Source organism: Schistocerca gregaria, chromosome X (assembly GCF_023897955.1).
Source record: "Schistocerca gregaria isolate iqSchGreg1 chromosome X, iqSchGreg1.2, whole genome shotgun sequence".
In the NCBI taxonomy this organism is placed as follows: domain Eukaryota; kingdom Metazoa; phylum Arthropoda; class Insecta; order Orthoptera; family Acrididae; genus Schistocerca; species Schistocerca gregaria.
This window is the reverse complement of record NC_064931.1, coordinates 261,438,422-261,510,510: the sequence shown is the minus strand read 5'-3', so window position 1 is coordinate 261,510,510 and position 72,089 is coordinate 261,438,422.

Here is a 72,089-nt window from a genome sequence, read left to right as displayed (position 1 = left end):
GTTCCGGTACTTTACCAATGCAGCTTCGACAGTTTACAATTACAATACCGATTGCTGCTTGGTCCCCGCATGTCCTGACTTTGCCCCACACCCTTTGAGGCTGTTGCCCTTTCTGTACTTGCCCAAGGCCATCTAACCTAAAAAAACTGCCCAGCCCACGCCACACAACCCCTGCTACCCGTGTAGCCGCTTGTTGCGTGTAGTGGACTCCTGACCTATCCAGCGTAACCCGAAACCCCAACACCCTATTGCGCAAGTCGAGGAATCTACAGCCCACACGGTAGCAGAACCGTCTCAGCCTCTGATTCAGACCCTCCACTCGGCTCTGTACCAAAGGTCTGCAGTCAGTCCTGTCGATGATGCTGCAAATAGTGAGCTCTGCTTTATCCCGCTAGCGAGACTGGCAGTCTTCACCAAATCAGATAGCCACCGAAAGCCAGAGAGGATTTCCTCCGATCCATAGCGACGCACATCATTGGTGCCGACATGAGCGACCACCTGCAGATGGGTTCACCTGTACCCTTCCTGGCATCCGGAAGGACCCTTTCCACATCAGGAATGACTCCCCCGGGTATGCACAGGGAGTGCACATTGATTTTCTTCCCCTCTCTTGCTGCCATATCCCTAAGGGGCCCCATTACGCGCCTGACGTTGGAGCTCCCAACTACCAGTAAGGCCACCCTCTGCGACTGCCCGGATCTTGCAGACTGAGGGGCAACCTCTGGAACAGGACAAGCAGCCATGTCAGGCCAAAGATCAGTATCAGCCTGAGACAGAACCTGAAACCGGTTCGTCAGACAGACTGGAGAGGCCTTCCGTTCAGCCCTCCGGAATGTCTTTCACCCCCTGCCACACCTTGAGACGACCCCCCACTCTACCACAGGTGAGGGATAAGCCTCAATGTGGGCAGTATCCCGGGCAACCACAGTTGTAGTCCGATCGGGGAATGTGTGGGATGAGCTGGCCATCACCAACTAACCCCCATCCGGACCCCCACAGTGATGCCCATTGGCAACAGCCTCAAGCTGTGTGTCGAAGCCAACACTGCCTGAAGCTGGGAGCGAAGGGATGCCAACTCAGCCTGCATCCGAACACAGCAGTTGCAGTCCCTATCCATGCTAAAAACTGTTGTGCAAAGAACGTCTGAACTAATCTACAGAGAATGCAAACAAATCGTCACAAAATTTAAACGGTTATTAAAATACAAGATTGCCTAGTAAATGCAGTAATGCTGCTACTTTCGCACTGCTGACACACTGCTCGGTGGCGGAAGGAGACTACGCGATTTTACACTAAACAGGTACTGAAATGCGATGCTACAATTCTCAAATACTATAATACGCCCGAAATTTATAAATTAAACAATGCAAGTACGAAAAACACGCAAAGAAGTTAAGAATTAAACTATGTAACAAATGAGTGATCTAGGAGTATACGACTTGCTACTGCAGCTGCTTATCTAACGGCGGCAGGGAGCACTCTGACTGTCTTACTACAATGTTTTAACGAGGCCCACGAGGTTAAGTAAGTATGTGAACCAGGCCCATGGGTTACCAAAGACTGCCTATACCTGATTTAATATCTCGTTACAGAAGAAGAGTACATTATGAAAATGGACAGCTCAGAGGTTTTTGCTTGTGCGAGGAAAACCAAGTGAAGAAGCTGTAAAGAATAAAGCAATATTAAACAGAATAATTGGGTAGAATGAGAACTAGATCAGATTATTTCCGATAATAGTGTGTACAGTGAAACTGGTATTGCCATGAAATGAATAATAAGGGCATGACTGAAAGAACAACAAAAACAACAGGATACCATCATTAAGATAAATATATCACATCTACAAAGTTAATGGACACAACTATGCAAATAAACCCATGTGTTGATGAATTAAATAGACGCAGTAGATAACAGTGCATGTCAGTTCATTGTAACAGAACATGACTCACCATAAATGAAAATGATTTCCTCTAAAGAAACTACTAAATTGAACAGAGACCCTCAAAAAACATTAAAATTGATTTTTTAATGTGGAAATAGTCACTTGATAGCAAAAATATTATTAGAAAGAAATAAACAACTACAAAATGTTACAGACATAGGAAAATGACAAAAAAACCTCACTAGAACATAATATGGAGGAATTTCAGAAAAAGTTGAACAAAAACTACACAACGATTTTCAGTAGTAAACTTTGGGCTTGTAAAACAAATGAAAAAACTTTTATGCAGATAGAAAAGGGAAACATATTTGTATTTGAAACGTTATTCCAGAAGAAATGAAACCAAAAAATGGGCTTGCAAAGAACCAAAAGATTGTTTTACAGTAACTGACAATAAGTTGCCAAATAATTAAGAAAATGTATGGAATGTGACTTATTTTAATCATTTTAATTAGGAGAGTATTTTAATTACAAGCATATTTTATCACCACAATAAAATAAGGGAAATCAGAGCTCGTACAGAAAGATGTATGTGTTCATTCTTTCTGCACGCTATACGAGATTGGGATAATAGAGAATTGTGAAGGTGGTTCGATGAACCCTCTGTCAACACTTAAATGTGATTTGCAGAGTATCCATGTATATGTAGATGTAGATGGAGTACTCATAGTTCTGTAAGATTTAAAGTAAAACTAGAAACAAAGCTCCAAAGAAATGAACTGATCTCGTAGAAGCTGAGAGGTACAGATAATAAGAAATTACTTGTTTAGATAGTAAATACCAGAACAAATTAATAAACGAATTCAGCATGTTTTAAAATGAACATTATATGAACAGAAGTGAAAGAGGACTGTATTTAAGAATTGCTATTACATAAATAGATAAATATGAAGCAGTTGCAAAAAAAGCAAAAGAAAATAGAACGTCAGGTCCCACAGTTAAATAGAATGCAGGAGTTTCAGACAAACAATGATACAGACTTATTACAATGTGATGAATTAAATAAACTTGTTCATGAATGTCTTTGAAAGAATGTCAGGAGATATAATGAAAACTTTATTAGGGTGACACCTGTAACAACTCTAAGTATGAAACACGTAAAACAGAAACTATTTTAGATACATATCACATTTCAGCAGTTAAATTAACTATATCTAACAGTTCATACATAACTGTACAAGTATTAAACATTTCTTCTAAACTTCATATAGTTTCGAAATCAATCAAAAACACAAACACTTAACAAAGAAATTAATGACATTTAAGGATAAATAACAAGTACACTCTATTTAGTCTACTGATTTTCGTTTATTTCGAAGCACTTTTCGGCTTACTGGGCCACCTTCACGAAACAATTGACTATCATCTGAAACGGATACTCGTTCTTAGGTAACCAAACATTATAAGCAAAGTTACAATCCACTTGCACAGACTGCTGTGTATAAAACTTGTTTCTAAACATTGAAATTACATTTTACACAATGGACAAGATAAAATGGTTCAAATGGCTCTGAGCACTATGGGACTTAACTTCTGAGATCATCAGTGCCCTAGAACTTAGAACTACTTGAACCTAACTAACCTAAGGACAGCAGACACATCCATACCCAAGGCAGAATTCGAACCTGCGACCGCAACGTTCGCGCGGTTCCAGACTGTAGCGCCTAGAACCGCGGCAAGATAAACCACAATATACAATTAACCTATACAATGATACAGAACAAATGGTCAAAGTGGTAAAGTTTGTGAGGTCTTGACATTGGCTATGAAACTGTTAAACTGAGCACTCATCGTTTATGTTGTGCAACAAACACATTTTTAAGATTGTAGAGTCAACTCTAGATAATGGTAAATATTATGCACATTAATTGAAATACATAATCTTACAGTATTACAGGTTATATGGTCATAACGCTATGGTTTCTGAGATCACGGCACTGGTTGAGAATTGTGTAACTGAGCACTAGTTACTTATGTTGTGCAATAAACATGTTTTATATTAAAAATTACATTTAATTCAATGGGCAATATTAACACAGTGCATGCTTAAAATATGCATAGTTGCAGTATTACAAGTTATATTGTTGAAAACTGTGAGGTAACCAATTAAAGAAATAGGGAATTCTATTATGTTTCAGTTTAGTGTAACAGTATACGTATTATGGCGATTTGTGTGCACATGGCTAATTGACTGCATCATGTGAAGCTTAATAGTAGGTTTGTGCTAAGCTCTAATTGATAGTTTAGAACCAGCTAAGGATTTTCAGCTAAATGTTTGTTTGCCGCAAGTGTTTCAAACATGCTTAGTTTTCTTCCTTCATTGGTTAGATGCAGTACATAAATGGGGACTTGGTATTTGTGTCCTTCCTTCAACATGTTTGAGAATTCTGGGATATGCCTTACGTAATCTCCAGCTGTGTTGATGTTCAATCCTGTTTCACCAATATAGTTTCGTGCAATCATTGTATGTAATTTTATAAAAACCATTGTTACTGAATAAATTTGTTTGTCCTTGCTGTTGGATGGTATATAAGCTGTAGTGTATCCTACACAAAATGAAGTTTTGTACTTGCAGGATTTGTGGGTTTTCGCTAATTTGTCAAATAGCTTTCCTAAATATGAGATAGTACTCCAGTTGGTTTCAGATATGACCATTACTGCAGAGAGGGCATACACATACAGCAATATTTTTATTCTTGCGTTTTTGTGTAGAACTTTATTAATTAATTCAGGGGTATAGCCATTATTTGATCCAAAACATGTAATGGTGTCTAATACTCTATGAAATTTCTGGTTTGAGACTGGTATGGATGTACAATGATGCACCATGGAGTGGAAGGTATGTTTGTGTGATCTTGGGTGTTGTGAACATGAGGGTATTACTATGTCTGTAGTGATGGCTTTTCTGTAAATTTTGAAACTATGTATGCATGTAGTTATATGAATGTTGATGTCTAACACGTTAAACGCATTTTTCACCAACTTCCATGGTAGTGAGTTCAGATGTTGTAAGAATGTTTTAGGTTGTATTTTGGTATCAGACCACAGACACCACACATAATCTACATATCTGTACCAGTATTTGAAATTATCGCTGACAGATTCATTAAGTAGGAACTGTTCTTCAAAGTCACCCATGAAGTTTTCTACTAAAACAAGACTGAGGGGAGACCCCACAGGTAAGACATCTAGCTGTTTGCATAGAGTACATTCAAACTGATAATAATTTGGTAATAAACATGTCTGGGTTGCCACCTTTGTCTCCTAGCTGTACAGGGTTGACACCTGCTCTCAGTAGTACTTCATAAAAAAATATTGATGCATTCTTTGACTGCTTTGTTTGTAAATAAGCTGCTAACACGTACCAAGTCCACACAGAAGTTCTACAAACAGTCAACAAAAAAGGAAGCTAACCCTGTTAGAACCACTTGAGGTAAACTAAACTTTAGTACCTGTTATTCAGTATTAAATATGGAATTGTTCTACCAATAACTAATGGAAATGTAAATAAACAGCATTAATGGTATTTCACAAGAAATACATCACCACCTTTAAAATTCACATGATGCAATCTGCAAGCCACATACTCACAAACTGCCACAATGACACATTCTGCTACACAAAATTAAAACACAATAGAATTTCCTGTTTCTTTCTATGCTTACACCACAAACTTCAACAATGTAACTTGTAATACTGTGAAACAGTGTATTTTAACCACGCACTGTGTTTCATGTAGCCCATTATTATCGATATAAAATACCTTTTCTGCACAACATAAGTTACTAGTGTTTAGATAGGCACTTCACAACAACGTCATGATCTCACAAGCTATGGCATCACCAGCATATAACCTGTAATACTTTAAGATAGTCTATTTCAATTACTGTGTATAATTTTGGCCATTGCCTAAAGGTTAATTTATAACAGTAAACAACTTGTTTGTTGCAAACATAAATCAAGAGTGGTCAGTTCAGCAGTTCTCAGCCTATTAAAAGATCTCACAGACTTTAGCATTATCGCCATTTAACCTGTAATACTCTATAGTTTAATTACGTTTGGTCCTGTTACTGTTCACTGCACAAAGTGTAATTTCTGCATTAATAAAAAAAATATGATGTACAACACTCTATGCAAGTCGAATGTAAGTTTGCTTATAAAGCAAGAACTAGTGTCCCTTCCATATGGAAATCATTTGTTTCCTGAAGATGGATCAATAAGCCAGAAACTTGTTTCAACAAATAAAATTCAGTGCATCGAAAACAGTGTACTTGTTAATATGGAATTGTTCTACCCAGAAGGAACGGAAAAATCGACAAACACAATAAATGATATTTCATAAAAAATACTAGATGCAACTGCTTTGTGTAGGCAATATTAGGCAGCCTTCACAATTGTTGGGATTTACAACATAAACATCAAGCATTTAAATGATTAAAGTTTACATTTCAAGATGGAGTAGAAGATTGTTGTAAAATATATTACAATATATCAGAATATTTCAAGAGTGATGTGTTATTGCAGATGTAGAATTTGCAGCTGAATGCATTTTTTTAATGCAAAGACAATCTAAATTTGACAAAAATTGGTAAACAAAACAAATAATTTGTTATATATGTGTACCAAGTAAAACAGTTTCTGAAGTTCCACAATACCTGTAAAGTCTAAATGATGTATAAAGTAAAATAAGGTACTTGGAGGTGATGGGTCAAGTGAAACGCTAATGAAGCATTACATACAAAGTTACTATACTCTATTTAGGTGAAGGTAATTCCAAAGAACCTTAACAGTTTTGTAATTAGTCTACTTTGGAAGAAAGGAAAAAGACAACCTATGAAAAAACACTACAATACATCAGTAAGTCTTCTTTTCATAATGTGTACGATATGGGCTAAAACCATCACCAATCAAGTACCAAATAATTCCATTTTACTGAAGTGAAAGAACCTGCGGTCTCTGTTAATCAACACACCAAAAACAAGCAACTGCAAACCATGAATGAAATAACAGAACAGAATAATGAGCTTGAATACCCTGTGTATGTGAAATTACATATCTTATAAAACGCTTTATCAACTTCCAACAAAATCTGTATTAACAGTCATTGAGAAACAAACATAACACTAGCTGATGTGACCTTGTTCTTTTATGGCGAATAAAGACGACATCTGAATGGAAAGCAAGCGAAAAACGAAAAATGATACAAATGGTCTAGAGATCTTCATGGCAAAGGAAGTAGAGTTTTCCAAGGTAAATTTCAAACAAGTCTGGGACATGACGTGAAAGGAAGTGCAAAATCAGTGTCTATTACCAGTTTTGGCTTGTGGTGCCAGTACATACGTATTTGCTTCAAAACATCTAAATGCTAAAGGGTTACTTGTGATGAAAGCAATGATACATTACAGCCTTTTATTAGGAAAGACAGGAAAACAAACTAATGCATCAAATAACAAGTATGAGTTAAATACATAATTAAACCTATAACAGTAATGAGACTCACGTAATTGGAGCCTAAAGGCAAATCATTGAGTGGATGTTAAATGGAACATTGGAAATATTTGTGAGATTCTAAGAGATAATAAAAACCAGTAAGGCTGATATAAACAGGAAGATAACATTAGATCAGAATGTAATTGCATACAACAGATGAATGAACAGTGTAATATATGGAAAGAACTAGGAAGGGCCTTTCTTTAGCAGTTGGTGGCAAATGGGTAATTATTATTATATTAATATCTGAGAATCACCTGTAATGAAGACAGTAGTACTGTTACTAGCATTATGAAAACTGTAGGTGTACTACATAAATAAAGTAATTAGCTTTTCAAAAATGTATGATAATGTGATGTGTGGTGATTTCAAATGTTAATTAAGAAAGATGGAACATTAAATAAATGTAATTCTCCTAATGGCATATATGTTATACTACTAGCAGTACGCTTAATAAAAATCAATAATTGGAAATGAATAAGTTGCAATTTAGTTCACTCCTTCTGCTCTAATTTAAGGGCTTAAGAGTAATAACTGTGCTGTTAACTGAGAAACTGGAGGATGGGTCAGTTTTGACCTCAGGGAAATGAAGACAAAAATTATAAGGTCTCTTTTGTCTTTCAGTAGAAGTTGTCAAAAATCGCTCAAAACTTTGCTTCATATCCTCCGATAATTATGTAAAGCAAACAATTTTACAACAGCTTCGATTGTGTCACCTTCTCCTGATGACTTTTATTACTCTATTAGCCTCTACTTTCACGTTTTAAACATAGATACCATATACAAGGATATCTTGTAGTTAGTCATAATCAGTTGTAATGAACCCAGTGTTTGGATGCTTTGGTCCACTTCAAATTTCCAGACAATATAATTCAGGAAGTACGATATTAAATTACAAATGACAATTGTCTGATTTCGAAATTATTCTCCAAAAAACCTTTTTACTTCCCCAAACTTAATGTGAGTTGATGCTTTTGGTGTTTTCATGGTTTTCCACTGTAGGATCAAACTGAGGAGCAAATCTCCAAGCTCATGGAACGTGTCAGTACATGAAATTACAATATAACACCAGTAACAAAAATAAATTGTTCATGAACCCAAAAAGGTCAGTCTAAACTTTAAGTAAACACAATCAACAATACAACAAGAATCAGCATAACTTTTCAAGGAACTGAAAAGAATGAAAAGAGTGAACTGTGAGGAAACTCTTCAGTTTCAGTTGAAAGCACACGATTTATTGGTAAGATTTTTGAATTCGAGTGGTAGCTTATTGAAAATGGATGCAGCAGTATACTGCACACCTTTCTGCACAAGAGTAAAGGAAGTGTGATCCAAATTCATGTTTGATTTCTGCGAAGTATTAACTGAGTTAAAGCTGATTATTCTTGAGAATAAGCTAATATTGTTAATCGGAAATGTCAGTAAGGGAGATATATATATATATATATATATATATATATATATATATATATATATATATATATTGAGAGGCCAATGCCAACATACCAAGACTCATGAACAGGGGTCGACAATAGGTCTGTGAACTTATACCATTTATTGCCCAAACAGCCCATTTCTCAGCCATAAATATCCTTTTAGAAGGTGTAGAGTTACCACAAATTCTAATACCACACGACATAAGCAACTGAAAATTAGCAAAGTAGACTAATTTTCGTGTTGAACCATCAATTACTTCAGATTCTGTTCGAATAGTAAAGATGATAGCATTAAGTCTTCGAACAAGATCCTGAACATAGGCTTCCCACAACAGTTCACTATCTAAATTAACACCTAAAAATTTGAACTGTTCAGTTTCACTAGCATATGCCCATTCTGTGAAATTAAAATGTCAGGTTCTGTTGAACTGTTTTAGAAACTGTAAAAACTGAATCTTACTGTGATTTAGCGCTAGTTTACTTTCTACAAACCACGATCTTAGGTCATGAACTGCACTATTTGAAACTGAGCCAATGCTGCACACATCATCCTTTACCACCAAAGTAGTGTTATCAGCATACAGAAATATTTTAGATTTACCTGTAATACTAGATGATAAAAAATAATTTGTATAATTAAGGAATAGGAGTGGCCCCAGCACTGATCCCTGGGGCACCTCCCACTTGACCATACCCCACTCAGACCCCACATCACAGCCATTCTAACCTACCCTAACATAACCTAATCTAACCTATTGCTGTCTTTTGCTAAAGTAAGAGGTGAACCACTTGTGAACTGCTCCCAGTATTCCATAATGGTCTAACCTCCGGAGTAATATTTTGTGGTCAACACAATCAAATGTCTTAGTTAAATCAAAAAAAATATGCCTAGCGTTCGAAACATTTTGTTTAACCCATCCAGTACCTCACAGAGAGAAGAGAAAATAGCATTTCCAGTTGTTAAACAACTACCAAAGCCGAACTGTACATTTGATAGCAAATTATGTGACATAAAATGATCAATTATCCTTACATACATGGCCATATCAATAAACTTAGCAAACACTAATGGCATAGAAATAGGTCTAAAATTGTCTACATTATCCATTTCTCCCTTTTTATAATGTGGCTTTACTACTGAGTACTTTAATTGTTCAGGAAACTGACCATTCCAAAAGGAAAAATTACAAATATGGTTAAATACAGGGCTAACATGTGCAGCACAGTACTGTAATATTCTGCTTGGCACTCCATGATAACCATGAGAGACCTTAGTCTTCAGTGATTTGATTATTGACTCAATCTCTCTCTTGTCTGTATCACAGTGGAGTACTTCAGACATCAATATGGGACCAGCAATTGCCAATAAAGTTACATGATTCCCTGTAGAAACTAAATTTTTATTTAATTCACCAGCAAAGCTCAGAAAATCATTGTTAAATACTGTACATATATCTGATTTGTCACTAACAGAAGTATATTTACTACGAACTGACATCATATTGGCCAACTTGTGCTGCTGACCAAACACTTCCTTCACAACTGATCGTATGATTTCAGTTTTATTCTGTGAAGTAGTTATTGTATTTGCATACCACATAGTCTTTGCCTTCCTAATAACGTTTTAAGCACCTGACCATTCTGTTTGTAATGGGCTACTAAAGCTTGATTGTGACTACTTCTAACATTCTGATATTATTCCCGCTTTGTTTTACATGATGTTCTTATCTCATTAGTCAGCTGCCTCTTACTGGTTCTACCCTGGTTAGAATGTGCTAATGGAAGACAAATCTCAATGGGCACGAGAAACCTGTTAAGGAAAGCATTATATTTGTCATCGATATTGTCGGCACTATAAACATGCTGACACTCTTGTTCCTGGACAAGGTTTAAAAAATTCTCTATTGCTGTTGCAGTAACATTCCTACATAGTTTGTAAATGTATCTGACATATGCTAGAGTACAGAAGCCTTTTAGTGTCAAAATTTGTGCATCATGATCTGATAGGCCATTCACGCTTTTACGAACAGAATGCCCATCTAGAAATGAAGAATGAATCTAAATATTGTCTATGGGTGTGCTACTGTTCTCCTGTACCCTAGATGGAAAAACACAGTCAGTATCAGAACATATGAATTTTGGAGGTCTACCAACATCCTTTTTCCTGCACTATCATATACAAAATTTATATTGAAGTTATCTCAGATAACTAATTTCTGGTACTTCCAGCAAAGTGAATCAAGAACCCTCTATAGCTTGAGCAGAAATGCTCTGAAATCAGAGTTAGGGAACCTAGAAACAACAACAATTAGAAGTTTAGTTTCACTAAATTCAACTGCCCCTGCCCAACATTCGAGTATCTGTTCATTGCAGTGCTGTGATATGTCTATAGATTAAAATGTAATACTGCTTTTTATGTACATAGCCACTTCCTCACCCCAAAAGGAACTCCTTGAAAAACAGCCAACTAATCTGTATCGTGGTAAAGGAAGCCTCTGAACTGTGAAATTATTTAAGTGTTGCACAGACATACCAATAATTTTATAGTCACCATCTGTATGCAGTTCACTAACTTTATCTCTAATAGCTCATATGTTTTGATGAAATATTGTCTAGAATACAGACTCCGAAATTCCAGAGTGACCAGGAATGTAATACAGGCAGCAAAAGTTGTCTACATCTTCTGCACAAACCAGATGTTATTTTTCATAGATCCCAGTGACATGAGAGAGAGACAGTAGGTGAGGAGGCACTGGCTCAACCCCCAACATTATTCAGTCCGTATATTGAACAGGCAGTAATAGAAAGCACAGAGAAGTTTGTAAACAGAATTAATATTTTGGTAGAATAAATAAAGAATTCAAGTTATACCAATGACATCGTAATTGTAGGGTCGACAGTACAGGACATGAACAGAATGGATAATGTCTCTAAAATGGCTCATAACATGAACATCAAGAAGTTTAATGAATTGCACCTGAATTAAATCATATTATGGGGAGGCAATTAGATAAGAAAACATGACTTTGTCTTTGTGAAGCAAAAAACTGAAGATAGTACAGTGAAAGATGATATAAAATGGAGACTGAGAATATCTAAGATAAGCTTGTCTGAAAACGATAAGTATAAATCTATGTGTTATCTGAAAATATTTGTGTGAGGTGTTTCCTTATACAGAAGAGAAACAGACACAGTAACAGTCTACACAAGAAGATAACAGCACCTTTTGAAATGTGGTGCTAAAGAGCAATATAGAAGATTGATAGATAGCTTGGATAACTAATTACGAGGTACTAAATGAAACCGGGGAGAACATGACTAAAAAGTAGTATGTTCATAGGTCACATTCTCAGACACTAAGGAATAGCTGATTTGATAACAGAGGTAAGTGGAACTGAAAAAGTTGTAAGTGGAGAAACGAGATTGAACATATGGATGTACATTACAGTAGTTATCTAGAGATGAAGACCAGAAATGAGGTCGTATACTGTATGCTGCATTGAAAACGAAAGAGGTTCATTCAGTGACACCAAAAAAGTAGTTTAAGTGAAGAGAAGAAATATAAAAACAACTGATACTGGAGCACTGCATTAGCCAATCCATGGAGATGCAAGTTTCAAAGGATTTTTCACATATATAAAATTTAAATGGTTAAAATGATTTTAAATCACAACTCAAAGAATTTGACTATTAATAAAAAGTAAAATGTGTAGAGAGACTCAAATTTAAGTGTTTGATTTCAGTTATCTGTGATTACTCTTCTCATGAATATGAAGCATGAGAGATTAACATATAGTGAAAGAAACTGTTATGTGAGGTGTGTTCTTTGGTATATATCAAAAAGAGTACAGACAATTTAGATCCAGAATCCATTATGAATCAAGACACAAAGGAATTAATGACATTAACTGAATGTGGGCACTGATTTAAATCAATGGAGAAAGCCGAAAGTTCACGCTGGACCAGGACTTTAAGCCAGGTCTATTGCTTAATAGGACCAATATTTCCATTACTGACAAATCAGATATATGTACAGTATTTAACAATGATTTTCTGAGCTTTGCTGATGAATTAAATAAAAATTTAGTTTCTACAGGGAATCATATAACTTTATTGGCAAATGCTGGCCCCATATTGATGTCTGAAATACTCCACTGTGTTACAGATAAGGGAGAGATTGAGTCAATAATCAAATCATTGAAGACTAAGGTCTCTCATGGTTATGATGGAGTGCCAAGCAGAATATTAAAGTATTGTGCTGCACATGTTAGCCCTGTATTTAGCCATATTTGTAATTTTTCCTTTTGGAATGGTCAGTTTCCTGAACAATTAAAGTACTCAGTAGTAAAGCCACTTTATAAAAAGGGAGAAATGGATAATGTAGACAATTTTAGACCTATTTCTATGCTATTAGTGTTGGCTAAACTTATTGATAAGGGTGTGTATGTATGGATAATTGATCATTTTATGTCACATAATTTGCTATCAAATGTACAGTTCGGCTTTGGTAGTTGCTTAACAACTGAAAATGCTGTTTTCTCTTCCCTCTGTGAGGTACTGAATGGGTTAAACAAAAGGTTTCGAACGCTAGGCATATTTTTGACTTGACTAAGGCGTTTGATTGTGTTCATCATTAGATATTGCTCCAGAGGTTAAACCATTATGGAATACTGGGAGAAATTCACAATTGGTTCACCTCTTACTTTAACAACAGACAGCAATAGGTTAGATTAGGTCAGGTCAGGTTAGGTTAGGTTAGGTTAGGTTAGAATGGCTGTGATGTGGGGTGTGAGTGGGGTATACTCGAGTGGGAGGTGCACCAGGGATCAGTGTTGGGTCCACCCCTGTTCATTAATTATATAAATTATATGCCCTCTAATATTACAGGTAAAGAACCAATGGTCATTGCAAATGTATGGAGTACCATATCATGCCTCCCATCAGACCTAAACTCTCAACTTATCCACATATTACTGATGTAGTGCCCCTTGCCAAATACAATGTTAACACGATAGACTATGGAGAATTAAAGAAACTTTTTCATAAAAGCCTGTGACAGGATATCAGGACTTATAATATAAATGTTATTTGGAACTGTACACAATTTAAGTATGAAGAAAAGAAAACAGAAGCTACGTTAGGAACATATCACATTCCAGCGGATAATTTAGCGATATCTGACAATTCAGAATTGAATGTACCATATATTTGAAGATTTCTTTCAAACTTCATATAATTCTCAAATTCAGAGAGAATCACAGATACTTACAAACGAAATTAATGACATTTAAGGTTGAATAACAAGTACACTGTTTTCATTGTGCTGATTTTGGTTTATGTGAAACTAGTTTGCAGCTTATTGGGCCATCTTCGCAAAACTGTGTAGTGTCTGAAAGTAGATACTACATTTAGGGAACTAAACACTATCAGCAAAGTTACCATGTACCTGAAAAGGCTGCTGTGCATCAAGACTTGTTTCTTAACACTGAAATTACACTTACACAATTGTGACATTATTAAACAACACAATATTATAGGTTAAAGGTTCGTAATATTAAAGTCTGTGAACCCTTGATGCTGGCTGGAAAACTGTTAAACTGAGCGCTCTACATTTATCTTTTGTAATAAACATGTTTTTCAACATTCTACAGAAAACTTTAGACAATGGATAATATTATACAAAGTAATTGAAATACACAATCTTACAATATTATATATTATATGGTTAAACTATCATAGTCTGTGAGTCCTCTCATTGGATGAGAATTGTCCAACTCTGCACTAGTAACTTATATTGTGCAGCAACCGTGTTATACACTGAAAATTGCATTTAATGTAATGGACGATATCAAACACAGTACATGGTTAACATATACAATATTATGGTATTACAAGTTATGTTGCTGAAGTTTGTGTGGTAAGTAATAGGAAATTCCACTGTGTTTTAATTTTTTGTAGTACCAGGTGTCATTGTGGCGGTTGTGAGTATGTGGCTGGTTGATTTCATCATATGAAGCTGAAAAGTGGAGATTTGTCTAGCTGTAATTGATTATTTAGAACCTGGCTGGGGTTTTGAGAACTGTTCATTTACCTTAAGAGTTTCTAACATTTTTAGTTATCTTCCTTCATTGGTTATATGTAGTAAGTCTGTGTAGACTATCTGTGTCCTTCCTTCAGCAAATCAGCGAAGGTGGAGCCTGACTTATGTAATCTCCAACTGTTTTCATGTTCAGTCAAACTATAGGTTTTAGCCCTGCTTGTTTGACCAGTGTATGGTTTTTGCTGCCATTGTATGTGGTTTTATAAACAGCACTGTTACTTAAGAAATCTCTTTTGTTCTTGCTGTTGAACTGGTATGAATTGTAGTGCATCCTACATAAAATGAAGTTTTTTGAGAGCAGGATTTGAGGGTTTTCGCAAATTACTGAGATAGCTCTCTTAAATATGAGATAGTACACAAGTTAGTTTCAGATATGATCGTTACTACTGAGAGGGCATACACATACAGCACCATTTTTCTTCTTCCTTTTTATGTACAATATTATTAGTTAATTCAAGAGTAAAGCCATTGTTCAACACTATACATTTACTGGCATCTAAATCTATTTGAAAATTCTTGTTTTGATCTTGGTATGAATGTACAACAATCCACCACAGAGTGGAAGGTAAGATGTTTGTGTGATAGTGGGTGTTCTGAACATGAGAGTATTACTGTATCTGTTGTGGTGGATTTTCTGTAAATTTTGAAACTATGTGTGTTGGTAGTGACACCTATGTTGAGGACTAAGAAGTTAAACGCATTTTTCACCAATTTCCATGATGAACTATTTGTTCTTGTTGAGTGACTCTCTACTTTCTAGGAGTGTCTTCAGTTTTCTTTGGGTACCATCCCATGGGCCGTACATCATGTACATGTCTCTCCACAAAGATTTCTGCTAGAAGAGGACTGAGGGGCAACTCCAGACCAAGATACCTAGCTGTTTGTGTGGAGTACATTCAGACTGAAAATAGTTTTATTTTAAACATCTCTGGATGTCCAGCCTTCTGTCATTTACTTTTACAAGATGACATGCTTCTAAGAGATATTTTACAGCTGAGCACATTCCCATTTTTAAACTCAACATGATTCAATCAACTAGCCACATACTCACAAACCGCCACAATGACACATTCTGCTACACAAAATTAAAGAAACACAATACAATTTCCTATTCTTTACCATGTTTATCCCACAAAATTCGACAATATAATTGGTATTCCTCTAACACTGTATATTTTAACCATGTACTTTGTTTCATACAGCCCATTACATTAAATGTTATTTTCCCTGTAAAACTTGATTGTTGCAAAATATAAGTTACAAGTGCTTAGTTAGGCACATCTCAGCCAATGTCATGACCTCAGAAACTATGCCATCAACGCCATATAACATGTAACACTTTAAGATAGTATATTTCAATGACTGTGTATAATTTTATCCATTATCTAAAAATTAATTTACAATGTTAAAAATCATTTTCGTTGCCCAACATAAATCAAGACTGCTCAGTTTAACAGTTTCTATGAAAAAACACATAGACTGTAGCATTATAGCCATTTAACCTATAATACTGCATAGTTTAATTACAGTTTTTCTTTAGTACTGACCATTGTGTAAAGTGTAATTTCAACATTAAGAAACGAGTCTGATGCATGAAAGTCTATGGTTATCTAAAAACTAGTGTACGTTTCAGGGACAAGTGAGTAGATTCCTAAATATGACCCAATAAGCCAAAACTAGTTTGAAATATGCAAAAATCAGTAAAAGGAAAAAGTGCAGCTTTTATTCAGCTTTAAATATAGATTTGTTCTCACAAGAAGTAATGGAATAATCTGTAAATATGATAAATGGTACTTCATAAGAAATACAATATACAAATGTTTTCCTTAGGCACTACTGGCAAGCTTTCGTAATTTTCAGGAACTGCAGAATTTAATACACAGATTCATCGAATTTTAACTTTAGATATCGATTTTATTCAAATACACACTATCTTCGGGTCAGTAAGTTGAATTCACTTGTGCATTCTACAGCTGCATTTACTAAACATTCTTGAAGAGTTCTATATGGGCGTAACATTTGTTGTTTCCAACTTGCACTCTGTCTTTCAACATTAATCAATTAAATAGTTAATGTTCACATTGAAAGTTAGAGTACAAATATGTTGTAAAACATATTACATCGTGTCAGAATATTTCAAGAATGATAAGTTACTACACTATGGAATGTACAGTTTTAGTACATGTTCTGTGACCCAAAGACACTCTAAAATGGACAAAAATTGGTAAAAAAACATAAGTTGTTCTATATATGCACTACAAAAACTGTTTATAAAGTTCCACATAATCTGTAAAGTCTAAATGATGTATAAAGTAAAACAAGGCACTTGGAGTTGATGGTTCAAGTGAAATACTAATGAAACAAGACATACAAAATTACTATACTCTATTTTGGTGAAGCTAATTCCTAAGAACTTTAACAATTTTGTAATTAGTCTACTTTGGAAGAAATGAAAAAGACAACCTATGAAAAACACTACTATAGATCAGTATGTCTCCTTTTCATAATGTATAAGATATGGATTAAAGCCATCAGCAATACTCAAGTGAAAGAACATGTGGTCTCTATTAATTAATACAGCAAAAACAACCAATTGCAAACCACGAATGAAATAAGGGAAAAGAATATTGAGCTTTAATTCCTTACACATCTGGAATCACAAATTTTTATAAAACTTTTTACCACCTTCCAACAAAATCTATATTAACAGTCATTGAGAAACAAAGTGTTAATTCAACATGTGTCAGTATAGCGAATAATATAAACACTAATCTTGCAGGCATCATTAGATCTCTTTGTGTTGATGGGGAATTCAAAATCACACTGTGAGTAAGACAGGCAGATTTCCCTTGATCATTAATATATTCAAGAGACCTAGAAGTACTATTCATACCCCTAAACTCGGGAAAATGATCTAGTATTACATTTTAAATGAATATATGTTTTCCATATTCAATTTCCTGATGACATCTTACACTTGAAAGTAAGACAGATAAATGTCCAACACTGAAGGAAAAATTTAGTAGCTGCAATTTTAAATAAACTTTAACATTAACTATAGGGAGAATAAAATATGTGTAATCAACAAACGGAAAGGAAAATTGCACAAAATACAACGAAGCCATAACACTTGTTGATGTGACTTTGTTCTTTTATGGCAAATGAAGACGACATCTGGATAGAAAGTAAGCGAAAAAAGAAAAATGCTACAAATGGTCTAGATATCTTTATGGTAGAGGAAATAGTGTTTTCCAAGCCAAGTTCCAAACAGGTGTGAAACAGGATGTGAAAGGAAGTGTAAAACCAGTGCCTGCTTCCAATTTTGACTTGTGGTGTCGGTACATACACATTTGCCACAATAATATCTAAATACTAAGGGTTACTTGTAATCAATGCAAAAATGCATTCCAGAATATTGTTAGGAAAGACAGGGAAACGAAGTAATGCATCAAACAACAAGTGTGAGTCAAATACATAATTAAAACTGTAACAGAAATGAAATTCTGGTGATTTGACCCTAAAAGCAAATCATTCAGTGGATGGTAGATGGAACATGGAAAATATTTGTGAGATTATAAGAGATAATTTAAGCCAAAAGGGATGATATAAAAGGGAAGCTAAAATTAGAACAGAATGTAACAGCACACAATAGATCAATGAAAAGTTTAATATATAGAAGAAACTGGGAGGGGCGTTTCTTTAACAGCTGATGCCAAAGGGGTGGTGATTAGTATATTGATATCTGATTAACACCTGTAATGAAGAAAATAATATTGTTATTAGCATTATGAAAGCCAGAAGTGTACTACATCAATAAAATAGTTAGTTTTCTCAAAAATATGTGATAATGTGATGCATGGTGATTTCAAGTGTTAATTAACATACATGGAACGGTAAATAAATGTAATTGGCATATATGTTATACTACTAACAGCACGCTTAATAAAAATGATGAGAAATGGATAAGGAGGAAATGAGTGTGACTCCTGCTATAATTGCAGGGATTAAGTGTAATATATGTTCTTCTAATTGAGAAATTGTATCCCCCTTTTCTGATGATTTTTAGTACTCTATTAAATTCTAAGATGATTTTTACGTTTCAGATGCTTGGGCAAGGACAACTTGTAGTTGCTCATGATCAGAAACAGAAAGAATAGATTTGAAACGAAATATACAGATTTGGATAAAATCTTGAGGGTGCAACCTAAAGAGATCTAAGTAGCTTAAAAATAAATGAATTCATACTTAAGAAGTGTACTATGGAAATGTCATCATAAAACAATGAAAGAAGTGCAAAAAAGATGTAGAAAGTCGCGTAGTTACTTATTTTCTCGAATCCTTTATTGATAAAAAACGGACACATCATTTCCATAGTGTCCCATAGTCTAAATTCGTACTGGGTGAAAATGATGGCTCCATGGATTGGTACCAACAGTTGTAATGGACCAATATTTTGGATGTTTTGGCCCACCACAAGTTTCCAAACAACAATGTAATTAAGGAAATACAATATTAAATTATTAATACCAATGCCTCTTTTCGAAATTATTTCCCAAAAAACCATTTTATGTCCACAAACTTAATTCAAATTAATGCCTAAGGAGGTTTCCTGGTTTTCAACTGTGGGAATTGACTAGCATACCCTCTGAAATCCCACAGTGATGGCGATAAAATACAGGCAGCAAAGGTTGACTACAACTTGTACACAAACTCAATATCATTTTTCATAGATCCTAAAGATATGAGAGAGGGACAGTAGTTGAGAAGATAGTGGGACCAAATGGTACCCTAACCCCAGCATTATTCAGTCTGTAAATTGATCAGGCAGTAGAGAAAAATATGGAGAAGTCTGATAATAGAATTAATTTTAGGTGGACAAAATAAAGAATGCAAAGTGTACTAATGACATTGTAATTGCAGCATAGACAGCACAGGAGTTGAACAGAATGGATAATGTCTCTGAAACAGCTTATAACATGAGCATCAAGAAATTAAAATACGCATAATGAATTGCAGCTGAATTAAATCATGTTATACGGAGGCAATTAAATTAGAAATCATGAGAGTAGAAGTAGCACACAAAATTTCATATATGTGTAGCAAAGAGCTGTAGACAGCACAGCAAAAGACTGTATAAAATGTGGTCAAGGTATATTAAAGATAAGCTTGTCTGAAAACGATAAATGCAGATCTAAGTGTTTGTCTGAAGTGTTTCCTTATATGGAAGTGAAACATGAATAATATCAGTCCCCACGAGAAGCTAATATCACATTTTGAAATGTGGTGCTACAGAACAAGATCGATAGATAGCCTGGATATCTAATTAAGAGGTAATAAATTATATTGGGGAGAAAAAAATTCATAGGACAACTTGGCTAAAAGAAGGGATAGGTTCATACGAGACATGTGCAGATATTAAGGAATAGTTGAGATGGTAATGGCCACAAGAGCAGGAGAAAGATGTTGTAAATGGAGACACAAGATTTAACATGTGGATGTATATTACAGTTGTTATCCAGAGATGAATAGACTTACACAGGAGAGGTTAGTATGCAGAGCCTTAAAAAAGCAGACTTCATACTAATGACCACTACAACAACAAAAATATTTTCAGAAGCAGAATTCTGCAAAAGTTGAGGTTTCAGTTAGAGAGACACTGAAAGACATTGATAACCAATGATTTTTTTCAGTGTAGGTAGTTTTTATTAAATTGGAAACAGAGATGAAACTAAAAGATGAAGAATATATTGCTTGAACACGAATGAGTATGTGAATGTTAGCCCTAGTACTGATTGTGAAGTAATTAATTCTGAATGTAGTGTGTAAAGCTAATTTATATACAAAGTTTCACCCTGTTGAATAGAATATGCAGGATTAGAAAATTAAAAGAAATAAAATGGAGGCATATACTGGTTATTGCATACAGAAAAAATGAGTTCCAGTCAATGACACAAAAACAGCAGATTAAGTGAAGAGAAATAATTTGAATTCAAGTGACATTTTACATTGTATTAACCAGTTCACAGAGACATCATTTCAGAGAAAATACAAGTTTCAAAATATTGTATTAAATTTATCACATATCAATGGTTAAAATGATTTTAACTTACAACTTAACGAATTTGATGATTTAAAAGTAAAATATGTAGAGAGGATTAAATTTATGTGTTTGATTTCAATGATCTGTGATAAATGTTCTCGTAAATATTAAACATGTATGATTGACAATGTAGTCAAAGAAACTGTGTAAGTGATTTTTTTCTTTACGATTTGTCCAAAAGAGAACACATTATTTAGATCCTGCAGCCATTATCAATCAAGACATAAAGGAATTAATTACATTACCTACCATTGGGCAATGATTTCAAAAATGGAGAGGTTGTAAATTTGTGTCATACCGGGATTCCAACCTGGGTCTCCTGCTTAAGGTGTGTTTGCACTTGTGTGCCTTGCGTCTAGTTGCCATGTGACTGTGTTTGTCCCACATACAAGTAGAGGCACGAGTTCAAGTTACATGTTTCTTCTTCTACATGTGCATATGAATGATTTCATTCACACCTGTGTTCAGACTGAGCACCTCTTCTTCCATGTGCGGTAAGCCGTAACTGCACAGCAATGAGCCACAAGGGGCACAGATGTAAATGCACCTTTATAGGCAGATACGTTAACCACTGTGCCAATTAAATACAGTGGTCATCACAAGTGCACGGATTACCCTAATCCACCTCCCGTCAGACCCAGTTCTCAACTTATCCGCACAATACTGATGTGGTCTTTGGTAATTATCCACATTACTCATGGCATTTCGCTGATACCTGTAATAGTTCAGGTATGGTGTGAATTTCCAGTGAAGTGACCAAATGGTCATCCTCACCCTAATTATATACGTGATGCCTATCTTTCAGACATGTCTGAATGAACAGACACAATTTAGATCACACATCATTATGAATCAAGACACAAAGGAATTAATGAGAATATCCACAGGTAGCTATTTAGTTAAATCAATGGGGAAAGCTAAAACTTTGTGCCATGCTGGGATTCTAGCCTCGGTGTCTTACTTAGTAGGCAGACACGCCAACCACTGCACCATCTGGACACAGTGGTCATCACAACTTCATGGATTAGCCTAGCATGCCCCCCATCAGAATCAAATTCTCAACTTATTCGTATACTACTGGTGTACTGCACCTTGCTCAATATTCTCATTACTAGCGACATTTCGTCATTTCCCATGAGAGTTCGAGCATGATCTGCACTGAATGTGTCATTGGCGGTTATAGCCTTAATTATGTAAGTGGTGCCTATTCTTTCAGACATGTCAAAATGTATACAGTTAAGGTGAAAATTACCTGTTAATCACTTCAGTATGGAGGTATGTCATGGTTGAACTGTTACAGGAATTGGTGAAATCCTGTGAATAATGAGGATATCGGGCAATGGGCACTAATTCAGTCGTATGTGGATAAGTTGAGAATTGATTCTGATGTGAGGTCTGCTAGAGTAGTCCATGCAGTTGTGATGACTGTTGTGTGCGGATGGCACAGTAGTCAGCGTGTCTGTCTAGTAAGCAAGACACCAAGGTTTGACTCCCAGGATGCCACTAATTTTCAACTTTCGACATGGATTTAAATTAATGCCCTCTGGCAGCTAATAACATTAATTCATTTGTGTTTTAAAAGAAACTTTGATTAGCTAGACATCCTTCAGCCTACACACAAAGTGAGTCTATATACAAAGAGAAGAAACAGAAAACTAAGATTCTATACAGTTATTTATATATTTACATTGTTTATGCCATCTCAGATTGATGTAGTACTCATTTGTACTCAATAGAAGGATGAGGCTAGTACTATCTAATGATTCTATTATGTTTTATGATAAAAGAAAATCGTATTCTTTTTTTCATTTTTTAGTATAACTTTATCAGGAAATATCACCCAATTGTTTCATCAGCTTTTTAACACCTTACATGATAAGAACCTCAATGTGACCACCTCTGCGCAGATTTAACTCAACATAGTGTGTATTTGTGTGTGCCAGACCATGTTCCAATAAAAAAATTCTTCTTTCAGAGACACATGCTTATCATTACTACATACTTTAGATCTTGCAGAGAGTAGTGGGAGCCACATTGCTTGTGGAATATGTACCAAAATAGAACAGGTTAAACATTTTGTCTGACATGATCTGTTACCTCTATACACACATAAATCGGTTGGGTGAGGGCCACTTATTTTGTAAAGTAAAATAGTTAAATTTTCACTCACCAATTAAGTCCCATGTTGATAACTGGATGATCACCTGTGAACATGAAAAGTACTGCCTGAAAATTTTGTAGTTTGAGTAGTACTATGGCACATTATACAGCTGGCACTGACCATCACTAAAGTCACTCTACAGTTGTAACGTGGCAGTTGTGCTTGTAAGCGATTTGATACTGCAGTAAGAATCAACCAAACATATTTCCATCTAACATGTATATCATAAGAACTTCATCCACAGAAATCTCCAGTGACATCTGAAGGCCACAAGACGAACCTAATTAAGGAATTTTTGAAGAAGGTTTTTGGAAGTAGATTAAATGAACTAGACTACAGTAAGAATTTTTGAAAACCAATGTCATGACAAGTTTGAGTTACATGTGAAGGCTACAGGAGATTACAAGTTCAATCACATGTCTATGTGTGTGACACTATCATGTTTGATAGACTTTTTGCTCCATTCTCCCCTGTTATATAAACTGTAGCATGTTATACACTTTTTGGTTGGGAAATGTGCTTTACCCAAAATTCTGTAAAATATGTTCAGTCCTTGGCAATTGTGATGCAGGAATTTCCTGCACAAATTTTTCCCACAGTTAGCTTTGGAATCATGTAATTCAGTGTGAACAAAGTACATCAGATGGAATATACCCCATTCACAAGCCGAAATTGAATTCTAGTTAGAACTCGTTGAACCCCTGTAGTTTCGTGAATATCCAACAATAAATATGCCAGATTTTCTCATATAAATGGGTTATTTTCTTCCTGATAAGAACATTCATCTGTTCTATGAAATTTAGGTTCACTGGCATGAAAGGCTTCCCTCACCAATATCAGCTGATCACTCTAGCTAAATCATAAGAAATTGTGATAGGAAAATTAGATTTTCAAACTACTCTTAACTTTCACCTTACGTGTATAGTATACAAGACTTGCATTCATTTAAACATTGATAGCACAACGTTCTCCAATTCATTAATATTATTTGCACAAAGAGCTAACCCCTTTCTAAGAGTCATGAAGATCAGCAAAACTCAAAATTATTTATATTAATACCTGGAACAATAGCATTTTCAATAACCTCCAGTACCTTTACTCATATTATTAAAATATATATCAAAAGCTTCTCGTTTTAAGTAGTCACTGTTCATATAGATTTATACCCAAATCAACACTAAGTATTTGTGAATGTTCGGAACTGATTTCTTCGTCAAATTTGAGGAATATGTTATCAATTTCAGTACAAAATGATGATGTATTTTATTGCATATACAGTATGAGCTTCGATAAATAGTGATCAGCTTCCACATTTTCATTTATGAATGTTGCTCCTGGGTTAGTAACACAATTCCTTCATGCCACAGCCTTAGAATCAATGTAAATTTCACAAGTTCACACCCTAGTCTTTAAGTAACAGATTACACATACTGTGTCTCATTTATCTCGAACACTCCAAATAACTCTTCTTGAGAATAAAAATAAAAATATATGAATTAAATGTTATTTAGGGACCAAAGAGACATTAACCAACATGATTACCATTCTTGTAACTTCGTTCATTATGAAGATATTAATAGCAGTACACCTTTGGCAGTAGCACAATATAATTTTTAATCAGTAATTCAATTTGTCCCCTCAATAACTGCTAAAAACGTGTGACACCGTACCACTGACGTAAACATTACATTATTAGAAAGTTATGTAAAACTGACTTCGACTCTCTGATACTAGCACACAACACAGGTACCTGGTTAATGGAACTCTATCACTTGCTGGAGTTAACAGTACAGAAATGGAGCCCCAAGAAAAATGTTGATCTGTCATTCAGTCAGTGGTCTTCAGTTGAAGATTCTTTTGAGTAAAATGTACACAGCTCATACAGTTTTAAATAGGAAATCGTTGACTGGATAATGAGTGTGCATTTTCCTTATGTTGTATGTTACTTAATGATATCAGTAAGTACTTAAAGATGTTTAAAACTGTGCATTTTCCATGTGTTTTATATTTCTTAATGAAATCATAAGTATTCAAGGATGTTTAAAACTGATTTCCTCTTCCAATTAGAGGAACGTTTTAGGAATTTCATTATCCAATGATGTTATATTTATTCATATATACAATCTGAGTTCCAATAAATGGTGATCGAATTCTGCATTTCCATTTGACCAGTGGTCACTTTCCTTGTATTCTGTGTTGTTGTTGTTGTTGTTGTCTTCAGTCCTGAGACTGGTTTGATGCAGCTCTCCATGCTACTCTGTCCTGTGCAAGCTGCTTCATCTCCCAGTACCTACTGCAACCTATATCCTTTTGAATCTGCTTAGTGTATTCATCTCTTGGTCTCCCTCTACGATTTTTACCCTCCACGCTGCCCTCCAATGCTAAATTTGTGATCCCTTGATGCCTCAAAATATGTCCTACCAACCGATCCCTTCTTCTAGTCAAGTTGTGCCACAAACTTCTCTTCTCCCCAATCCTATTCAATACCTCCTCATTAGTTACGTGATCTACCCATCTAATCTTCAGCATGTGTTACTTAATGAATTCTTTTGTTGTTAGTACTTTCAGTTAGATTTGTTAAGAGAAACAAAAGTATAAGGATAAAAACTTGTGTATACAAATAGTTCTGAAAGTTCATCGATCTTTTGGTTACTAGGTCACATGTTTCACTATAGAATATCTAATTTTAATATTGGTAGAGTAATTGAGGTAATCAGGTTTTATAAAATGTATCTGTAAGTGACTTACAATGCATATTGAAGAAACATTGAATACATTCGACATACAGGTACTAGATTCAAAACTTTGTACTGATACACCAGAAGTAAATTTTAATTTGAAAGCTACGGGATCTGCTTGCAGTGGTAAATTGTTATTTGAGTGAGTAAATTATTCATGTAATCTTCATTTAAGGAACTGAATGTTGTAGAACTTGTGATGACAGATAAATCTAATACTGATAAATACTTTTTAAGTTTTATTCTTAAATAATTATGCAAAAAGGAAATGAACAATACTACCCAATACTACTATGTAGTCAGTTGTAGGCACTTTTGATTTTCAGGAAACTGCTGAAGCTGTTAATTTTCATAATCAGCAGCAGTGTACAGAATTACAAGCTTTTATTAAGTTAAGACAACAATTCGCACTTAACATCCTCACTAAATCATTTATGGATTGTTCTAATAGTTCTCAATGCTTGCCACCTAAGGAAGAAATTCACAATATTTTTGTCTTAGGTATGGCTTGTGTGAAAGGAATTAATATAATTTTGTATTTTCCATCATCTGTGATATAAGTATGGTATTTCATTCTTGCCTAGAAATACTGCACAACTATACGTATCCCAGATTTTTATGAAAAAAGTTGGTGTTGATGGTCACTTGTATGACCCACCAAACCATAGCTTGTTTAACATATAAAAATACTGTTAACCTTTAGATAATGAAATTTTTGCAGGGTTAAACATCCTGCAGAGTATTTAGAAAATACATGTTCCTGAAATACTGTGTGAAAAAGTATGTTTTATAGTCTACACTCGCAATTAATTTATTTGTCAATTGGCCATATGTGTCAGTACAATATTTGACACATATACTACGGAAGCCAGTGTGATGTCTGCATGCTAGCGGATAGCCTGAAGATGGTACTCTATACCGAAATTGGTAGCCAGTCGGTAAAATAAATTAATTGCGACTGTAGAATAAAACATATACTCCTTCAGTATTTACATACATCAGTGAACAAACCAAAGACACTTTCAGAAGTATTATCAACATGTTCTTAATAAAAATATGTCAGAAGTGCATGCATGTTCATGAAATGGGTGCAGGTAGATTCTTAGAACAGAAGCATAAAGAACATTGTAACAAATTTACAAAATCCTATTTAGTTTTCATAATAGCAAGTGAGCAAATATCCAAATATTAACATATTACATCAAACTCAAACCAAAGAGAGATATCTGAAAATGTAACGTTATCTATCTCATACCTATAGGAATTGCTCTAAAATCTACACTTAACAAATAGTGTAATTATGGTATCAAATACTCATTACATAATAGTTATGGAATTTCAAGAAGTGATCCCTCAACTTTGCACGTAATTATAACAGCTAAAGGAAGACCACTGATGGTTAATGGAACACCAAACTATAGCCTAGTGACTACATAATGCACACATTCACACATTCCCTCCAGTAATTTAAAAGTGAATACATACCTATCCCCATGATGCCAAGTTCTCTCTGCACCATACACGAGTGGTAAACGACAACGATCAACGGCTGCGTCAGCACAAAACCAGTCTCTGCGTACACGATACCATACCAGTTTCTGCACTCACAACCGAACGATTTTCCTGCACACGATATTCGCTGGCTGGTAGCCACTCACAGCATACACTATGTGGCTAAAGTCTCCAAATACGCAAAACAACAAACTCTCCAACACATCCGGTTTTGCACCATAGAATATGAGTGAAAAAATGAACAGAGTGTAATTCCAGGGACCATCAAACGGAGCATTCCATCGCATTGGTGGGCGCAAATTGAAAAACTTAAGTTCTTAGAAATTAATCCAGACTTCATCATGATGAAAGGTGAGACAAGGAACTGACAGTATGAGAAATAGCAAACGTAGCAAGAAAATGATGTTATAGATACTAGCAAATTATTAATGGATTCATAATACCAAAAGCACTAGAAGATCACATACAGACAGTAAAATAATGGAACTTATGTGGAAGAAAAGTAAGTTCGAAATTGTTAAGACATGAACATTAATTATGGAAGACTCCAAAATGTCGCAAACAGACATTCTAAGAGAGCAAATGACACATGAGTTAGGGAATGACATACTAAGATTTTCAGAAAATGCACCAAGCTTAGTAACTAGGCAAAAAACAGGCTGGAGAACCTGCACTCATGAAAATTCTATTAGAAATGGAGATAGGATGCATATTTGACACAATCACATGGTACAGAACACTGGAGGAAATATGAACGTTTATTTTGAAGAATGAACTGATGCCTGAATTAATAGAAAAATAAAAAAAAAGTTATACAGGACAAAACAGGTCCCTGGATCTCCTGCTTACTGGGCAGATGCACTGACTACTACACCATCTGGTCACAGTTCTCATAGCAACTGCATGGACTACTACCCTAGTTCGCCTCCCATCAGACCCAAATTCTCAACTTATCCACAAACTACTGATGTAGTGTCCCTTACCCATTTTCCTCATTACTAGTGGCATTTGACTGATTCCCATGATAGTTCTATCTTAATGTGCATAGGCACTAAAGTAATCATTGGCAATCCTCACCTTAATGATTATGTGGTGTCAGTTCTTTCAGAATGGCCAAAAGAAGAAAGACCACATAAGTAATTAAGGTGAGGATGGCGAATGATCCCTTAGGTGCAGATGCACTCTAAAGTCGAGCTCTCACAGGAATCAGCAAAAAACCATGTGTAATGAGGATAATGGGCACCTGACAGTGCAACAATAGTGTGTGCATAAGCTGAGAATTTATGTTTAATGGAAGGTGTGCTAGTGTATTCCATGCATTTCCAGCGACCACTGTCTCCAGATTGCATAGCTGTAAGTGCATCTGCTAGCAAGTGGGACACCCAGGTTTGAATCCTGGACCAGCCTAAATTTTCAACTTTCTCCACTGATTTAAATCAGTCTCTTTGTGTCTTGATTTATAGTCCCTGAAGTATTAAAAATAGTGTCTGTTCTTTCAGACATGTCAGTAGAACAGATACAATATCTATAATTAAGGAGAGGAGGGCCAAGAACCCTTTAGTGCAGATGCATGCCGGGCTCGAACTATTATGAGAATCAGAGAAATGCTGCGACTAATAAGGATAATGGGCAACGGCACCAAATCAGTAGTGTGGGCAAGTTGAGAATTTGTCTGTAATGGGAGGCCTTCCAGGGTAGTCTCCATAGTTGTAGTGACCACAGTGTCTGGATGGCAAAGTAGTCAGCACACCTGTCGAGGAAGCCGGAAACATGGCTACGAAGTCAAAAACGTGGGTGGAGGATGAATAACTAGTCAAGAGATCAAAAGGTACAGATAAATGCACTAATGAACTTCTGTGGAGGATTACCTTTGCACAAAAATGAAGTAGCGGAAATCAGAAACAACTGTAAAATTCTATGAAGTAATTACTTGCTTACTTGGTCAACAAAAGAGGCAACAGTTATAATACATTACAAAGATTATCAGAAATATTAAGAGAACAGTTCGATAAAACAGATAAGGAACTAAAGTTGAATACTACTCTTGAGAACTATGCAGCAACTGCACAAACGAAACACTATTGATGAGAAGATTTCCTGGGCACCCAACATCAAGGTTATTAGCGCCCAGAGTGCTGGAATTAGGAGAAGGATAGGGAAGGAAATCGGCCTTGTTCTGTTCAAAAATACCATGCTGGCATTTGCCTTAATCGATTTAAAGTAGCTCGACTGCCAACCAGTGGGCAGCTGGACACTTCCAGGCAACAGTGGGAAACAGTGGTCAAACAGGTTACGGAGGAGGAGGAGATTTAGTGTTTAAAGTCCCGTCGACAACGAGCTCATTAAAGACGAAGCGCGAGCTCGGGTTAGGGAAGCATGGGGAACAAAATCGGCCTGCGCTCTTTCAAAGGATCCATCCCGGCATTTGCCTGAAGCGATTTAGGGAAATCACAGAAAACCTAAATCAGGATGGCCAGAGACGGGATTGAACCGTCGTCCTCCCGAATGCGAGTCCAGTGTGCTAATCACTGCGCCACCTCGCTCGGTCAAACAGGTTACGAATGGGCCATCAGGCAGCGGGGTTAAAGTGGACGCATCATTACTGCTGTGGCCGTGCACCTACAGGAAGGGATGGTCAAGTGGGTCGCATATGTGCAAAATGCATACGATAAGGCTACCTAGTGGGAGAACATGGTATATTGTCTTGGATGAAGAGTCACTGCCAAATGTAGAAGTAACCTTGCATGTGTCGAAGCAAAGTGTGTTGTTACCTTCCCTGTTAATGATGTATATTAATGACCTTACAGACAATATTAGTAGCAACCTCAGACTTTTTATAGATGATGCAGTTGTCTATAATGAAGTTATTTCTATAGGAATTTGAATAAATATTTATTCATATCTTGATAAGATTTCAAAGCAGTGTAAATATTGGAAACATGCTTTAAATGTTCAAAAATGTAAACCTGTACACTTCACAGAACGAAAAACATTGTATCCTATGACTGTAATATTAATGAGTCACAGATGGAAGCGACCAACTCATATAAATACCAGGGTGTAACACTTTGTAGGGGTATGAAATGGTCACATAGGCTCAATCGTCAGTAAAGCAGGTGGTTGACTTCGGTTTATTGGTTGAATGCTGGGGAAGTGCAATCATTGTATAAAGGAGATTGCTTACAAATCACTCACATGAAAGATTCTACAATCTTTCTTAAGTGTGTGGGATCCATAGTAAATATGCCCAGGGGGGGGGGGATGTTGAATGTACACAGAGAGGGACAGCATAAATGTTTGCAGGTTTGTTTGATCCATGGGACAGTCTCACAGAAATACCAAAGGAATTGAACTGGCAGACTCTTGAAGACAGATATAGATAACACAAGGAAGTCTACTTACAAAGTTTTAAGTATGGGCTTTAAGTGATGAATCAAGGAATATACTGCAACCCCCTATGTATCGCTCACATAGGGATCATAAGGATAAGATTAGAATAAACAGTCATTCCTCCTGCACTCCATATGTGTATGAAACAGGAGGAAACTTTAATAACTAGTTCAATAGAATATACTCCCTGCCATGCACTTCTCAATGGTTTGAAGAGTATAGATGTAGCTGTATATTTAGACAGAGATGTGTGAGACCACTGTACTACCTCACTAGGCAGTGAAAGAATACAAGAAAAGACAAAACAACCCTGTTTGAGGTTAATTTGAAATCATAAAAAGCAAATGAACAAGAGAAACTTTTAACTTTTAAAATTCCTTTCAAACTGTATAATGATCTAAAATCATGGATATTGCTAGGTCCAAGTTGAGTCACAGATGTAGTACAATAGTCCATCTAGTTTGTTGGAATAAATTGCTAACTTGGTTTAATTTGCAGCACTTAAAAAGAAAGCAAGGAGGTGTGTGGTATATTCATCTTCCTGTTTAATATTTTCATAGACAAAGCAATAAATGAATGTTATTATGGAATAATTATACATAGAGAAAAAAGATAGTGCATTTAGCTGAACCTCAAAACATCTTTCGAAAAGTCACAAAAATTCATGAGTGAGATCTTTTCAGAAATGTACAAAATGAAAATAAAAACCTATATTCTTAGTGGGTTTTAAAGGGTCATCAACAGTAAACTGAAATGAGAGAGGTGATAAACTGAAGCAATTTACCAGCTGTCACCTATTTAACAAAATAGTCAGAGACTTTAGAAGTCTGACTTCAATTATATGCAGGACTGCACAACTTACAAAGCATTCTACTAGTAGACAAGACAACTTATAGTTCTGCTATAGGATTAGTTAACAGCATTTAAAACTGTCATTTGGGGTATATCTCTCCTTTCACAACCATAATGTTCTTTTTTGCATATTAAGAGAAACTGTGTTGTTTGAAGAAAAGTGATTTTGCTAAATTATTCTCCTCATAGTGGAGTACTGGAAATATACTGAAATTTTCTGAACTGAGCTACAACATCATTTCTGGCCAGACCAGTCTCTCTAGAACCTGCCTTGCAGAAGGAATAATGGAACAAATTTTCCCTTGCATGTATTGAAACTTAGTACAAACCTAATATGAAGTATCGATACAAAACGAAACCCAACAAGTTATCATCACATGGGAGGCGAGCAGTAATAGTGTCATAGACTATTCTCCCACATAGTGCAGTTGTGTATGAATGACTTTCTTTTCCCGGTGATTTACATCAGCAACCTGAAACAAAAACACAGAGCTCTTTTAGTATTCTTTCTTAATAAGAGTCCATTAAGAGATCCTAAAAAATTCAAAAGTTTTCAGTAAAAAATAGACTCTAAAACAGTTACTAATTTTAGTAACATGCTCAAATCAAATTAATTAAATTACAGCATTATTATTGAAATATTTTCTTCCTAAAGTCCACTTTGTATTTTCATTATGGAGAAGGTGCTGGTTTTCCCTTCAAATCCATGAATAGGACTGTAACATAACTGAATTGGAAGTTAAAATATCTAGTCATTTTCATTATTCCAATCACTATGTTACTGCATGATGTTCATCTATATTCTGCTGAGTTATTAAGCTATGCCTTATAAATATTGCAATCTAGGATTTAAACATATCAAACAAAATTAATACAAGAAATTTAAAATGCTTAGAAAACATATTACATGATAAATAATCATTTCACCATCAGGTTAGAACTATCTTGATTTCTTTCAAAGAAAATGTATATGTTACCACAACAACACAATAACATGCATCAAAAACACAACACATTCCAACAAATAATAGTAACCTGAATACTACCACTTTCAAAGCATTAACTAACTTACGAAATACTAAATGTCAACCAATTACATGCCTGCTACAATATATTATTATACAAGCATATTTTGAAACCAAACAGTCAGACATACTATGCACAGAGAGGTTTGGTTTTAAAATTAAACTGAGCATGAAATTACTTATCAGCAGAAACTATGCTTCTTATACTGTAATATATTTTAATACCTACAAAAATATATGCTAAATGAGAAATGCAGACTGGTGGCCCTGAATGTGTGATGACAATAAAACAAGACACAGCTTCGATAGAGTAGTATATTCTTCTTCCAACAAATCGACACTCACAATAAGGAACTGGAATCTACACGCATGTAAAGTTTTTCAAACAGTGTTACAAATATATACACTCAATCAAAGACACTTTCATACTTCATTCTACTCACCAAGTTTCATTGCTCTTCCAGCTAATCACACATTACACCAGTTGCTCTTTATGCAGTAAAAAAAGAAGCAAGTACATTTAAGATCCTTGCTCGGCTATAACAGAACTATTGAAGGTTACTGCTTCATAAAACGTGGTCTACCAATAATGGGGCTGTAGCACGAGAACCCCACCCATTCTCGAATGTTCGCCAACACCTAAGGCTAGGACGTCAAGCTTGTACAAATATAACAGCTTCTCTGATTGGCTGAAGTAACGTAGCATGTCTCGTAATGGCGGCAGTCATAGTACCACTTCTCTGACTGGCTGTAGAGATCAGATGACCAAAGCCACATGGAAGGGGTAGGTCCTCCCAGTTCATGACCATAAATGGAACTGAACGTTTCTCACTGATGCTACTCAACATGGCTGAACACGAATTTAAATAATTCTACCATTGTTATTTTCAAAATGAATATATTATTACTCCTCTTCTTAGGAAACTGAATATTTAAGTTACATCTTACAAACAATAACAAACTTAAGTTTCATATATGTTCAAAAATATCAAACAAAACAACTGTAAAAAAAATTGTCTGGAAACGTATATATAAACTATTTTTTCGAATCTTTTGTGGGATCCATGCTTTTCATCCAGTATAAGCCATTCAATTATACCATCTTCAAACACAGATGGTTATTGTATAAACTTATATTTCTCACAGTGAACACATTTAGGAATTAAGTCTCTTTGCAAGCAATAGACGTCAGTAAATAATCTGTGAGGTTCTACGTTAATTTGAGGATCCCAACTCACAGACAGCTGCACTTAATAGTCAAATAACAATAGCAGCTCCTTAATTTAAAACTGTAATACATGTATGGGAAAAAGGGCACCACGTTATGTGCTCACAAATTCAAGTGTACATTTAAAATTCAATATGCAACCGGAACTTACTTAAATACCTCCGGGAAAAAATGCTAAATGGGAAATGCAGAAGGGTGGCCCTGAATGTGTGACGACAATGAAACCACACCCAGCTGGGATAGAGTAATAATTTCTTCTTCCAACAAATCAACACTCTCGATAAGGAACTGGAATCTACAATCATGTAAAATTTTTCAAACAGTGCAGAAATATATACTCTCAATTGAAGACACTTTTGTACTTCATTCCACTCACCAAGTTTCATTGCTCTTCCAGCTAATCACGCATTACACCAGTAGCTCTTTATGCAGTAAAAAAAGGAAACAAGTAAATTTAAAATCCTAGCTCGGCTATAACAGAACTAATGAAGGTTTACTGCTTCACAAAACGTTGGCTACAAACACTGGAGCTATAGCACGAGAGCCCCACCCATACTCAAATGTTCGCCGATGCCCAAGGCTACGAAACTAAGCATGTGCATATATAACAGCTTCTCTGATTGGCTGCAGTGACGTAGCATGTCTCTTAATGGCGGCAGTAATAGAACCACTTCTCTGATTGGCTGTAGGCATCACATGACCAAAGCCGCATGGAGTGGGTAGGTCCATGACCATAAATGGAATTGAAAGTTTCTCACTGATGTTACACAACATGGCTGAACATGAATTTAAATAATTTTGCCATTCTTATTTTCAAAATAAGTATATTATTACTCCCCTTTCTAGGAAACTGAATATTTAAGTTACAACGTACAAACAATTAGAAAATTAAGTTTCACATTGGTTCTAAAATATCAGACAAAATAACAGTAAAAAAATTGTCCAGAAACGTATATATTAATTATTTTCTCCAATCTTTTGTGGGATCCATGCTTTTCATCCAGTATAAGATGTTTAATTATACCATCTTGAAACACAGATGGTTATAGTATTAACTTATATTTCTCACAGTGAACACATTTCGGAATGAAGTCTCTTTGTAAGCAATAGTAACCAGAAAATAATTTGTGAGGTTCTATATTAGTCTGAGGATCCCAACTCACAGACAGCTGCATTTAGTAGTCAAATAACAATAGCAGCTCCATAATTTAAAACTGTAACACATGTATGGGAAAAAGGGCATCACAATATATGCACACAAATTCAAGTGTACATTTAAAATTCAATATGCAACCGGAACTTATTTAAAACCTACGAAAAAATAAGCTATATAAGAAATGCAGATTGGGGCCCTGAATGTGTGATGACAATGAAACCAGACTCAGCTGGGATACAGTAATATTTTCTTCATCCAACAAATCGAAACTTTCGATAAGGAACTGGAATCTACAATCATGTAAAAATTTTCAAACAGTGTTACAAATATATACACTCAATCAAAGACACTTTCATACTTCATTCTACTCACCGAGTTTCATTGCTCTTCCAGTTAATCACACATTACACCAGTTGCTCTTTATGCAGTAAAAAAAAAAACAAGTAAATTTAAAATCCTAGCTCGGGTATAACAGAACTACTGAAGCTTTACTGCTTCACAAAACGTTGGCTACCAACACTGGAGCTATGGCACAAGAGCCGCAGCCATACTCGAATGTTCGCCGATGCCCAAGTCTACGACACTAAGCATGTACAAATATAATAGCTTCTCTGATTGGCTGAAGTGACGTAGCATGTCTCGTAATGGCGGCAGTCATAGAACACCTTCTCTGATTGGATGCAGGCATCACATGACCAAAGCCAGATGGAGGGGGTAGGTCTTCCCAGTCCATGACCATAAATGGAATTGAAAGTTTCTCACTGATGTTACACAACATGGCTGAACATGAATTTAAATAATTCTGCCATTATTATTTTCAAAATAAATATATTATGACTCCCCTTTCTAGGAAACTGAATATTTAAGTTACAACTTACAAACAATTACAAACTTAAGATTCATTTAGGTTCAAAAATATCAAACAAAACAACAGTAATAAAAACTGTCCAGATACGTAAACATTAATTATTTTCTCCAATCTTTTGTGGGATCCATGCTTTTCATCCAGTATAAGATGTTTAATTATACCATCTTGAAACACAGATGGTTGTTGTATAAACTTATATTTCTCACAGTGAACACATTTGGGAATGTACTCTCTTTGCAAGCAATAGATGTCAGTAAATAATCTGTGAGGTTCTACGTTAATTTGAGGATTCCACTCACAGACAGCTGCATTTAGTAGTCAAATAACAATAGCAGCTCCATAATTTAATAGTGTAATACATGTTTGGGAGAAAGGGCACCACGATATATGTACACAAATTCAAGTGTACATTTAAAATTCAATATGGAACTGAGCATGAAATTTACTATTAGAGTGAATCATTTCATCTTTGTTAGCAATTTGTTGTAAGAGCTAACATATGACATGTAAAACAGTAACCGCCGAATGGTGGTCCTAAATCTCGTGAAAGTACGCACATACCTGACATGGAGTATTATCTTCTTCCTTCAGGGAGTCGATATTATTAGAAAGAGAAACGAATTTCGTTGGGTGTGAAACACACGAACTGGTAGGTATAAAATTAGACAAAGAAACCTCTTTCTGTGAGTACTAAAAGTCACACAGTCAACCAACACTGTAACTATAACACAAGTTCCGCACCCATTCTAGAAAGTTCGGTCACACCCTAAACTTGGACGTTAAGAATATACAGACATGTGACGTAGCAGCTGGCAGCCGCTTTTCTGATTGGCTTCAGGCCTCACATGATCAAGGCCACATGGAGGGGTTAAGTTCTCTCACTCGTTTACCATAAAAGGTACTGTACTTTTCTCACAACTAACTATGTAATATGACTGAATAAGAATTGAACGCATTGTTCATTCTGTTCCTCAGTATTATCTTGACCACTTCGTCCTTTCTCTGTATGTATTTTACAATGATTAGTGCACTGCCTCTCCTCACTATCAAAGAATTACATGTACATATTTGCAAGAACTGATCTGGGTTCTTATATGGCATTTTAACAATACATATGTTGAAACAGTCTTTAGGACGAAATATGTCCAGTGTGAGAAATATTCATGCCCGATTATGCAAATGACAGAAACAACCTTTTTAACACAACTTATTTTTGCAATAGTGACCATTTGACAAAAACGGTTACTTGAGTATGTTCTAAACCTAAACTAATATAAGTACAAAGTATATAGGAACTCACATTTAATATGTAACTGAGCATTAAATTCGTTATCAGAGGGAAATATTACATAATGGGCAACAATTTGTTGCAAAAACTAATGTACAATACACAAAATAAGAAGTACATAATAGTGGCCCTAAATCTTTACTATGAAAGCAGACACATACCTGACATTCTGTATAATCTTCTTCCTCCAACGAGTCGACATACTCAGAAAGAAAAAAAAACTCTCTTGTGGTGAAACGCCTAAAATATAGGTACAAATATACCAAACAAGCTAGAGAAAATTTAACTTGTCATTTGCGTCACATTTCCCTCCCAGTGGATCAGACACAATTTTTAGTTCTTTATGTATAAAAAATTAGAAATCGAAGAAAATGCAAAAATCTGAAATCTCTAAAACGGCTCCATCGAAGGTCCACTGTTTTATAAAACACTATTATAGTAAGCATTAAAAGCTTAAAGCATGTAGCAACACTGGAGATGTATCACTTGTGCCCACACGATCCGGAATGTTCGGTTCCACCCTTGACTTGTATGTTAAGGACAGAAAGATACAACGCGTTCTCTGGTTGGCTAAAGCGACATAGCAGCTCTCTGATTGGAGGCGAACATCACTTCTCTGGTTGGCTCACGATATCACATGACCATGGCGTCAGAGGGCTTCTGTGCGCCATGGTCATGTGATATCGTGAGCCAGCTAGAGAAGAATTATTCGCCTCCACTCAGAGAGCTGCTACGTCGCTTTAGCCAATCAGAGAACGCGTTGAATCTTTCTCTCTTTAACCTACGAGTCGAGGGTGGAAGTGAATGTTCTGGATCCTTTGTCTCCTGTATGATAAATGAAAATTGTAAATTTGCCACTGTTGATAGGCGACATTCCTGATCGAAAAATTACAATTTCCAGTTATTACTTCACCTCCTTTACTATGAAACAGAGTGAATGAAATTATAATTTACAAACACTTTGCCAACTTTTGTTTTATTCAGTACTATCAATTTGCGATTACAGAACAACAAATAAAGTTTCAGGGATTATTTTCAACAACTGTATTGTATTTCACAGATAAGAGCACAACCACTTTTGTCTTTTGCAATCCAGTAAAACATTTCTCATCACTGACTATGCAGTAGTTCTGGCATATCATAAACCTCCATATAAGTTAAAGTAATATAAAAATTATTCGTACATTGAGTTAGGTATTTCGATCAATCAGGTGACACAAACAACATTTATAACACCTGCTCAGTTTCTGAACTTTGACCTATAGCACTTTTTCTAGCCTTATAATTGGAGGCTACTTACTGTGAGACAACTGGTACAAGCAGACCTACAACTACTTGCTGCCTGCCCATACTTCGTCACATATCACTTCCATCTCAACGGTGGAAAAAGACACTTGTATGGGAATACAAAAACCTACAGAAAAATTCTCACCTCCTTGTTGACATAGACATTCCAGCCATCAGTAAAGAAAAGTCTCGCTCTCGCGATCCAGCCCAGGAACCTGAAAGGGCAACGACTTCAATAGTAATGACTACTGTAGACAGATATAGTAGATTAATGATATGATGGAACAATTTAAGTCCAGTGCACATCGACCAAGCTACCTAGCTTCTTGTTGGCGGGCAAGATCTGGTCGGTTCTCAACCGAATAAGAACCAACACTGTAAGGTATGCCGATCCCCTGGAAGAAAATAAGGTCTCTCAGTTGCGACTGTGGCGCTGAAAAACAGAATGTTCACCATGTAATCCAAGAATGTCCTCTGAGAACTTACCTTGGCGATCCAGCGGAGTTCCTGATGATGACAAAGGGACCAGTAGACTATATTCGTGGGCTGGATTTTAGTTTGTAATCTTAGATAATTGGAGACAGTTGCTTTCAGTGATGTGGCCATACGTTGCATTAATAAATGATCAGCTCATAAACACCTCTTGGCCAATGGTTGCGAAAGAGCATGCTAGGACTCAACATTTTTATGGGAGTCATACTACAATCGTCTTAGTATTTACGACCATTGACATGGAGTACTCATTCGAAGCTGGTAAAGGCATTAAACAGTTTATGTGACCACTCATTGAAACATACTTTATTCTCTCACTTTTACACCTGTGTTTCGTCTCACTTTCTAAACTGCAGATAGTGTTCATACGTGGAAGTCTGAACTCTTAGGATACATTTCAAAAAGTGGGGCTGCTAATTGTAATTATACCAAAGAAATATCCCTTGCTACATCTACCTCTCATCCTGTTGTCTGGAAATGTCCGGTCGGCCAACACTATCTTCCATCATGCATACAGTATTACACCTTTTAGTATGTCGCATCAAATAAGTAAGCTACTAAGTCTTTTTTTGACACTGATATGAATATTTCCTTTCATGCCTCTAACTACTTTGCACTTCTTGTATGCAAACTCACGCATAGCAAGAGTCTACGAGTCCACAAACCTAACTGTCCTAATGAGTGGTAGCCTTAGACCATAGAACAACTGGAAAATGCATTAGCATCTCAGTAACGTTAGTTCAGCTGCATAGTAGGATATTCTTTCCTGAAGATGACCCGCTAAGTCCAAAACTAGTTTGTGAAAACAAAGTAGTAGAACAAATATTCAATTTTGCTTCAACTAACTGCCGTTTAGTCTTTTTGCAAAAGCTACACAACTCATTACCTCGTCCATCCTCCTCCAAAGGACCTAGTGCTCCGCTTCCAATGCGACCTGCGTCGACGAGACGTAACACTCTAAATTCATTGTTTTGGTACTGGCCAGAACTAAAAGCCGACCTTCATTACTAGTAGAGCCATACACGGTGTAAGTCCCATCGTGCCTCGTCGCAGGGTAGCCGAACCCAGACCGCCGCGTTATCGCGTCTCGCATTTTCTGTATGCCGGGTTGCCCGCTCCGCTACTCGCAGGGGTAGCCTGTTGCCCTCACTAAGCTTCGTCCTGCCTCCGTCTGCAAAGCCTTGTAATTAACGCCTTTTTGTTATTTCCATAAACTATGCAGCTGAGGTGGACAGTGGTTTCAGTGATTGTTGAATGTTTTCAAGGTTCACTGTAGGGCCACTTTTATCAATTTCTTTATCTCCATCGAGTTACTTAATCTACATAAGTATTTTTTATGATTACAGGATTTTATGTGGTACTAATTATCTAAGTTTTCAGCATTTGACGATTTAGGGAAGGCTTTTAGCAATGTTTACTGGAATACACTGTCTGAAATTCTGAAGGTAGCAGGGATAAATTATAGGGAGAGGAGAGTTATTCATAATTAGAACAGTAAAGAGACTGCAGTGATGGGACAGCCGACTGGTTTTAACCAGCCACCTATATAAACAATATTTGAAGCCAATTGGAAACTTCGTCGTCACGGTTTGCAACGTCAGATGGGGTAATACTAGCGGTCTGCCAACTCGGAATTTCATGTTATTTTTATTGTACAATAGCATTTCCTTCTGCCGCTCACAGGAACGATGCGTTTCGCGTCCTTATACCCATTACAAGTGCGTTTGTAGTGTATTATCTTTTCTTAGGCGTGATATTTATTATGTGCAAGCTGATGCACCCGCTTAGTGACTTTTCTATAATGCAAACAAGAGAATTTTTATAATTACCGATGTGTCTTTCCCTATAGATACCGGCAAATTCGTTTATAACTTTTACATTCGGTTATTCTCCTTCTGAGTCGAATGTCGTTTCACAGTTGGAAGTACTGCCTTACATATTTATCTCAGGTGCATTTAACTGATCATTGGTATTTACAGTGAAAGCAAACGAAAATCCAGTAAACAATCATTTAAAAACGGGCTTAGTTATCGTTGATGTTGACGAGGATTACATACATGTAGGGAAGATTTTTGTTTTGTTTTTGTTTTAGCTTTATGTTGTTTTTGTGTGGTTTGAGCTGTACTAATGGACGCCAGGCCGTCATGTTTTATGCTATACTGCATTAAGATATTTCTTTCTCGAAAAAGAGAAATTATCCGGTCCCTTAAGATCAATTAATTTAGAATGAATATTCTTACGTTTGTGTAACCTGCTGCATGATTCAACAGCCTACAGAACACTACAAATCTGATTTCATCATTTTTGTTCGTAGTATAAAAGCAATTGTTACTGTTTTACAATGGAAATAATTGTTTTCACTATCGCAGGCTTTTAAGTACCATTTAATAATGGATAGAATCATATTACTGCCTGTTGAACTTTGAGCTAAAAAACAAATGTCTACTGAAAATCTAACATTTCTATTTGAAAGCTAACTAGAAGAAAGAGAAATTAAATAATACATTTTTATGGTATAAAGCAACTGGCAAGTTTAATAATAAATATTGTTCTGTTACCTAGGCCAACAGTTATTCGACATTAAAATATATCTGGCAGTATATTTCTACGTTGAGTTGGCGAATCTGCAGGAAGGGCCCCTCATTATCCTTCAAACAATATTAACTTTGTGTAAATTTGTCTAGTCAGTTTTCTTTTGTCTTCCGTTGATTTATTTTTGCATAAATGATGTGCTTGTAACCTACAAGTGAAATAATGTTTCAACTGAAGCTTTATCGGAACAGAATTATGACATTCCTCTCCAGATTTAGAGGAAACCGCAAGAGAGCTTCCGCACGTTCGCAGGAGAGCTCCTATGAAGTTTGGAAGGTATGGGGACGAGGTACTGTCGGAATTGTAGCTGTGAGGACGGGTTCTGATTCGTGCTTGGGTAGGTAAGTCAGCGCCGGCACGGTAGCTCAGCGTGTTCTGTCAGAGAACTGGCTGGTCTCTGTAATTAAAAAACTGAGTTAGGGATGAGCAGCGAACTGCAACGAATATCATGTGACGTCCGCTACGACCAAATACAACGAACAAACTTAAAAAAATAATCGGTAGAGAATTTGCCCGAGAAAGACAAAGTTCCCGAGTTCGAGTCTCGGTGCGAGACACAGTTTTAACATGCCAGAAAGTTTCATACCACTGCAGGCTCCGCTGCAGAGTGAAAATTTCATTCTGGAAACAGTGCGATGCTGACAGAATTAGCTTAGGACATGTGGCACTACACGTAGTCGATGAGTTGTGCTGTTCTGGCAGCAAAATAACTGATAATAGCAGAAGTAGAGAGGACATCAAATGAAAACTGGCAACAGGAGAACAATAATTTCTGACAAAAATAGAAATTTGTCAACCTCGAATTTAAATTTAAGTATTACACAATATTTTCGGTAAGTATTTTTCTGGAGTGTAGCTTTGTGCGAAAGTGAAACGTGGACGATAAGCAGTTTAGAAAAAAAGGGAAATGGAACATCTGAAACGTCATGCTACAGAGAAATTTCGAAAATTAGTTGTAAGACCGAACTACTACTAATGAGGAGGTAATGGACAGTACTTGGGGGGGGGGGGGGGGGAAGGTTTATGGCACAACATGACTGAAAGGAAAGGATCCGTTTATAGAACACATCCTAAGGCATCAGGGAATCGTCAGTATGGTTATGAAGGGAGCAGTGGCAGATAAAAATTTTAGAGGGACACCAACGCTTGAATGCTGTAAACAGGTTCCAATATATGCAGTTTTGCGGGAATGAAGAGTCTTGCACAGGATAGACTAGTATGGTGAGCTGCATCAAACCAGTTTTCGCACTGGAGACCATAGCAGCGACAACCAATAACATTTACAGAATACCTTGAAACTGGATGTATTCTTCTAATTATACTTCTTAGTTCCCAACCCGCACGGATCAATGGGCATGTTAAAGCGCCACTTTTGGAACGATGAGGTACGTCGACCCCAGAACGAGTCAGCCCAGCTGATTAACGACGAGAGTCGCTGGTTACGCCCGCGTGGGTGTGGTTTTTAGGCGGTTTCCCACACCTTATTCGAAGATATATGATTGGTACGCAAGTCCGGCCTCAGTTACGCGATTCGCAGACATTTAAAAAACTTTCCCTTTCACATGAATAAAACTACTTGCAGATGGCTGGGGTGCACATACACAGTCCTGGGGACGACAGAATGGTGACAGGAAGGGCATCCGGCCACCCCTTAAATTAATCATGCCACGTCCGCTAATAACCATGCTGACGCTGCGCCGATGCGGGACAAAGGTACAAGAAAAAGAAGAAGATAGTCTTACTTTCCAAATGACTTAACTCAGTCACACACTGTTGGAATTAAAGCTGTTGTATTCATGCACTGTGGAAGACCTGATAATCACAAAGCAAGAATCTATTGACACATAATTGGAATCGCGGAGTCCACCACGTGAAAGTCATATTTTTCCCGTAAGGTTTAGAATGTTGCAAAAGGACGTAACACACGCTACTGTTGGGCAGCGGGCTTTAGGGATGAATCCGTAAGTGGCACACACAGCGCAGTAGCCAAGTGAAGCTGGAATCCGACTTTCTAGACATATAGTTCTTCTTAGTGTTCTTGATAAATATGCTATAATTGTGGAGTTCTCTGTTCGAAATTTTAATAGTTCTCCAGAATTACGCGAATAGAAACAATAGTACTCGAGAAAATTTTGAATTCGTAAAAATATCCATTACCAAATCTGCAAAAGAAATAATGATTACAGTTCTGGATAACACCCTCCCCCCCCCCCCCCCACCCAAAGGAAAAAAATTCTCCATAAAACCCTATTTACATATTTTTCTGCAGATAGTACAATGGGGTGACAAAAGTCATGTGAGACCTCGAAATATCGTGTCGGACCTCCTTTCGCCTCTTTCACCCAACGTAGTGCAACAACTCGACATGGCATGGACTCAAAGTCACTAGAAGTCCCCTGCAGAAATATTGAACCATGCTGCCTATACAGCCTTCCATAATTGCGAAAGTGTAGCCGGTGCCGGATTTTGGGCACGAACTGACCTCTCGATTATGTCCCGTCGTTGTTCGATGGGATTCATATGTGGCGCTCTGGGTGGCCAAATCTTCCGCACGAATTCTACAGAATGTTCTTCAAACCAATCGCGAACGACTGTGGTCCGGTGACATGGTGCACTGTCATCCACAAAAATTCCATCGTTCTTTACAAACATAAAGTCTAGGAATGGTTATAAATGGTCTCCAAATAGTCGAACATAACCATTTCCAATGACACAGTCCATTCCATGAAAATACAGCCCACACCGTTATGGAGCCACCACCAGCTTGCACAGTGCCTTCTTGTCAACTTGGGTCATGGCTTCGTGGGGTCTGCGCTACTCTTGAACGCTGCCATCATCTCTTACCGACTGAAACCGGGTCTCATCCGACCAGGTTACGGTTTTCCAGTAGGCTGGAGCCCAGGAGAGGAGCTGCAGGCGATGTCGTGCATTTAGCAAAGACACACTCGTCAGTCGTCTGCTGCCATAGCCCATTAACGTAAAATTACGCTCCACTCTCCAAACGGATACGTTCGTCGTACGTCCCACATTGATTTCTGCGGTTATTTCGAGCACTGTTGCTTGTCTATTAGCACTGACGACTCTACACAAACGCTGCTGTTCTCGGTCGTTAATTGATGGCTGTCGGCCACAGCGTTGTCAGTAGGGAGAGATAATGCCTAAAGTTGGCTATTCTTGGCACACTCTTCACACTGTGGAACTCGGAATATAGAATTCTCTAACGATTTCCGAAATAGAATGGCCCATGCGTCTAGCTCTAACGACTATTCCACGTTGAAAGTCTGTTAATTCTATCGTGTGGGCATAATCACGTCGGAAACATTTTCACATGAATCATCTGAGTACAAATGACAGCTCCGCCAATATATTTGGAAAATTATCGACTTCCGACACAGGAGCAAAGAAATTGCATACTAAATTGAGAAGATTTGTATCAGCAACGGCAGCAGCTACAGAAATATGCCGGGAGATCATCGAAACTTAACAAGTGAAAAGCAACAAGACTTTTTTCAAAACCTTGACGACATGTCACACGTAATTCCTTTTGAATATCTTCACAATCGAAAAACATAACCAGATTTTGACCAAGCAGCAGCTGAAAAGCGCCCCAAGGTACATGTATGAAATGAAACATCAATTAGTTGAGAAAGAGAACTTCTAAGCGAGGGCAGGCAGCCTAGAATGAAACGAATATGAAGATTAACAAATCAATAAATTACAAATTAACGTACTTAAACGATAAATTTTACAAACAAGTCAGGTTGAAAATAAAATAAAAAATCCACGACTAGTACAATGCTGATAATTTTCTCGTATTTCGGCTATTTAACTTACTAAAGAGAAGGGCATGAAAAATTTGTCCATGACACTCGCACTGAAAGGCTTTTCAGTTAAATCATAACAGCAAAAAACGTTTCCACATTTTTTAAAGGCCTGAATGTTTTGATTGAAAACATTTTGGAACATATTCCGCACGTATAAGACGCGTGAGACGTGTATGTTCGTTGTTTTCGAATTAACTGTGAATTCTCTGCAAGAACCATCTCGTGGAGCATCTTTCTCTACTGCGAAGGGATCCATCATGCAAGGTTGATGGCGAAAACCATTTATATATTGAAAAAGTTGATGTTTCTTGACGAATCTGATTTGTGACTATAAGAAAAGACTGCAGTTTACTGTGTTCATATTTTCCTTACCTATATACATGTCCCAGCACCACCCTGTACCGCTTCAGAAGCCAAAGTACTGTATTTGGATTTTAGAATTCTTTAAAAACTTAGTGCGTACATATGGTTGTTGATAGTAAAATCCAGTATGGGGTTTTTCAAAAACTGAAATATCATGTATGTTTCCTATCCCTGTTCTGTCGCTTTCATCTTCTGAATCAAATATTAAAACAGTCAGCATAATGAATCATGAAGCAGAAACCAGAGACAAAAATACGTAAGGATTCAAGTAAGACTCGATCAATCCCGAAAAATTAGGACTAAAAGGGTTTAACTGCTCATTTCGAACAGAATTCAGATTCTTCCCAGTGGCCTGTAAATGAAGCTCTTGACTCTCTACACCTATTTACTAAACTAAACGTTGTCAATCATCTGATTGAGACAGGCGTCAAGTTCATGTAAAACTGTAATAAATAATGCACAAAAAAGAGGAACAGTAGCTATATATACTTCAGGCTCTATCTGAGTATCCCCGTAAGGTTCCAGAAGAAAAAGGTGTGTCGAAGAAGAAGTACGTTTAAAAGAAAATGTGGTTTTCTCGTCATATTTGCCTCAAATGTTTAGTACTTTGGTTGCATTATTAAAATTAGTGCAGCAATGCAGCATTAACAATGAAGTTGAAGGTAATAAAGTTTTTTGCTGAAAGGGTACTTCTCACCGATTTATTTTGAAATAAAAACTAAATACGATTTCATGTTATTCTACGGTTTTCAAATGGAGAGGCACCCCTTTGCTTTTTCATGGTGAGTCGAAATCATGAATAACTCATTATTTTGTGCAAAGAAACCGAACTAGGGTTTGTCACAAGAAAACAACCAAACCAGAAAAATGTCTTCATAAGTGACATGTTTCGTTCTTGGAAGAAATGCGAAAATCGCCAGTTTTACGTAAACTTTCTTACACCATACTCAGAGAAAGAATGATTATAAGTTATCTTGAAAACCCACTCGTTAAATCAAACAGAAGAAACCTAAAACATCTACGGAAAAAAAACTTGCCTTCCGATTAGTGTGTGTCCTACAGATGATCAAAACAACGAAGAGAATTGTTTGCTGCATTAATAAAGTGTATGTACTAAATAAAACATAATTTTGTATAAGTTACATGATAATAAAGAAGTGGAACTGGAACATGGAGAGAGAGACTAATCGGAAAAGAACAAGACCGGCCGACAAAGTGAATGGTGAACAATCGTTCCTTAGAAATCATCCCTCAGTCCTTCTTGTCACTTTAGTGAACCGTTTCTTCGAACCTGTTCGTTCGTGACCAACTCGCCTCTAGCTGTTGCACATTACAACGCATATCATTTTAAGTTCTCTCAGTCGCTTGCAGGTCTTAAAGCGTACATACTCGTATGTATATTATATCAGTTTCTAGAAGACGGAGAGACGTGGTCAAGAGACTGCGTCTACTATCGACCACTTTAAATTCTTCAACTTAAATTCTTCTTCCACTTAAATTCTTCCAAGTCTTTTCAGTTCTCTGTAAATTGTATATTTTATGGTTTTTATGGTTCATAAATATCAGTTACACCAGAGCGACGACTGCGCAAGAGCACCGACTGAACGAGTGTAACCATACTGATCAAACGTGCGTGACTAGTATTGTTGCGTACGCTCCTTACATCATTATGACAACATTATTTGTCTTTACCACAGTATTTCAATGAATTTATGACACCTTACGCGTTTCTCAGGTGTATAAGCTGGTGGTGGTTAATACTAAGGAGATAATATCAGAACAAAAGGAATATACATGCTACTGAAATCAAGACACGAATAATACAGTAGTCGTGAAATACGCACAGAATATTGCATTATCATTTACACACTAACAACAATGGTGAAATGAAAAACAAGCAATAAAAGAGGAAATAGCTGTACCCGTTTGATTGCGTCAGTAAACTGTTGAAAGTGGCTACACCTTCAGAAACGGTCAACTTAAGAACTACGGATAATAGTGAGTAATGATAATCGACGTCTGATCTATGTACATGGGAACGATGTACCGAATATATTCATCCTGGAAAAAACTATTTATAGCCACAAGGTTTGTTGCCCTTTGACAAGAAAGGCACAAAACTACGGTAAGCAGATATATAAAAGCTTACGTTTGTGCAACATATACCTTCTGTCCTTCTTAGTTATCGTGTTCGTTGTTGTCTGACTGGTACGTACTTCTTAGAGAAAAACTTTAAAGACATGTCATCCGAACGTTCACCGTTTCTTTTAAATGAATCCCATGATAATCTTCTCTTTAATAAATATTATAAAGATTGAGTGTGGCCATGATCGTCATCCAGACTTGAAAATAAGTTTACGCTGCCTCCAATAAGTAAGTTGAAAGAGCACCACGAATTCTTACCACAGCATGTCCATAATACTTCAGATTCTAGAAAGCTTTGCATTGCGAATTAAATGTACGTTACCATGATCATTAAAAAAATGGTTCAAATGGCTCTGAGCACTATGGGACTTAACATCTGTGGTCATCAGTCCCCTAGAACTTAGAACTACTTAAACCTAACTAACCTAAGGACATCACACACATCCATGCCCGAGGCAAGATTCGAACCTGCGACCGTAGCAGTCGCGCGGTTCCGGACTGAGCGCCTACAAACCGCGAGACCAACGCGGCCGGACGTGATCATTAAAAACGCAGCAAAATCTACCTCTCCGACAATATTACTTTAACTGGCTAACTTAGATTAGACAACGAAACACTACGTAATCTTGCGCAGATGCCTAACTAGCTGGGGGTCGGACCGTCCAGCTACCTGAGAACGAAGTTTTCCGAGTTCGAGAACTGGTTTTAACTAAGCATTTTCATTAGAACTCTTAGGGTACGATCGAAAACTGCAGTTAGAACTGATGTACGAATTTGTTTTTTTTTTTTTTTTTTTTTTTTTTTTTTACTGTGAAACTGTGTCCCTCGTTATTGCAGTTATCTCATAAACCATTATCAGCACAAAAAATGTCAATAGAGTTTCCAGTATTTTTTTCCTAAATTGTGCAAAACTATTAAAATTTTGTACAGGGAACTCTATAACTACAAGATATATATGAAAAACTCTGAAAAAAATGTGTATCTCTGAAAGTCGGGTGCCAACTTCACAACTATTGAGCTATTCACAGTTGTGGGCATATTTCTTTCGCAAAATTCTGCAGAACTATTCAAATATTATATTTCTCGAAAGTTGGGTGCCAACTTCACCAGCGTCAGCACAGCGGATTGGCCTCCTAGCGTGTTGTCTGTGGAACGCAGGACTGCATTCAAAACAGAAACGTGCACTCAGCAGATCAATGGTTTTGCTTGTCTTTCTCACGCTCTAGTTCAGTCTTCGATGTAACACATGTCGCTCTATCATGATGCACATCTGAAGAGTTTTCGAGAAATCGAGGCTCATAAAGTCGTATGAGCCTGCCGAATACCACACAAGCGCGCCAACAGTACAGTAGCGGGGTTAGAGCAGCCGGCTTAGGTGATGGACCAGACGTCAGCTCGCACTGTGTTCGATTTATGTCATTCCTTTATGCTAATCTTCCTGAAAACACTTGTATATTTACTGTAATACATGTTTATTCCGAAGGGAACATAACAGTAACGATAATAATTGTTGTACAATTATGCCGGGGTGTAATGAAAGTACAATAAAAAATCGTGTAGAAATAATAATTTATTCATCGTCACATTCCTGCGCGGATACCAGTGAAGTTATCCTAGGGTCTACCTGCTTTGAACAACAGATACTGTATTTTCAATACCCGCACGAATATATCAATAAATAAATGCTAATTTCATCGTAATTCCTAATTATTGTGACATATACTGTAAATCCTAGTGAACTCACACCGTAATGTAGTTGCTATGAATAGCGTACGCTGTATGTTTGATACTCGTATGAATGAATCTATAAATAAATTTCATTACATCACGATACCTTATTATCATTACTTTGAAGTACACTGTAAGAGTATATCGTGTACTGTGCTCTAGTTAAACCGACTCTGGCTTACTTTCAAAGATATACGCTATATTAACGATGCGCTCGTGAAGATATCGATAGCTAAATGACCATTTTATCACGATTCTTTCTTATACCTTGATTATACTCCTCCATTAATTGACCACAATGATTATCATTCTTATTATTGTTCCTTTCCGAAGAAATATTATTTTTGTAGTGATACACGTGTTTGGTAGAAGCTTACGGGATAAAGAAGACAATGACAGGACTCGAATGCCGTAACTGCAGACTTCTAGTCTGCCGCCCTAGGTAACACCTACGTTTTTATCCGTATTTTTCCGCGATTCCCTGTAGACCGATTAAGTGACCTGATGTCGTCCGACATCGTCCGTTGTGGGTGACTTCATTGGCCTCGGTTAACGCCCGATGGGGACCAGTTGCACTTGTTTTGTGGGGACACCTTGAGTAGCTCCGACTATGATTTTCGTGTTAGCTCTTGCTAGAGAAAAACGTTCTCCTTAATAAGAGACTTAGGAAAAAGTTAAGGGAGCACGAGTTGAATAAAGATATATCTACAGAGGAGTTTCTTGAATCCTGTAAACCATTACGAAATTACCCAGATAAATTCAAAGCTTGCCACTATATGACCGTAGAACCATTTGACCATATTACTGAATGGATAAGAAGTGACAAACTGGTCAGTCTAACTTCAGGGTATTCATCACTCCAGAAGAAAAACTTTTTCTCTCAGTACGTTAAGGGAATACAGTTACCTTTGTTTAATAACATCTTCGCATTAATATCAGGCATTGTTAGTAAAGAACTTTAATGAATAACTACGTATAAGCCAGATACGGTAATGAAAAGATTGTTTTCCTCAGAATTGAAACAGTATCTGACTATAACATCAGCAGACGTGTTTAGGTGTTTAAGAAAGAAATTCAGTGATCAATACAATATTAATTACACGGAACATATATAAAATAGAAAATTTAAATATGAAATTACTTACTGCAAATTGTAATTAGTTATGCCAAACTGCAAATAATTAGAAAGTCACAAGGCCAGTATGGAGTAACTGTCCAGTGTGAACTCTAAATTACTAAGTTGTTGAGTAGTTGAGTAGCTTGTGTCACAGGCTGAGACACTTCTTTTACATTGAAATTTGACTCCTGACAAGCTCATTTCGTTACTGAAATTTTGTGCTTTCTTGATCCAGTGACGTCTCTCAAGATTTCCATTTGGAGTTTCATTTTCTCCAATTGATTGTGCTGTCCAACAGTTGGAAGTAAACTTACGATTGTGTTTGTTTTTCAGACTGGTCGACCTTCCGTTGTTCAATGTCAAGCGCCTGTGAATCGTAATCATTTTTTATTTCTCTTAAGTGACGTTTTGAGTTATGCGCTTGTGGTTTGATAAAGGAAGAGGTTGCCTCTGATTGTGTTGACGACCGATTGATGTCTGGTTCAGCATTATTTTCACTTTCCTCTCCTGCCGTGGTGAGGCTTTGGTCGCGTGAAGAAGCTTCATTTTCTTTATTGTGGCAACAAGATTTCCTAAGCCATATTTTGGTGTCATAAACTACTTCCAAAATATCATGTTGTTAAAATAAGGCCTTTTATCACAAGCACTTCTTTACTGCTCTTGCTTCCATGCTGTACTTTATATTTCTTTCTCAATGTATCTCTGAGGATTTCCTACATTTTACGAATTGTTCACCTGAAAGAAACAAAAAAAGGAACATAAATATAGTGCGCGCCTCACAAGAATTGTTCTTGGTACGTAACTTGAAATTACGTAATACCACTTCGAAGCCATAACCTCATCCAGTGATTAATATTGTGATTTGGTTTTTCTATTTCTGGTATATGGCGCATAGAATGTCATTTCGATTCCTGCCTAACTTTGCGACTAAATGATTACGCAGTAGGTCAGTTTATCTCGTCAACTGTGTATACGACATGGAAAAATTTCTCTGAGTGACACTTATCTGTTCCTGATAAGAAAAAAGTTAAAGAGACAGCGACAGGCTTCCGCGACCTATAAAATTTAATTCGTGCCAATCGATGTATTAATGGCAAGCACATTTGAATTAAATGTTAAAACAAACTGGAACTGCGTATTTTAATTACACTTTTTGTCGATCGTGCTACAAGGTGTTGCAGATTAGCTTTGTCGGTTATTTTTGTGAATGTCGGAGCTTATGGAAAACAGAATGACGGAGAAACTTTTTCCACGTCTACTTCGTCTACACTCTTGTAGGACTGCCACGTTATTTTACTGCAACCATACCCTGCCTGATGAAATTTTGAAGATGTACTGTTTTTCATGCTTGAGGACGATGCATATCCTTAGGAAACTTGAAAATTATAGCTTCCTGGAAATGACATCTCTCACAGAAACAGGAAGTTTTCAGCTACAGGTAAAAGAGGGCTAGAAGATGTGTGAATGTGCCTTCGGCATGATAACTGTAAAGCGGCGTTTACTGGGAATACGTATAGAAAGTGAAACTGACAAAGTAGAGAGAATAGTAAATGTATCTGCTAAGTGTTGACCGTGAAGGTGGTAACTTCTTCAGCTCCGTTAAACTGCGGAATTGTTGCATCGAATAACCAATTTAATGATATAGTTCAACAGAAACGTCAATAGACCTTCACAGCAGGTTGAAATCGTCGGGGAGGCTTTCAAATAGTACATAAACGGACTCGGCGAGGTTTCAGAGCAAAATAAACACGGCAAGTAACAATAATTATTACTGTTTTTTTTGTTTTTTTTTGTTTTTTTTTTTTTAGCAGTATGGGACTCAACTGCTGTGGTTATCAGTCCCCTAGAACTTAGGACTACTTAAACCTAACTAACCTAAGGACATCACACACATCCATGCCCGAGGCAGGATTCGAACCTGCGACCGTAGTAGTCGCACGGTTCCGGACTGCGCGCCTAGAACCGCGAGACCACAGCGGCCGGCAACTGATTTTTAACTGTTAAATACTAAGTACTAATTGTTACAGTGATTTAATTTAATGCTGTTGCAATTTCTAGTTACGTTATGTAAAATACAGTAACATGAAATCAGAGTTAAAATATTGTATTTGATATTTCCTTTTAACAATGGTTGTTCCCCAATTGACGAGAACGGTTCTACTTTAAAGTCCTCGTTATGGTAGTGTTTGTTCCACTGGTCTCACAAGGGAGGTTCATTCATCAACTTTTTGGCAGTTTTCACCGCCACCATGTGCCGTCGTTTTCAGATGTCGGATTGGAAACCAACTCGTTTGGTTCGTCAGTAGCCGGTCAGTAATCGGGCGCGTATTGGGCTTCCACTTCCATATCAAGCACTTGCACTGCAGTCTTGTTTTTTCTTTTTCCTTCCGGCACCGCCCGATGTTTGCCCGATATCGGATAGGGAGAATTAAGGATCTAATATAGATGTAGCGTTAGCCGGTTGCACTGACGCCACAGGACGACTTGTGGCGCTCTCGTGGACTATTCAACAGGCTCTTAAAACTGCGAAATTCGATTTCCTAAAAACGCTTGCGAAGCACATTGTACTAGAGACGCATGAGCTGCGTCTAAGTATATACTACAAGCGATCGAAAGATGAGCAAACACGGTGACCCGCTGGATATATCCTTCGTCAACACGACGAGACAGACGGTCTCTTCCGTGAGACACCGGAACTTCAGAGCAACCGCACAAAGCAGCTGGGAATAACGCCGTCAAAATTCTGCACATACGGAAAGACTGTGCAGCCGGTTTCTCATTCGGAAATCCGCATTTGAAAATGTAGAGTTACTTTTTACTAGACGTCTTTTTCCAAAACTGTGGTCGAGCGGTTTAGGCGCTTCAGTCCGGAACCGCGTGACTGCTACGATCGCAGGTTCGAATACTGGGGCGTGGATGTGTGTGATGGCCTTAGGCTAGTTAAGTTTAAGTAGTTCAAAGTTCTAGGGGACTAATGACCTCAGATGTTAACTCCCATAGTGCTCAGAGCCATTTCAACATTTTTTTTTTCCAAAACTGTTGCACAGAGGAAGATCGCACAGTAGTCCCTTCTTTAAATCGTCGCACAAACGACAAAATGATAGATATCGAAAGAACCGACCAAGGGATGGAAAAGTAATTGAAATCGTTCAACAGATGAAACGCCTTTGGATCAGACGGGATATCATTTCGATTCTATACAGAATATGCGAAAGAACTTGCTCCTCTTGTAGCAGCAGTGTACCATGGGCTTCGAGAGGAGGAATGACCGGTCATTCCTGTTTTCAAGAAGGTCGTCGAATAGACGCACAAAACTATAGGTCTATATCTCTGACGTAGGTCTCCAGACACAAAATCTTTTCTGCAGGAATCAACATAGGTTCCGAAAAGAAAGGTCATGCAAAGAGCGGAAAGCAGTAGATACAGGCTCCCACACAGATTCCGTGTTCCTTGACTTGCAAAAGGGGATCGATGGAGGTCCACATTGCCGCTAATGAACAAAATATGAGCGTAGGGTCTATCAGATCAACTGCGATTGGGTTGAAGTGTTTCTTGCAATCAGAATACGGTATGTAATTCTGGGCAGAGATAAGTCTTCAGAAATAAAAGTAACTTCGGGAGTGCCCCAAGGAAGTGCTACAGGAGTGTTACTTTGCACAATACGTATAAGTGACTCAGCAGGTGTTCCACGAAGCTTTTCGCAATTGATGCTGTAGATACAGAGAAGTCGCAACACTATAAAATTGTACTGAAATTCACTAAGTTCTGCGGAGGATCGACGTTTGGTACAGGGAGCGGCAGCTGACCATTATCATAAACAAATGTAAAGTATTTAGAATAAATAGACAGAAAGACCCCTTATTGTATGATTACACGATTGCAGAACAATCATTGGTAACTGCTACGTTCACAAATATCTAGGAGTATGCGTATGGAGCGATTTTTCTTCAAAAAATTGCCTCCGAAACTGAGGTGCGTCTTATACTCGGAATTAATGTGAAATGTCCAGTCTTTGTTGTAAAATTCCCGCCAACCTTAAAACTGGCCGCATATTCGATGCCGCGGGAAATATATCTCTATCTGGTAACATTGCATTCAAGTGGAAGGAACAGTATACCGACGCGAATAACGTGAGATGCGGTGATTGACAAGCTTGCCAACACTGTCTCCGTCCCAACTCGCCATCACAAACCCAGAACACTGTCTAGGCAATGATGCGTCATTGCAGTTTACGGTGCCAGTGAATATGAAATGGAAGTGATTTGTGTTATAAACAAAGGATATTCATGTGATGTGGACTATAAATTGAAAGTAACAGCATTTGCAGAAGAACATGGAAACGAAGCAGATGAGCGGCATTTCGGCCCTCCACCAACAGCAATTCGCTAATGGCGGGCTAGTAAAGAAGAACTGTAAAGAAATGAGTAAGACTAAATGTGCATATAGAGGATTGAATGCAAAATGGCCAAAACTAGAAAATGACGTATTGAAATGGATTCAAGGACACCGTGAAAATGGCATTGGAATTAATAAACAAAAATAATTCAAATACATGCTCGTAAGATAGCCCTAAAGCGGAACTTAACGGACTTTAAGGGTAGAACTGGATGGTGCTACAGGCTTATGAAGCGTCGTGGACTTAGCATGCGAACCAAAATCAAAATATCTTACAAAATGCCACAAGAGTATGAAGAGAAAATTATATCTTTCCACCGCTTTATTATTCAACATCGAAAGAAAACCGATGTCGAACTGAGTCAAACAGCGAATATGGACGAAACTGCTCTGACATGTGATGTACCTAATAACAGAACTGTTGCCATTATAGGTGCTGAAACTGTAACTGCAAAAGCCGGCCGATGTGGCCGAGCGGTTCCAGGCGCTTCAGTCTGGAACCGCGCGACCGCTACGATCGCAGGTTCGAATCCTGTCTCGGACATGGATGTTTGTGATGTCCTTAGATTAGTTAGGTTTAAGTAGTTCTAAGTTCTAGGGGACTGATGACCTCCGATGTTAAGTCCCATAGTTTTACATGAAAAATGCACTACACTGTTGTCCTTTCATGTTGTGCTGACGGTACTAAACTTAATCCAGTGACCATTTTACAGCGCTGAGCAATGACAAAACCTTCTCATATACCGCCATGGGTTGTTGTTCACGTACATGACACGGTTCGGATGGACGAGGCTGGTATGAAATTATTGATTAACAGAGTCCGGAAGAGAATTCAAGGTGCTTTATTGTTTTGTATCATCGAGGAATAGGGGAGACAGTGTCACAGACACCTACATAGGGAGAAATGATCATCACGTTAAGATTAGAGAAATCAGGGCTCGCACAGAAAAATTTAAGTGCTCGTTTTTCCCGCGTGCCGTTCGAGAGTGGAACGGTAGAGAGACAGCTTGAGGGTGGTTCATTGAACCCTCTGCCAGGCACTTTATTGTGAATAGCAGAGTAACCACGTAGATGTAGATGTAGATGAAGAACAGTTCTCTTTTTGTGTTAAATCAGTTCAGTAGTCACTTAAAAATTTTATGAAAGAAAAACTGAGACAGGGAAATACAGAGCTTGCTGTTATTCCGGGAAGATTTACTTCACAACTGCAACCTCTTCATGACTCAATAAATAAGCGATTTAAAGTGCATATGAGCAAGGAAAGAACCAACATGAATTCACGCCGAAGGAAGCTTCAAAACGACCTACAATCAAACAAGTGCGTCAGTGGATAAAACAGTTATGGTCTAGAGTGAGAGAAAACGTTGTTAAATCTTACAAGAAATGCGTCATAAGTAACGCTCTCGATGGCAGTGGACACCATCTGATATATGAAGAGGACAACGATGACGACGAAGATGGAGAAGAAGAAGAAAGTCCGGATGACGATTTTCATGGAATTTAAAGGTCAGTTCGGTCTTATTAACCAAGATTGTTTTAGCATGGCTTTGCAACATGGTAATAAAAATGTTATTTTTTAAAAAATTCTTAAAAATTAAGATGCGTCTAATAGTCCGTAGCGTCTTATAGTCAGTAATATACGGTAAACGCGGAGAAGCCAGATGCCAGACTCAGATTCATTGGAAAAAACCCCAGGAAATGCAGTCTCTCAACAAAGGAGGTAGTTTACAGTACCCTCGCTCGCCCGATATTTGAACACCGATGTCGGTCTGGAATGTACCAGACAGGATCGATAGAAGAAATAGAAAAGATGCAAAAAAGAGCGGCACGTTTCGTCACAGGTTCATTTAGAAAGCGCGGAAACCTCAGGGAGATGCTCAGTCAATTCCAGAACAGACGTTGCAAGAGAGGCGTTCTGCATCACGATATGGTCTACTGTTAAAATTCCGAGAGCGTTCGTTCATGGAAGAGTCAACCAATATATTGCTTCCTGCCATGTATATTTCGCGAAAAGACCATGAATATAAAATTAGAGAGATTCGAGACCACACGGAGGCTTACCAGCAATAGTTCTTGTGGCGAACCGTACGCTACTGGAACAGGAAAAGTGGAAGTGACAGTGATGCAAAAAGTACCCTCCGCCAAACACCGTAAGTTGGCTTGCAGATTGTATATGTATATAGATGTGATGTAGATGTGTAGAAGAAATCCTCATTCTTGCTCTAGCTGTTTTTAACCAGTGTTACTCTTTCATTATTTGCCAATGTTTCTCGTGAGGACCAAATACGGGAGAGAATCAATCCTGTCAGAGACTATTAGCGTATCTTAAATACGGCGAGAATGTGAACAGGCACATAACTCGATTTTTGCCGAATGTATTTCAATATAAGAAACAACGCGTATTTTCAAGGAAGTTGTAAATATACATACAAGTAATAATACTCCATCTCTATTTGATGGTGAAATTTGTAGTTGTAATTTTGCTTCAAAAGGCAACTATCCAACTATCCTTCTAAAGGCCTAATTAAGGTTCTCTCTACTTATCATGTGAAATGTTAAATAAAGAATGAAAACGAACTGTCACATTTTCACTGAAAGTGTAAGTAAGAAAACATCAGCACCGTAATCACGACTACATCGTGAATAGTCTTTGCGCATAAGTACACCACTGGCCATTGAAATTGCTACGCCAAGAACAAATGCTGATCATAAACGGGTAATCAGTGGACAAATATATTATACTAGAACAATTTGGGTACATAGATCCTGAGTAATCAGTACCCAGAACAACCACCTCTGGCCGTAACAACGGCCTTGATACGCCTGGGCATTGAGTCAAACAGAGCTTGGATGGCGTGTACGGGTACAGCTGCCCATGCAGCTTCAACACGTTACCACAGTTCATCAAGAGTAGTGACTAGTGTATTGTAACGATCCAGTTGCTCGGCCACCATTGACCAGATGTTTTCAATTGGTGAGAGATCTGGAGAATGTGCTGGCCAGGGCAGCAGTCGAACATTTTCTGTATCCAGAAAGGCCCGTACAGGACTTGCAACATGCGGTTGTGCATTATCCTGCTGAAATGTAGGGTTTCGCAGGGATCGAATAAAGGGTAGAGCCACGGGTCGTAACGCATCTGAAATGTAACGTCTACTGTCCAAAGTGCCGTCAGTGCGAACAAGAGGTGACCGAGGCGTGTAACCAATGGCACCCCATACCATCACGCCGGGTGATACAACAGTATGGCGATGACGAATACACGCTTCCAATGTGCGTTCACCGCGATATAGACAAGCACGGATGCGAGCATCATGATGCTGTAAACAGAACCTGGATTCATCCGAAAAAATGACGTTTTGCCAGGTTCGTCGTTGAGTACACCATCGCAGGCGCTTCTGTCTGTGATGCAGCGTCAAGGGTAACCGCAGCCATGGTCTCCGAGCTGATAGTCCATGCTGCTGTAAACGTCGTCGAACTGTTCGTGCAGATGGTTGTTGTCTTGGAAACTGTTGACTCAGGGATCGAGACGTTGCTGCACGATCCGTTACAGCCATGAGGTTAAGATGCCTGTCATCTCGACTGCTAGTGATACGAGGCCGTTGGGATCCAGCACGGCGTTCCGTATTACCCTCCTGAACACACCGATTTCATATTCTGCTAACAGTCATTGGATCTCGACCAACGCGAGCAGCAATGTCGCGATACGATAAACCGCAATCGCGATAGGCTAAAATCCGACCTTCATCGAAGTCGGAAAGTTTACGGTACGCATTTCTCCTTCTTACACGAGGCATCACAACCACGTTTCACCAGGTAACGCCGGTGAACTGGTGTTTGTGTATGCGAAATCTGTTGGAAACCTTCCTCATGTCAGCACGTTGTAGGTGTCACCACCGACGCCAACCTTGTGTGAATGCTCTGAAAAGTTAATCCGTTTGTGATACCAAGATCTCAGAGATAAAATATACGGCAAAGAGAATAACCTGGATCCAATGTTTATGGTAAAAAATTAAATTTTTAGGGACTTTGACTGCCACAAGAAGAGGGCAAATTTAGGTGGTTGGGTAAACATCTCGCACATTTTAGTATCTATTTCATAGGCTTCAATCCATGTCTAGCATATGAGGACCAAAGAAGATGAGAAGAACAGAGCAGTTTGCACATAAATTAAATAGCGAAATTTAGGAAGATAAAACAATAAATGTACCTGTCATTGATGTCATACCAGAGTGGAAAAATTAAGGTGCAGCAATCGCTTGAGCAACAGATTTGGAGAAAAAATATTTGAGTGTAATGGCTGACACGAGAAACGAGGTCTACTTCATAACTTGCATGTACAGTAGGCGCTATTTCTTTCTCTTAGATGCAGTAACAATCGAAGGCTAAAGTGTGAATGAACTGACTATTTTACCATCTGGGAAACAGCAATGAAATTATTGCTGATTTGGCAGTTACTGTTGTGAAGGAGTACATGAGATGAGAAATATTCAGTAAATACGGTGAACACATTTTTATATTGTTAAGTAAACGCATAATTTATGAAGACCTAGCACTAACACCGATCTTAAAAATTGCATAGGTAAAAGAAAAGTCCTCTGCAGACGCCCGATATCAACCACGAAATTAAAGTATAGCCAAACTAGAACTGACCTGACAAGTTATCTCTGTTTAATCCGTTTGTGGATCAACTGACAAAAGATGAAATACTGTATGGATATTTCAAAAAACATCATTCACTGAAAATTCTATCTTGGCACGATGTCATAATGTGCTGGGCTGCGAGGTGACATTTAGCAAAGCCAGTAAAATCTCGTTGATTGCCGGCTCTCTCTCCCTGTGATTTTTATCTGTGCGTGTAGTATGACAGAATCTGCGATAACACTACTATCTTTGGCACCAGAGCGGCGTACGCTAAATATTTTTTTTATATAACGCATCTAATGAGGTTTTACATATTATGATTTGTGAAATAATTACGAAATGGTTGTATCTGCATGTTCCATGTTGAACGATTCAGGATTAAACTAACAGAGCTTCGTATAGTTCATTGTGAATGGATCATTGGCGTGCCGGCCACAGTCATACATTCCGCCGACTGCCAGCGACCGCCAGAAGCTACCGCCGATTTTCCCTTGTTTACTGTTACTAATATTTTAATGTTGAATGCAACACTGTAGAACAGAAAATGACATCTTAAAGTTTCAATAATTTAACCTTTTTAACGAGCCTTTTCATCCTGTATATCGTACCATAAGGTTGTGTATAACTTACTGGGAAACCTCATGACGTCGATCACGACAGCACTTCATTTATAACTGAAAATTTATACAACTGCAAAGTGTGAAAAATAAACATTTCATCGTCTAAGTGTGCAAATGAACTACACATACTGAAGAATTTATAGTAACAGATTTCCCATACTTTACTGGAAGCTTCAAACGACAGGTGAACAAAGGTATTTTATACAATTACGAGGTATGAAACACTCAAAAATAGTATATTGCTGAACTGCTAATATGGAAAGATTGAGAGCTAAAATACTTTACGATTTCCAGCATTAAAAAGTTCATTTAAAATAAAGTAATGATTACGAAAAATAATTTAATGGAAGTCTAGCAAGGGAGTTAGCGCAAGTTGCAGTCGCAATTGCAGATGAATTGTGGTTTTTATCAGTATGTTTGAGGTGCTGATTACAAAAATGTATTAACTAAGTGCCACCGCCAGTTACACTGTAAGCTACGAAGACGAGATATTCCGCTCACACTGGACCGTGGCTAACATGATATCATAGCTTAGTAACTGTAGTCACCGTAAACAGAGTTGCTATAGCTAATGTAGTTATTTGAAGTGAATGCTATGGTCGACACACGTCGCGCTGTACCGTAGGTCACCTAACGAAATGTCCGATGCGACATCTAGGCGCCGCACAGTCTTAGGGCCCTTGCCACGGTTTGCGCGGCTCCCCTTGTCTGAGCTTCGAGTCCTCCCTCGGGCACGTGTGTGTGTGTGTGTGTGTGTGTGTGTGTGTGTGTTGTCCTTAGTGTAAGTTAGTTTAAGTTCCATTAAGTAGTGTGTATGCCTAGGGACCGATGACCGGAGAGGTTTGGTCCTGTAGGAACTTGCCACAAGTTTCCAATTTGCAAACATCTAGGCGAACCAGACAGACATTACGCATCAGAGCAAGGAAACCAGTATAATAGCGAGCCCCGTTTGTGTTGCATCAACATCGGAAGTTAATCTGTCCGTTTGTCGTGTTACGTATTTCTTAGCGCTTTGCTTTACCAACCTAATCGTGTGACAATGAATCCTACAAATAAAGTGAATATGATTGGTAGCCATTACAAACACAAAAGAAAATCCACAGAAATTGCGGCTAAGAAGAGAAATACAGCTGCATTCATAAACATTGTAAGAGATGAAACAATGGCAACCAGTGGTAATAATATACAACACGAAAATACAATGGACCATATTGAAGAATATGAATACGCAGAAGAAATCTCATCTGATTGTGAAAAACCTGTGAATGATCCAGACCTGATAGTGACCAAGAATTGTTACGAAATGATAGAAGCCAGTCGTCTGCTTACCTGCCAAGCCCAACAAAGAGGAAGAAGTAAGGAGGCATATTTTTTGCGAAGGCAAAGAAAATAACTGCATTCCAGGATTCTGAGGAAACTAAAAGATTAAGCTTCAGTACAGTACAGAAATAATATCGTATGGTGAAAGGCGCACATCGTCTACGATATTTATATTACATGGTAAAGAAAGGAGAGGAAGGTCAGCGCTCAAAACTTCCCGTGCTTGACGATTAAGTAGCTGAAACATTCAGATAGTCGAGAACTGTTGTAGCGCTAATGTTCACGACACGGATATTCGTGCTTGAGGTTTGGATAAGACCTGAGAAATAGGACAGCCTCGATTCACTGGAAGCATCCATGGATTGGTTTCAAGATTTAAACAGGCACACTATCTTAGTTAATGGGCAATAACAAAATGTGTAGCCGCGAAAGCGTGGAATACAGATGGTGGCGTGAACGACAGATATGACGAGTTTCCCAAGGAGGTAATGTCCTTAATGAACTCCATGGAAAGTATATAGATTTATAATACCGATCAAAGTGGTATACGGAAGGAACTTCACTCATCGCGAACTCGGCGTTTCAAGAGAGGAAGGTCGGTAAGAAGTTCGTTGCGGAGTGATTATGCAGTAACTAATTCTTACGCCATTCAACCCGTTACGTCGGCAAACAGATACGCTTCTCCAAATATGCTGTTAATTTATTAGTAATCTAGAGTTCACTTTGGATTGCGGGTAATACAACAAATACTAAAACCACAAAATCTGATTCAAGTTGCCTCCATGTCCCTCCTAATCATGGAACAAATCCTGACGAAATTCTTTCAAGACGAAACTTCCTGACAGATTAAAACTATGTGCCGGATCGAGCCTCGATCTTGCGAAAGGCAAAGTTCCCGAGTTCGGGACTCGGTCCGGCACGCAGTTTTAATCTGGCAGGAAGTTTCACAACAGCGCACACTCCTCTGCAGAGTGAAAATCTCACTCTTCTTTCAAGTTGTCTGCTTTCCAATTCAGCTAAAAGTCTCTCCTTTTGGTTGATTCGCTTGGGGTATATCGTGACAGGACTCATATCGATGATACCCAACCTCAAAATATGTCGTATACAGTCAAGACACATTACATTCAGTCACTTGATGCGCTATTCTTCCTATAGTTCAAGGCAGTGCTGAAGCGCATTGAAGATCACAGTATCCTTAACAACTGTCAGTTTACATCATCGTCGAGGGATTCAGTTTCATTGCTGATATGTGTTCTACACAATCAGTTCTCTTGTCCAGTCTTCGCAGACTTGTTCGGTACTCCTGCAATGCAGCTGCATATCATAACATCAAACCTGAGAGGTTTCAAACACCACTCGAACGTGTTTTTGATGTTCTAACGCATTGCGACTCGTAAGACTGCTACAAGCAGGCATTCATGACGTGCTTCATCTGTGATAAGGAATTCTGTTTCCGACTCTTTAGGCTTTGTTGGCATGTTCATCCTTGTAATCTTTTGTCAAGAGCTACTAACAACTCATTTTTTGAACTTGATGACTGAAGTTGGGCATGGTTGTCAGGTGCAGTATAACAGTCTATGGCGAATATTGTGTGCATATTTGTGATTTACTCGTAGAACACTTACACGCAAACCAAAACTTTGTTACAACTGCGATCGCAACTTGTGATGACTCCCTTGCTGAACAGTATAACCATCGAGTATCAAAGTTCATCTGTACGAAAATAACAACTATCGCAAAACCGATAACCTTCGGAACCGAGCAAATTAGCATCGTATCTGACTGCTAATATTAAATATTCCTGGAAAAACCCTGGACTACTGAGAAAAATAAATGTAAAAGAACTGTACAGAATGTCCCAGGAGGGACGTCCATTTTCAGGGATATAATAAGAACGGCCATTCGAAGTAAAAAAGTATAGTAAACATAAGCTCTAAAATGCATACCTTAAGTGCTCTGAGCACATCTTCGTCTTCGATACTGTGAAATAAATTTTTTCTATTGCAAGCCCTTTGCCTTCCATGTTTCGGGAGGAGGTAGTATGGACGAAAACAAGGAAAAAAGTCAGTAAACATTGACTCTAAAGTGCATTCCCTCGGAGCTACGAACACTTGTTCATCTTCGCTACTGTGAAATACATTTCTTCTGCTGAAAAAGTGATCATAGCTCTTAAGTTACGAACTTTAGAGACCATGTTCAACAGACAATTTTAGCTCGTTTAGGCCCATATTACCTCCTCCCAAAATATGGAAACCAAAGAGCTTGCAGTTGAAGAGATTGATTTCACAGTATCGAAGGTGAAGAAGTGCTATTAGTTCTTAAGATATGCACTTCATACCAATTTTGTACGAGTTTTTTTTGCTTCGAATGATCGTTCCTGTCATATCCCTGAATATTGACCATTTCTACTGAGACACACTGTATAGCTATATGAAACATGATATTCGTGTTACGCAAGCACATGGTCACGTAACAGCCGCGCTTAACAGTGCAAGGGGCAGTTTCAACAATCAATCGAAGTCAGGTAATCCTGACACCAGAAGAGCTACATCAGAACACTGAAAGCGCAATAGCTGCACCGTCAAGCAGAGCTGCTAAGCTAGTCTCACATTTCGATACATCGCGAACAGCGCTCTCTCTTCTGTAAACAGCAATTCTCTTGATCACTAATAATGTAGCTCATTTCGTGTAAGACTTATAAACCTTTTCCGGACTTTATTTATTTTGCCACTCTTGGTGCTAATAGCGTTCTAAAAGCTCCTTTAGAAGCATAGAAAGAAAAAGCTAGGACGCTTTTGCGATATGGGGAAATTTTTTGAGAATTTCCATCGGTTACATCAACAAGCCCTCTGTTTCCCTCTACAGATTCTAGGAAACGCTATTAAAAAGTTATCTTATATCTATGACGCTTCTGCTATTAAGATACCGGGACTAGAGCAAACTAAAAAGATTACGAACTATGCGACTACCGGAAACGAATCACTACTTCTGACAGTGGTTGATACCCGTGTCCCGGACGGAAGCACTCAGCAAAAGCACTTTAGAATTTATATGCAGGAATGAGTGTTTTCGCAGATCCAGACAGAGCCTTTTATTGTGTCTGTAAATGAAATACTGTTCAGGCAAAGAGCGGTCTGTGAAAGAAAGAAGTGAGAGGAGCCTGAAACTCGTAAACGGCCGAGCGGGATAGTGTGATCGTAAATCGTCTGTCTACAAAGACAGCCGTGCTGAAGGTCGTCGCCATTCAGGTAGTGGCGTCGTAGCTGCGTCTGCGTAACCCACTAGATAGCCACTCAGGCCGCCGATGACTCGCAGCCGTTTTCGATAACAAGAAAATGCTGACTGAAAACCAAGCGCACTGAGAATGTTGTACTGCAACGCACGGATCGAAGCGATCAGACATTGAACGGAACACGTAATCACGAAAAAAATGACAACGTAAGGCGAGCAAAGAAGAAGACAAATCTTATCTTAATCGATGAATCACTTACACGGAGGCTACAAGTGCATTCAGGCAATGAGATTTCAGTGCTGTAATATGAAAACTCAAAACACTATATTCATCCTGAGTTGATTATTTTGTTATGAAAGTTTTCTGTTTGAACCTATGTTTGCTTTACCAACAAATAAATGTTTTCAAGATTTTATCTTGAGCAAAACACAGTTTCTTGTACTTTTTCACCCACACTGTTTTGATGATGTAATACCACTGACAGTGAGCTCCCATTATTTAAATAAACAGCACATGTTGTTCTTCATGTCATACTCTATTTACTGTGGTGGAGGATGGTGAACCAAGGAATACGTGCTGTTTCCTGGTGGGTATTTCGATCTAGTGGCCCATTTTAGAATCACACGAAGCAACGCTGACTAGAGACTGCCATAAGTAGTTTCTGGCATTTTCTACTGTTTTAGTTGTTCTGAGGCACGAGGTTTTGTTTTGTGCAGCTTTTTTTCAATATTACGTATCCTAATATTTCATAACTTATAATATATTGAAGCTATTTGGTGGATATTCCTAACTGGAAATCGCATGGGAAGACATCGGTATTGCATGGTAATTATGTAAGGGCTGCCCAACGGAACTACAGCGTAATCGAAATAACCGTCCATATGTTGCGACTACGCCGCACAAGTTTCGCTGGGAAACTCATACACACTCTGCACAGAGTCTTGATGTGTCCCAATGACATTTCTAATTTGAAGAAAAAAAATTCTTGGCCGCCAATATGCTTCGGACGAAGAGACGCACACATGGATACAATTATGGTTCCCTAGGCAACCCCGAATATTTTTCCACGAAGCCAGTGACCGTTTTCTCTCACAATGGGTTAAATGTATTAACAGTTGTGACGATTATTTTTGAAGTAATAAACAGTTTACTTGTTCTTTACCATCTATCTCCTTTTCATTTGACTTCCCCTTACAGTAAACTCAGACCTTCTGCAGATAATACGTCAAGAGCTTCAAATGTTCAGGAATATAAAATTGTGCATTTCACAAAACGACTGAATGTAATATGACTACAATATCAACGACTCAAAGTTTGAATTAGTTAACACATAAAAACGCCTATTTGTAACAGTTTGTGGGGATTTGAAATGGAACGATCACAAAGGATAAATCGCAGATCAGGCAGGTAACAGACTTCGGTTCATTGGCGGTTAATAGGAAAATGTGGGTACTCTACAAAAAGAGATGCTTGCAAAGCACACGTGCACTTCGTCCTAGAAAATTGCCCAAGTGTAGGGATCCATACCAGTTAGGACTAACAGGAGATATACAGAGACAGGCAACACGAAATGTATCATGTTTGTTCGACTGGCAGGAGAGCATCCCGGAATTGCAGGATCTGGACGCCTGAGCTGCATGTTGCTTAAAGATAGACGCCAACCATTCCGCGAAGACCTACATACAAAGTTTCAACAAAGAGTATTAACTGCAGAATGTAGAAATATAAGCTACAGACCTCTAGGTTTCGCTCCCGTAGGAGCCATGAAGACAAGATCCGGAAACATGTTCGAAAGCATTTAAAAATGTATCACTCCCGCGTTTCATACGCAAAAGTAACGAGTAGATACCGTTATATGTGGTACAATGGGAAGTACCACGTAATGTGCACCATACAGTTGTTTGCAAAGTATGTATGGAGTTGTAGATGTAGAAGCTTTAGATTGCTACTGTTCTCGCTATATGGACTACCATACAGAAGTTATTTAGGACGAAAGCAGATCTCTTCCGAGCCATTCCTGAAGTTTTATTCCAGCTATGCAACAAAAAATTACATAATATTTTGTGTGTTTGACCCTTCACAGCATCACAGAGGCCCCTATCCTTTTCGCTGCCTTGACCGTTATCCAGATATTTGGTCGATTCAACTTTTATGAACTATAGCATTCTTCGTGGCAGTCCACTTTCTTGCAGGAAATAGTTTTTTCCTATTATTGTACCAACTTTTTATTACAATTGTCAGAGTGAAGGTAGGATTAGAAGATGCCAATGCGTCAGCGCAGATTTCACATAAGCTGTGCAAAACGTACACACATTTCATTAGAAAGACGGACGACGCATCGCAGTTTTCATAAAATGCAAGACAAGATGTAAAATATCAAATAGGTTAGAGGAGAAACGACCTATAGAACATCATAAACAGAACCTAAATATTTTTTTCTTCTATAACATGGTTCGGATGTACGTACACCAGCCCTTATTGTTTTTTGCTATGCAAGCAGGGAGAAAACAAAGTTGCAGAAGCCCAATACGTTAGTGTAGGATAGTGTTATCGGATACAGCGGATCAGTGTATTCCAGTAATTATAACCAGCAGATTGTGGATTTGGATGAGGGAAGGGAGGAAGGTCTGAGTATAACGTCCCGTTGATATTTAGATGATTAGGTCGGATTGTGCAGTGCTGATGTAAGATATTTTGCCGTGGCCCTCGAAATAATCAAGCCAAGAAACGCTAATTATCATGAATAGGCAGGAATTTGAAGCCTACTCATACTAAATTTAACTCTAGTGTCTCAACAACTAGACCAGGACGTTCTGTAGGACGTGGACCCAAGGAGCGGTTTTTCGATGGTAGGTCCTACAAAAGCTGTTATTGAAGATCGTCTTCTCTTGCACAACAGTGTCTCTACTAAAGCTCGCTACTGCGCAAGGGCTCAATTCTGAGGCAAAAGGTCCGACACACGGAGTTGGAACAAATTTCCCTCACCGATATTATACCGACAGTAGAAGGATGGGTGATGTCTGATCATCATAATGATGTCAGTACGTTACGAAAAATCCCAAAAGTCTTGGCAGTGTCTAATGGAGTGGGGTTATGTGACACTGGCGTTCATCCATCTGTCAGGATTTGACTCTGATACCATTCTAAAAAAGTCTGATTTTGTGTCGGCATGGGATTTCATGGTCTCCCTTTGTCATTAACAAAAAAGAATACAGCAGTGTAATTATGCCTGTCATGTGCACTATAATGTAAACACTCCGTACAAAGGAAAAGATCTGTCATTAGGCTCCTTAAGCCTTACAACCATATCGTCGTTGCGACAATACACTCACTTTTTAACACACATTAGCTTTTTACCTTTGAGGAAGAATCTCTCCTGCTGCCGAGGAGTGTTCGCAGTTTTGACATTTTCTTACGGATTAACACCGCGTGTCGAATGCTACGCAAATCCCGAACCTTGTTTTCCACAAACAGTGCTTGTTGACAGGTATTGCAAGATAGGACTCAAACCAGTTGTCAAAACTTCATTTCTACCAATACCTGGCTCCCACGTCTTTAGAGAAACTCCCCTGTATAATGTGCTGGAATCTGTGATGGGGGAGCCGGCCGCTGTGACCGAGCGGTTCTAGGCGCTTCAGTTTGGAACCATGCGACCGCTACGGTCGCAGGTTCGAATCCTGCCTCGGGCATGGATGTGTGTGTTGTCCTTACGTTAGTTAGGTTTAAGTGGTTCTAAGTTCTAGGGGACTGATGACCTCAAATGTTAAGTCCCAAAGTGCTCAGAGCCATTTGAACCTTTTTTTGTGATGCGGGAAGTCGCAAGTTGTGCCTGGGAAATTATGTCTCTATGAGTACAGCCCGCGAAAGGCAAGGTTCCGGGTTCGTGTCCCGATCTGACACACTGTTTCGATCTGCCATGAAGATGTACTACTATGTATTTCATATTCTACTGTATGTAGGAAACACACTGCAACTGCATATTTAAGATCGACGCAAGCATGAAACAGAACTCGAACATGTGACCTATGAAATACACAGCAATAATGATTCTCCGAAACTACTGAGCCACAAGCGGTCGCACTCAAAGCGTAAAACACACACATGGCAGAGGAAGCATGCCAGTGGGAAAGTATCATTTTCCTGCCTTTGGATGAACATTCCTTGAGTCACCAACCCTAGAATACTATACGACTCTTTTGTGGTAGCACTGAAGCTGTAAATTCAGTCACTGATTACATCACTATCAAAAAAAAAAAAAATTGTTCAAATGGCTCTGAGCACTATGGGACTTAACTTCTGAGGTCCTCAGTCCCCTAGAACTCAGAACTACTTAAGCCTAACTAACCTAAGGACATCACACACATCCATACCCATGACAGGATTCGAACCTGCGATCCTAGCGGTCGCGCGGTTCCAGACTGTAGCGCCTAGAACATCTCGGCCACCCCGGCCGGCACATCACTATCAATAACAGGTCGAATTGAATAAGAGTTCTTCATTATGTCGTAGGTATTTTCGCAAACATGTATACATCCGGAAATTATACACTAATGAGCCAAAACATTACGGCACTGCCCATAGAGAGACTGAGCACCACCTGGTGGTGTTATGGAAAAGTGAGGCGGTAAGAAAAATACGTAACCGGAGCAGAGACGAATGGGGAATCATTCAAGGAACGATAAGGGCTACAAATGAGAAAATCCAGTGGCATAAGTGACTTTGACCTAGGCCCTGCCTCGGTGCTTAAAAATAAGCATATGGGAGCGTTGAAGCTGTTCGACTGTTAGCGTGTTATTGTCAGTACCTATGGAAAATGGTTCACCAATTGACAAGGCGCTGAATGTCTACGCCTCATAACAGAACGTGCATTCTGGAGGCTTCCGCTCTCTGTAAAGCAGGATAGGTGGCGATATGTGGCAGATCTGACAACGGAGTATAACACTGGTGCGCCTGCCGGTGTGGCTGAGCGGTTCTAGGCGCTGCAGTCTGGAACCGCGCGACCGCTACGGCCGTAGGTTCGAATCCTGCCTCGGGCATGGATGTGTGTGATGTCCTTGGGCTAGTTAGGTTTAAGTAGTTCTAAGTTCTAGGGGACTGATTACCTCAGTAGTTAAGTCCCATAGTGCTCAGAGCCATTTGAACCATTTAACACTGGTGAAGGGGCAACGGTGTCGGAGCACAAAGTTCGCCGCAGATTGCTGAACATGGGGTTCCACAGCAGACGAGTCCTACGTGTTCCTAGTCGACCCTACAACGTCGTTAACTACATTTTGAGCGAGGACGGTGTCTGTTCGCCTCCGTAGTGTCTGTTCGCCTCCGTAGCTTAATGGTCAGCATGTCTAACTGATATGCAGAGTACCCTGCTGCGACTACACTACTGTCAGGGATTTAATGTTGGTGGGAAGAGTGGAACGAGGTGGACGCAACATCGTGGTGCCCACTGAGTAGCTACTTGAGTGAGAAGTAACGCCTCAAAGGTCTGAGAAGCTGACAACGGCCGAAAGAACGGCGTGCTGACACAATGCGTTTCCGCACTTCGTCCAAATGAGGCAATTGGCAAAGGGAGACACGGCTGCAGGGAAGTACATAATGGACAGACATGGTCGGAGCTTCATCTTTACTACTTCGTTACTGCTCCACAGTTCAATGGAAATGTGTTGCCCCGTCTCACTACATCAGGTCGATGGTTGTGTCCGAAAATGTCATCACCCATGCGAACGGTTGCTCGAAACATACAGCGTTCCACGAAGGCAGATCTGTGGGGGTAGTGAGATACTGTGGGAAACATTTATCTGGGCTTCCATGGGACATGTGGTAATAACGAAATGTAAGACGACAGCTGTGGACTACGTGAACATTACTGCGAACCACCAGCATCCCTTCCCGCGGTGGTCTCACGGTACTAGGCGCGCAGTCCGGAACCGGAGACTGCTACGGTCGCAGGTTCGAATCCTGCCTCGGGCATGGATGTGTGTGATGTCCTTAGGTTAGTTAGGTTTAAGTAGTTCTAAGTTCTAGTTGACTAATGACCACAACAGTTGAGTCCCATAGTGCTCAGAGCCATTTGCATCCCTTCATGCTTAATGTCTTCCCGGCGCTTGTGGCATCTTCCAGCAAGATAATTATACATGTGCTAGGCCAGAATCGTTCTACAGCGGCTTCAGCAGCATGATACTAAACTCACGTTGATGATTTGGCAACGAAATTTGCCTGATCTGGACCCAATGGAACACGTCTGGAACGTCGCCAACTCCGCACCCAAAAACTACCAGCTCGTAATTGAAAGGAATTGGGTGAGCAGTGCGTAAGATGTGGTACGACATACCTCCAGAAAACTACCAAGGTCTTTGAGAATCCATGCCACTCAAAATCTCAACTGTGTTGGTTTCCAAAAGTGAACCAAGATGCTCTCAAAAAACAGTCATGACGTTTCAGCTCTTCGGAGCATATCATACTACCTCTACAGGAAAACGAGCATATAAATCATTCCTGTGCCTGAAGCGAAATATGAGTAACAATATTATTTTATAACATCCAGGAGGGAGTGTCATAAAACTTTCAATTTTACAGCTTAACTATCTTGAATATCTTAAATTTTAAGAATCGTCCCATCTTCATCTATATCTATACTCCGCAAGTAACACTATTATTTGGACGGAGCGTAGTTTGGCTTCCATTATGACAATGTCACTTCCACTTACTGTTACAACTGTGAATGGTGTGCGCGAAGAACGACTGACGCTGAGCCTCTGCACGAGCTCATATTTATCTGATTTTACTGTCACAGTCATTTCGGAAAATTTTTATGTGAGTTCTCCCAATTTTAACAGTTAACCCCTCCGCGACGTTCAACAGCCTCTCCTAGAGCCTGCCACTGTAGCTGGATGAGCAGCCTTGTGGCGCTCTCTCGGTGACTAACCTAACCCGTGACGAAATATATCGCTCTTCTTTGAGTCTTCACTTTCTCCTATATTAATCCCAGACTGATGAGTAATACTAAAGTAATGGTCGGATAATGATTTTGTGCGCTACCTCCTTCATCGAAGG